The 56,944-nt window shown below is 25.7% G+C and overlaps 3 protein-coding genes across 3 annotated transcripts; all 3 read left to right on the plus strand.

Moving 5' to 3' along the window:
• The first annotated feature begins 9,369 nt into the window (after window positions 1-9,369).
• LOC132920972 (DNA replication licensing factor Mcm2) lies at window positions 9,370-16,906 on the plus strand. Its single transcript, XM_060983740.1, has 13 exons — window positions 9,370-9,838; window positions 9,912-10,090; window positions 10,154-10,320; window positions 10,383-10,477; window positions 10,538-10,932; window positions 11,000-11,192; window positions 11,261-11,696; window positions 12,116-12,366; window positions 12,427-12,591; window positions 13,501-13,809; window positions 15,402-15,584; window positions 15,662-15,817; window positions 15,900-16,906. The coding sequence occupies exons 1-13, from the start codon at window positions 9,830-9,832 to the stop codon at window positions 16,020-16,022; spliced, it is 2,661 nt and encodes an 886-aa protein (XP_060839723.1). The 5' UTR covers window positions 9,370-9,829; the 3' UTR covers window positions 16,023-16,906.
• Window positions 16,907-18,049: 1,143 nt separating this feature from the next.
• On the plus strand, window positions 18,050-21,957 carry LOC132921265 (integumentary mucin C.1-like). The gene is made up of 3 exons (XM_060984193.1): window positions 18,050-18,182; window positions 18,273-18,418; window positions 21,587-21,957. The coding sequence occupies exons 1-3, from the start codon at window positions 18,147-18,149 to the stop codon at window positions 21,879-21,881; spliced, it is 477 nt and encodes a 158-aa protein (XP_060840176.1). The 5' UTR covers window positions 18,050-18,146; the 3' UTR covers window positions 21,882-21,957.
• A 2,110-nt stretch (window positions 21,958-24,067) lies between these two features.
• Window positions 24,068-28,055, plus strand: LOC132921312 (opioid growth factor receptor-like). Its single transcript, XM_060984272.1, has 3 exons — window positions 24,068-24,273; window positions 24,383-24,540; window positions 26,738-28,055. The coding sequence occupies exons 1-3, from the start codon at window positions 24,253-24,255 to the stop codon at window positions 27,567-27,569; spliced, it is 1,011 nt and encodes a 336-aa protein (XP_060840255.1). The 5' UTR covers window positions 24,068-24,252; the 3' UTR covers window positions 27,570-28,055.
• Window positions 28,056-56,944: the final 28,889 nt, after the last annotated feature.

The raw sequence follows: 56,944 nt of genomic DNA on the forward strand, positions 1-56,944 counted from the left end.
ATTTAACTTCTCACATATACGCAATGTGCGCGAGAGTGCGTAGTAGTGTGCGTACTTGTTTATTTATCAAATAAAACAAGTATTTAGACGTATTATAAGTAATTGAAATGTTGTAAGTCGATTCGTTTTTGACAGATATCGATTTTTATTTTCGACAGGTTATTGATCTATATTACACGCATTGGCGACGTCGCGACGTTCAACTCGGTCAAGTTCTTCTGTTGTTCGAATATATGCGATTTACAATTATTATTATTGTTGTCTGTCTGCGTTCCACGAACAAATAAAACATAACACGTCATAGTATAGCTGATACGTCCTATGCACATACACAAGTGTACGGCAGAATCTTTATTCCGAAATGATGGCTGATCAAATCAAAATTACTTTAACGATCGTGGTAACAACTATAACGAGAGCGTGTGTACGTATACGCGAGCGAAAACGAGACGAATATCGGTATGCCTATACTCACCTAGGTATACTTATAATACCCATACAATATATAATAATATAATACATAATTCGGCGCTGTTACATTATAATATTATTACAGTTTACGCGATCAAAACACGTTATTTCCGGGCATCATTTCACATTGTTTCGCTCGCACGGCGGCGGCTAGTTGCCCGTGCTACGACTGCCTATATAATATATTATTATAATATACAACTTACTATATAATATATTATATTATCTACACTAAAATTAAGTGCACGTACGTACACTTATCGTAAATTCAACAAAAAAAGTCTCAAGTTTTGTGCGGGTTTTACTCGAGAAACAATAAAAAAAAACCTTGGATAAGTATAGCTGCAGGTAGGGTACCTACGTATTTACGTATATATATATAGGTATATATGTATAGGTATAGTGAATAATAACATAATACAACATCGTATCGTGCAGCTAGCGTGTGTGTGTGTGTGTGTGTGTGTGTGTTTGAAATATATTTCAGTTCTAGATAATATCTGTTCAGTTCGGGTTGACGAAGACGTTCCATTTCGTGCACAATATTATTGTTGTTTCGTCATAATAAAATAATAATATTATTCATGAAGCGTTTCTGCCGTTGAATCGTGTTTCATCTTTCATACTCGTTTTATATATTATTTATTTATTTTTTTTATATTGTCTCCCCCATTATATTCTAATGGTAATTGTAACATTATATTCGTTTCGTTTCGTGTACGATTTCCATATATGTTTGAGAATTTTTTTTTCGTATAAGAACAATATAAACTGGAATCGCCGGATGTATAATAATATATGTTTGCAGCAGTGCTGCTTTTGTTATTGACACTTTTTTTTATGGGATAATCGCTCGTTCGTAATAATAATATAATTATTTATATACTTTTATTCATCACAATATTATTACTATATATCTGCTAGGTAAGGTACCTTTATGCATATAGAGCTGTATAGGAATAATACAACCGAAGAACCAACCGTCGTAACGGTTTCTTATTTCGTTAACACGTCTTGCAGTGGGCACAATCCGTTTATATAATACAATCCGTCTATTTTAAATACTCTGTGTAACTAAATAGTACGTCACTGTCATAACACAATGTACAGGTTTACCTACTAGTTTTATGTTTCTCTTTTTAAACGCATTGTTTAACTAAAATTAAAAATATCAAATTAAAGTTAAGCGGGCCGTTATTATTTTAAAAACTGCAGTGGGCAGCGATCGATTTTCATAAATTATATGTAAGATAGCTGAATAGCTATATAAACCAATGCGAGCCTCCTTTAGTAGCAGATTAGCATAATTTAATTTTAACCCACATCGAAGACGTATCAAATATTGAAGCTCTCATTATTAAATATTTAAATTTTATTAATTTATATAAAATCAGATCAAAACACTCGATGAGCATTTATACTTTTCGAGTTTTGTATTAATGATTTTAATTATTTTTAGCAAAATATATTTTAATCAATACATTTTAAAATAATATATTTGGCAGTTGTCAAAATCAATAAGTTTTGAAAAACATCTTTTCTGCTAGTAATTTGTTTATATATAAGCCATAGCTACTCATAATATTGTCGTACTGTATATGTATAACTCAAATATTGGGGGCTCGAAAGATTTTCCCCTATATACATAACTACATTTCTTAGCCTATAGGTGCTTCAGCAATTTAGTTAAATAAATGCTATTTAAAATAGAAGTTAGTAAAAAATTTTAAAATTAACCATCTATATATATATATATTATTATGTAATTGACATTTCAATAGAACAACAAAAACAAATTAAGCCTTTACTTGGGCATATATACTTTGTTGCATGCAGCCATGTAAGTACCTATTATAGTATAGTATTTTCTAGTTTTTCTATTAGTAGTTATATTAATAATTCCCCGCGATGATAGAAACTTGAATTTTGGTTTTGTTCCAGTTCGCAGCGCTGTAATTATAATAATTAAATTTAGGTACTTCGACATGAAAAAATATGTGTATACAACAACAACAATAATAATAATAAATTTAATTTTTTTTAATTAATATTATATTTTGATTTACGATTTACTTTTGTTTAAAATGTGAGTTTTTGGTTTATACAACGTCGCGGAAATGTTGCAGGTAATAAAGTGCGTGGGCTGAAATGTGTTTAATTCACATGGTTGGAATTAAAAATTCCTCTCTCATTCCCTCTCAGTCACTCACCCGCTACATAAGCGGTGTGTAGTGTGTTTTCTATAGTCCATATTAAGCTAATGTAATTGCTTTATTAATTGGTTACGGCTAAATTGAATACAAATTATAATACATCGTAACTATATTATTTATTTTCTAACAGGTAAACGGCACGAATACCCAGAGGACCAGTCAAACGTGTTTGCTCACGCGATGTTGGCTTGTACATGGTATTCACAACGCTATCTATCAACGACAATAGCTTCATTCAACATAATATTGTAAATACCTCGGTACTATATTATTTTACTATAATACCATTGATTATATAGTACAGGGTCCGGCAAAAAACCTCCCTTATTTAGAAATAGCTTTGTGTGAGTTGTGGCGGTGGTACAACAGTGGAGAAGGTATACATTTTTTACACTTACAAATTTACATAAATACATTTTACAGTTATATAACGATTTTCATACTATGAATAATAATACGAAAATGAAAATAATGTTTGGAGGATAATAAGAATCGCCTCCTCGTGGTGTCCTCTGGGTAATGCTAAATGGTTATTAAAAATATTATAAGAAAATTATATAAAAACATTTTTATCCGGGCCGAGTTTACACCTAAATAATTTTTACCTGAAAAAACACGGGCCGAGTTTACAATCGCCCCTATATATTGAGGTTTTTTTTAAATTTTATTTTTAAATGAATATTTTTTTAAAAATATTTTTAGTTTCTTTTTAAGTCATATTTTAATTTTAGGTATACTCAATTCAAAAATGTAATAATAAAAAGATCGGATATTCCCCTTACATTTTCAATTTAACTTTATCTAGTTGATTTGAAAAATAAAATTTATCCATATTTATACACATATATATTTTACTGTAGACTGTAATTACAATTAATTCGTTTTGTACAATTTATATAAGGGATAAATAGACGTGGTGGTTTGAACGTCAAAAAAAATTATATATATTATATAATATATTATAATAGTCAACAAAATGAATAAGTTATTTATAGTTATTATAATACGTCAAAAATGAATATAAAAAATTTAAATTTACAAATTATTTAGGTACTATATAAAATATTAAAATAAAAAATACATCTAAAACAAATTTTTATTTTTATAGGTTCGCTAAATACAAGAAACCGTCATTTAAAACAACTTCACTAGCGCATTTGAGTTAATTAACGCTATTTTACATGTACACTTGTACACAATTTGTACACGACTAATAAGTGACTAACACGATTATAAGTGTATATTGTCGTGTATGGTGTATCGCCGTGTTTCGATAAAGTGTGATAAAAACGGTTGTACTTGTAATAATTACTAATTACGTTACATAATATATTGTTATTTTTATAGGTACCTACTACCTATACAATATTACCAAAACGATAAAATTCGATAATATTTAATAATAAGCTATAAGGTTCGATATAATACGATACTATTAAGTTATAGTTATAGTATATGAACGTAATATCAACGGTTTTACAATTTATAAATATAAATAAACCAGAACTATTAATTTTTCTTTATATGTATATTTTGATACTGATATATTTAATAATATTATTTTAAATTGTACTACAAATATTTTTATTGATTGATTTATACATTTTTTTTTACGTCCAAACGGCTCCGTCTATTTGTCCTAGTCTCTAGATCGAGTAGATCGCGTTTTTTAACGCCGTATAAAATGATTTTAAATGAAAACTAACAATAATAATTATTCCTATTTCCTTGATTTAATAATTTAGTTAACACAAAGATACATATAATTGCCTAACAGACTAAACCACTTCAGTTGGTGTACAATAGCCCTATAAAGTCATAGGTATAGGATACATTTTAAACAAAATACTTAATTCTTATTTAAAAAAATAACCTAAAAAAACACTTTAATATCATAAATGAGTAAGTGAGGCCATGAACTCAATCTGATGATTAGAAAAAATGTAATCAATTTATTTTTAACAGCGTTTAGTTAATATTTGCCTCCGTATATTAACTTAAGTATCTTGCTTTCTAACTATTAAATCATAACTTAAAGTCTTAAACCCAATTAAATTTTTTCATTAAGTTTGATTGCAATAGTATTTATAATTGATGACACTATGACAGTATTAATATAATAGGTATCTAACCTACCCATGTTATTAATTTTTTTTTTGTTTTAGAAGTTTTTATTTTTGTTTTAATATTCACTTAAAACAACACCTCGGTGCGCCTTCTGCAGAGTACAGGAAGGCGTACATTCGTAATTATATGGTCAGGAATAATTGGGATAGCTTAGGGGTCATCAGCTTCTCGCCAAAATGTCAAGAAAATTGTTTTTGCGATGTGTAGGTGTATCTTCAGCCAGTATTCAACAGTTTATCTATAACTATATATATTATATATATTATATTACTATGGAATAAGATGACTACGAGGATTTATTAATATTTAACGCCACTCGTCAGCCACTGTACATATCATAATAATATAATATTATTAATAATATTGTAGTGTGTATAAAACATAGGTATCGTGTAGGTTACTGGTTACACATCGCGTTCGTGCGTCGTGTGTATATATATGTATATATATATATATATATATATATATATAATATGTTACCTACCTATTATATACCTGTAGCAAAAACAATTTCACGCAGATCAGTCATAAATTATCAGCAAGTGATTTTAGAGCCAAGACACCTACCTATTATATTATGAAACTCGAAGAAAACAGTATTTTTGAGGGCACGTTGTATATTCGTTTTTTTATTTATACCATATGGAAGTAATGCTGTACGTTTTTTGAGATTTGTTTTTTTCAGTAGATACCTATATCGATTATTGGTAGGTACCTACACTTATTTTATTGCTGACACGATATCTAAGTCAGATCACTTCTTATATTAGTTGGGTATTATTATTAATATAAATAATTTTTTTTTTATAGTTATTTTTGTTGTTATATTAAGTCATTGTTAAACATTTTTTTTAGTACATTTTTAAATAGCTTTTAGGTTATCAAGTCTTGTATTCTAAGTACCTAATAGATAACTATCGAAGCTTCTACATTACTTTTGTGATTTTTATTTAGAATGTATCTAGTATCTATAAACATTAAGTGAAGGTCATTTCAAAATACCTATGTATTAATAATAAATTAATGAATAAATAATAAACAAATTAATACCTGATAAACAAAATAACTTAATAATTGTATAGTATTTATTAGAAATATATGGAGTAGGTAACAGAATGGAGAGGTTTTACAATTTTCAAGGTCTATAGACTTTTGAATTATCAAAAAAATCTCTACGCGGCACACGCTACAGTGATCCAGTCACATCCAATCGTTCAAAAAATGGTTAAGTATACGCCCTCGCTGCGCATACCAAACACGATTTATGTTAAAAATAATAAATAATTCCTATACATTATAATCAAACCATTCAAACCTACTACCTAATATTACCCGTCTATATAAATATATAATATTATAGATATATATTTATTTATTGCGTGCTTGTAAAATATCGATTATAAAAAAAAAACTACGGAGGCAGTCTACTATAAATATATATTTACAACACGAAAAAAAGTCATAGCTGTAGAAGTTTCATGCATGTTTGGGCCCCAAAATGTATTTAAAAACCTAATAATTTAGTTTTTTAATCGTTTTAGAAAATGCTAAGTAATAATCGGAGTATGTACAAAATTGAAGACTGGAGCAATTTTACTACATAACAAAGTGCAGATGAAAGGAAAATAGTAAAACACATAATATACACATATCATCGTAAAACCAATTGCTCCGTTCAAAATCTAAAATAACAATTTTAACTTAAAATATTTGGTACCTATTCTTGTCGTGTGCTAACCGCATATTTGTCGTTTATCACGCATCTAAATGATGGTCATTTCCAGCGATTTGACGGTGGTGATGATTGAGCTTTATCTTAACGATGTTACCTCAATATTAATAATATATATATATAATACTGTGTCTAGCAATAATCGAGATTGTAGTCGGAAACGTATAAAATAATCAGTTATAATTTAGTACGTTTTGTAACACATTTGAATGTGTTTTAAGAGACATTAAATTATTTTGTACCTATAAATATAAACAATAAAAATAAAAGTATTTTTTTTATACATATTGATTATTGGCATATATTGTTCTATACTACTATATATTTTTTAATAATTATTTTTATATGAGTACCTCGTACCTATCTAATTTTTTTTTTAATTTAGGATTAAATTGTGTTGTGACATGTATTATTGAATTACTATTATGATTTTATATTATTAAATAATATATACTATAATTCTACGTTTAAATATGTATTCATATTTTAATTAAGTTTAAAAAGTATGTGGTAAGCCTCATAATAAATATGTGGTATAGAATTATATAAGCATATGTGTGCTAGATACATATTATGTATGTACTACATAATATGACATGTAGAAACGTGCGGACTACCGCATATGATAATAATACAAATAATATTTAAATGAGAGATGTGTTTGAAAAAGAGTACTTTGAAATTGAAACACGTGTTTCAATGCCATGACCATGAATATGGTGTTATATTAAATTATTTAAAATTTTTAACAATTTAAAACCAACACTGAAACTGAAATATTATAAAATCATTCAATCAGAGGTGTTCTTAATCTTTTATTTTGCGTATAACCCATAATATGTTATGTATATACTGAATTATCCATGTACTATAATATCATGTAATTATACAACAATTTAAAATGAAACCGTTAAAAATAATAAATTCGTAAAATATTATGAATATTTTTAATGCACTTGTAAGTGGTATACGCGTATCACCAGTGGTACGCGTATACCACAGAATCTACAAACTAATTGATATAATATACTTGTAATTTGTATTTTTGGAACACATTAAATTCTCTGATCGCCAATCAATATCAAATAATGACCATGAGTTTATAACAATTTTATAATCAATGAATTAAATTATTTATATGTTGCACCAATATAACATTGTTGAGGGACACTTCGTCACTCTCGAAGCAGAAGAAATGTTAAAATTCAAAATGACAAAATCAGATGTGTAAGAAATTTCAAGGATAATAAATGATAATAATTGATAATAAATCAACTACTTTTACTGTCATTACTCATTAGTCATTATTGATTATAGAATTAATAATAATAAATAATGTTAATCTCTTCTATAACCAATAATACAAACATTGTATAAACATTGTGTCATTGTATAAATAGGTAGGTAATAGGGGTATACAATGTATTCGTAAAAAAATAAATCACAATTATTATTTTATTCGACATATTATACGTGAATTTACATATTTATATTTATTTAAAATATAATTTTATGTTATGTGTCTATTAAATTATATTTATAATAATACAATTCAATAAAAAAAGTTCATGTTATTATAAAATAAAAATATTTAAATAGATACCTAAATCAGCAATTTAATAAGTAATAATGATATTATACAAATATTTTGTTATTTAAATAGTTGATACTTAATATCAATAAAAATAAATAGTATGTTATATTTTATCAATTATGAAAATGTAATGTTTTCAAAATACGTATTTTAAAAATGTTACTTTGAAATTTGAATGCACCTAGCACCTATAAGGCTATAAACAAATATAGTTCTTTTTTTTATTAAATAACGAATTTATACTAGGTACTGTTATATTTTATACAAAATATTTTTGAAATAAACCTATAATAAACATCGTAGGAACATAAACAAAATATAAGATATAGTATAAATTATGCTTAGTTTGCTTACGAAATACATATAAATATTTATAAATGTTTCGTATTATAATTATAAAAATTATAAATTTTTTTATTTTATTTTATAACAATGTTTTTAGCGTTTTCGTATTATTAATTTAGTACTATTTCAACTTAATAATTGTTATAAATGTCTTCTATCCTTTCATTACTTTTTTATTTAACCGGTAATAACCGGTAATCTGGCGGTTTACAATCACCCCTTATTAGCATGTATAGGTTATTTTTCTTTATATAGGTAGGTATTATTATTATTATTATTTGTTGTGTGAGAATACCAAATGAACATTATTAAATAAAGATTTGTATAATTTATCTAATATTTATATTATTTTTAACTTAGTAGTTTATACGTAATATATTAATAAATTAATTATTATAAATACAAATTATATGAAGTGACACCCTGTCGTGGGCGTGCCAGTCGGCCGTCGATGATCGTTGGGTTTTGGGCTGCAGTTGTTGATACTGTTGACAGACGACAGTTGACGGCGATCTGTCAAACGATTCAGGTCTGTGAAGTACAGCGAAGTCGTGCCGCAGTGAGTTTACCTTAATTAATATTAGAGTAAAGTGTATTCGGTGTATATTATTTTCTTATTAAACTTCGAAAAGTTAACAAAACCATTTTTATTGTTATGTCACTCGCAAATCGAATACAAGTTCAAATGCTTAATGTTTTAATGGAAGCAAAATATCGTTACCATTAATTTATGGTGATTTATAATTTATATAGGACCAGATAATAAGTTAGAAGTATTTGAACGGGTAAACTATATTATTATACTATTATAGAAAAACTGTTTCAGTGTGTTTCACGAATATGATGAGTGATGACTAGATTTTTAGATAAGAATATTAAGTTACGATATTTGTGAATAATTTTTTTTCGATAATTACGGAAACATTCATTGTTTTATAATTGTTATTAAATATTAATTTAATTTAACGCACCACGATTTTTCCGTTTTACCGGGTAAAAGTACGCCACTAATTGAACATAGTGTCAATAGTTTGTAGGTTACGTATCTAACATTTAGTCTAACAGTTCCCGCCATTTCAATTGTTATTTGTTTACCTCGGACGAATCGCGGAACGGTATCCATTAACACGAGTCGCGCAACAGGCAGCCGATTACGCAGGCACAACGTCGAATTGCTATTCGTTTCGTATTTTGCCGTCTATTAAATATATTCTAAATCGCTTTTTTGTGGATACCTTTAAGGCTATAAATTAGTAATTACAAATTTTGCATTTCATTCTGAAGTATTTTGTCCATATCTCGTTTGTTGTTTTGTGACGAGCATTCGGTGTATACTGCTGGAGTAAAATGTCCGACGTGAGTAGAGTTTATTGTTTAAATACTATTTTATTATTATTTTCCCTGATAACCATTACATTCCGATTTATAGAGAGATTTTAGCAGTCCGGAACCTTTCAACGATGCGGATCTCGGGGGTGCCGATGACACATCGCCTGTACGTAATTTTGAGGATGAAGTGTTGAGTGAAGGTGACGTTTTGAGTTTGAGTCAGTTTGATGACCCAGAGGAAGAAGATGGAGAAGAACTGTTTGGCGATAACTTGGAACGGTAAGGTTTCGATATTTTTAGATTTGGTGCTTAAATTCTCAAATTGATTAATTTATTGTTTAGGGATTATCGCCCGATACCCGCTCTCGATCGCTATGATGGTGGTGAATTGGACGAAGATGATTATGATGCAATGAGTCCAGGTGCCAGAGCTGCGGCTGAAAGAGAGTTACAAAGACGTGACCGAGAAGAAGGAACTGGTCGAAGAGATGCTGATGATATCCTTTATGGTTTGTATTTCCATAACACTACAATAGTTTTTCACATAGTTTAATGTTATGTTCTATTTAAGATGAACATGATGATGATGAGGCATCAAGAAAAAAAAGACGAATGGCTGAAAGAGCTGCTACTGGTTTTATTGTTGATGATGAAGAAGATGAAGAAGTATGGATTTCATATAATTTTTTTTTTTTTGATTATATATTTTATTTTTATATTGCATAGATGATTGAATCGATTGAAAATTTACAAGACACTAAAGGACATACAGTTGCTGAGTGGGTAGCTATGTTAGGTCCAAAGACTGAAATTGCAAACCGTTTCAAAAATTTTTTGCGTAATGATGTCACTTCCAATGGTGCTTATCTTTACAAGGATAAAATCAGAAGAATGTGTGAGAGTAATTTATGTAGTTTGGAAGTAGAATTTACCAACTTGGCCAATAAACAACATACACTGGCACTTTTTTTGCCAGAAGCACCTTCAGAAATGATAAGTATATTCAATGAAGTAGCCAAAGACTTAGTTTTATCCATGTATCCTCAATATGGCAGAGTTACCGCTGAAATATTTGTAAGGATTACAGATTTACCACTTATTGAAGAAATTCGTACTTTCAAGTAATTGATTTAAAAAAAAACAAAAAATAATTTTTAGACAATTACTTAATCTAAATGAATTTTTTAGAAAAATTCATTTGAATCAATTGGTCAGAACTCGTGGTGTTGTAACGTCAACTACAGGTGTGTTTCCTCAACTCAGTATTATTAAATACGATTGTTCTAAATGTGGTCATGTTCTTGGACCTTTTACACAGTCTCAAAGTCAAGAAATTAAGCCTGGTTCATGTCCTGAGTGTCAAAGTACTGGGCCATTTATGGTAAGTTGATAAAAGATATAGTTTCAAGTTTATTGTTTGTATATTTTATTTTGTTATTTTTGCATTAGGTTAACATGGAACAAACTTTATATCGTAATTATCAAAAGATTACTATACAAGAGTCTCCAGGCAGTATACCACCAGGCCGTATACCACGTAGTAAAGATTGTATTCTTTTAGCTGATCTATGTGATCAATGCAAACCTGGTGATGAAATAGATGTAACTGGAATATATTCAAACAGTTATGAAGGATCCTTAAACACGGGAAATGGATTTCCAGTATTCGCTACTGTTATTATGGCAAATTATTTAATTATAAAAGACAATAAACATATAGTTGAGTCTCTTACTGATGAAGATGTTTCACAAATATTGAAATTGTCTAAAGAACATAAAATTGGTGAACGTATTGCTGCATCTATTGCTCCATCAATTTATGGACACGATTATATCAAAAAAAGTTTGGCATTAGCATTATTTGGCGGAGAAGCAAAAAATCCTGGTTTGTTTAATTTGAATTTAAAAATTTTGCATTACCTTATAACATTTTAAATATTTTAAACTTTTTTTAATGATGATAAATTATTTTAGTCTCATTGAAATTTATATAATGTGTTCAAATGTTTTATCTAAAAACACATATATGAAATAATTTAACTGATCGTTTTATATTTTTCATTCAAATTCTATTAATTCTAATATTTAAAAATCTTTTGAAGCTTAAAATTTATATTATATTATTTTAATAATATTTATTGTTTTACAAATAAAGGTAAAGATGGAATATTAGACATGAATCTGAAAAATGTCTAGTTTGTAATTCAGCTTATATAAGTTACAATTCAATTTCAATATTATACTTATTAATTAATAGTATGATTAGTATGTCAGTTATTTATTAAAATTCATTTTTTTTAATAGGTGACAAACATAAACTTCGTGGAGATATAAATATACTGTTGTGTGGTGATCCTGGAACAGCAAAATCCCAATTTTTAAAATATATTGAAAAAATAGCTCCACGTGCTGTTTTTACTACTGGACAAGGTGCTTCTGCTGTCGGTCTTACAGCTTATGTTAAACGTGATCATCAGTCTAGGGAATGGACATTAGAAGCGGGTGCTTTAGTTTTAGCTGATCAAGGTGTCTGTATTATTGATGAATTTGATAAGGTAAGCAAATTAATTAAATCACAGTTTGCTTTAAATAATACAATTATTATCTACTTTAAGATGAATGATCAAGATAGAACTTCAATTCATGAGGCTATGGAACAACAAAGTATTTCTATTTCTAAAGCTGGTATTGTGACCTCATTACAAGCAAGATGTTCTGTTATGGCAGCAGCTAATCCAATTGGTGGACGTTATGATCCGGCAATGACTTTTTCTGAAAATGTATGTGTGAATTTTTTTTTTTGTTAGGAGCATTAGTTTAGTTCAAGGTTTAGTTATTAGTTATTGGTTGAAGATACCAACAGGGTATTGGTAAAGCATGTAATCTACTAAGCACTTTTAGATTTGTAATTGACTTACTGGGAAATAAAAAAATGTAGATTAACATTAAACATGGGTAAAAAAATATAATTAAAATTAATTTTTTTTAACTATCTATTATATTAATAATAAATATATTTTTTTTAATTCTTTTATAACATATAGTATTAGTATTGATCAAAAAATTTAATTAAATTAAAAAAATATATTTTAAATTTAATTCAATACATTAAATTAAAAAATGTGGTATCCTTGAATCCAAAAAAATTATACAATGTAAAAGTATATGAAATATGTTAAAAAAAATGTATGAATACATTTTTGCGATTATTAAGTGATACAAATATTCTATTAATTGGTATGATAATAGATTTCATTAGTCTCATACATTTTCACTATCTTAAATTTTAAATAAGATATTTTGTTTCTCATTTTTTTGTCATTCACTTAAATTAACGTTATCCAAACTGCATATGAAAATGTGAGAAGAATTAGATATAGCAATTAGTAAGGTACGATTAACCCAATAAATCACACACTTTACCAATGCCATAAAAATATAAGCCATAGTCCTTGTAATAATGACCATGACATCCCTTAGAGTTTCTACTATGTCCAGTTTGAAGGGGAGGGAGATAATACCCTCTTTCTACAGACAATTGAGAGATAACACCAGTGGCTAAGTTTGAATTGGCAGTGGTATGCATTAGAACTGTATATTTGTACATTTGGCCACTCATTCCTATTTATGAATTCAATTTAACAAATCAAAATCAATAAATTGTTTTTCATCTTGAAATCTATTTTTAGGTTAATTTATCAGAACCCATTATGTCAAGGTTTGACATTTTATGTGTTGTACGAGATGAAGTTGACCAGGTTAAAGATAATCGGCTTGCAACATTTGTGGTACAGTCTCACATGCGTAACCATCCTTTAAGCAAAGATAAAGAATGTGAATTAAGAAATCCATTTTCTACTACTGATATGGAACCAATACCTCAAGATTTATTAAAAAAGTATATTGTCTATTCTAAGCAAAACATTCATCCAAAACTTCATCGTATGGACCAAGACAAAGTAGCTAAAATGTATAGTCAACTGAGACAAGAGTCTATGGTGAGTAGAATAGTGATTACTTAATATTAAAATTTTACCTCGACTAAGTGCTGTCACTTGTATACAATTTCTATGATGTTCATCCAAGTTTCACCCCATTTAATCTTTAAAATATAATGTATTTATTTCAATTAAATTTTTTTGGGGTTTTTGAACATTATATTTAAAAACTATATTATTTAATACTTTGATTTTTTTATTTCATTTAATGAGATGTGGCAGATACCAATTATTTTTTTTTTTAAATGAATAACAGTTATTATTATTAAGTAGATGATTTTTTTGTAAATCTTGATGTGACTAAATGGTGTTTTGAGCAAGTAACTTCTGAGTTTTTAAACATTTAGCACTGAGAATAATGAGTTTTAACCCTAGAGCACACAATTCACAGTCAAAAATACTAGGCTTTTAGTATCTTGTTCATTACTTCAAAAATACGAAATATTAATCTAATCTAATCTAGGTACCTTTTAATTAGGTGATAAACTAAAATTAGATACAACTCCCAATTGTGTACAATTTGATGTCTGTACCTACTATAAAAGGGTTCAAAGTTTATTATCTATTATATATATATTGAAAAACTGTCTGAAAGACTGTGTGCGTGGTATACTGTGATATAACATTATATGTAATAACATTTATATGAAAGTTTAATTTGTTTATATTAAGTATTAATAAAAGCATTTGAAATTTATTTATTTATTTAAGAACAGTAAAATAATGATTATTTAAATTTAGCGAGTTTTAATTGATATATTTCAATGTACGGTCAAAAAGACCATGTGCGTAGAATCTCATGAATATTTTTAATGTGTGTAATCTAGGGTTAAGAAGTGTTATTTTTGCTTAAAATATAAAATAGTTGTAACACTAATCTAATATTTTTTACAATATTGTTGGTTCTTAAAAATTATAAAATGTTAATGGAGTAATATTAATAATTAACATCAATTTAAAATCATTGTATTGTAACAGTTTTATTACCAAAATTACTTGTTAAAATTCTGCTTTATTTTCAAAATAATTTTTCTAAAAATCAATTTGCTTAATAATTATCAGAAATAAGAATAGTTGTTATTTTAATAAATATGGTTTTTAATAATGTCCAAAAATTAATAAAATCAAAATTAGAATAAATGTATTATTAAATAAAAATAATAATAATAATAATAATAAGTAGTGAGGTTAGTGAATTTTGAATATGTATTATGAATTGAATGTTTAGAAACTGTGAAATATTGTTTATAATTAGACATATTTTAAACTGCAGTTACTTTAGTCTTATAAATTCTAGGCATGTGTTTTCCTAATTATTATAAAGTTACCAGACATAAAATATTTTATTAACTATAGCTTCTTTAATTTGTTTATTATTACTATAAATAATACTTTTTTCTATATACTACATGTGTGTACTAATTATTTTATATATTATATTCAAGTATTTTATTGCCTTACTCATGATATGTTTTGTGTTTTTAAGTATATAAACAAAAATCTTTTTTTAATAAATTTTAGGCACTGTAATATATATTTGAAAAATGTGTATTTTATTTATTTTAATTCATATTCATGTATATTTAATATAGATGACTGGAAGTTTGCCCATTACAGTCCGACATATTGAAAGTATGATTCGTATGGCAGAAGCAAATGCTAAAATGCATTTAAGAGACTATGTTCAAGAAGATGATGTCAACATGGCTATACGTATAATGTTAGAATCATTTATTGAAACACAAAAATACAGTGTCATGAAAACAATGAGAAAAGTAAATGAATTTAATAATATACTATTTATATAATATAAAACTAAACTAATTATTTTACTCTTTATCAATATTTGTAGACATTCCAAAAATATTTATCATTCAAAAAAGACACCACCGAGCTTTTGTACTTTATATTGCATCAAATGGCGACCGATCAGTTGGCTTACATTAGGGGTATACACGGTGTCACAGTTAACACAATTGAAATACACGAAAAAGATTTCAAAGACAAAGTAAGTTATTTAATATTTTTATAGTAATCTTTCCTTATTAATAAGCTTAAAATTTAATTTTAAATCCCACTCATTTTTATAGGTAAAACAGATAGATATACATGACTTAAGACCATTCTTTGAAAGTAAATTGTTCAAAAATAACAATTTTGTGTATGATGAAAAGAGACACATGGTTATACAAACCTTACTTCTCGGCGAATAAATCTATATGGTTAGTGTCTATCCAGTGTTGGTAGTAAATACATTGTTAAACTAATTTAGTTTTACAACTTAAGATGTGAATTATTATTTCCATTTTATGTATGTATCTGGTAATTGTGTACCAATTATTTTAAATTTATTTTATGTATATTTTTTTTTTTTATTTATTACAAATGGTCAAAGATCAATATGTTATATATTCAAATTAGTGTTATCAGTACTTGTATGTTATTATTTAAATCTTGATGTACCAAAAATTTGTCATATTAGTTATGTACATTAAAAAAAAGCTATTGTATAATGTTTTATAGAGATTGATTTTTACAAAATTATAGTACTATTATACTCTTAGAATGTATTTTTAATAAATAATTCAAAATTGGAATATGATTTTAATTGTAATTTAAATAAATCAATAAATTATGGATATAACTTACCACTTGTAACATAGAACACATTAAATTTTGTGGTTTTATGACACAAAGACACAAAATTAGAATTTAAACAAATTATTTTAATTTAGAGATTTTAATTTTAATTTCCTGGGAAGAAAAAATTGTCAATATTATTCTGTATTTCATTATACTAATGTTCTTAAAATTTTAATGATACAGATTATACATAATTTATGATAAAAACTGCCATACATGTGTACTTTGAGCAACTTCAAGTAAAATTTATTGTATTATCTATAATATTTCATATCTATTAATTATTATAATCCAAACTAATGTGTCAAGTGTCAATAGTGCTAGTATTTGTAAAATTGAAGTAAAAACTTAAATGTTGACAAAAGTTATTACAACAACCAATGGGCATCAGATATTCTTATTTGTATGAATACCAATTGCCAGATAACAGTGAATATATTTATTTTTATCAGCAGTCTTAGTATTTATTTATTTAGTTTTACATTTTTTATACATCAACCATTGAGTATTATACTTAATTTGTATTTATTTGAATGATGTTATTCATACAAATGTTTATAGAATTGCTTAATTGTTCGCACTTAAATAATCATTCCACTGTCCAATATCTTCATAAATATTTTAGTTTGAAGTAGTTATCTAAAGAATTTGACTAGGTATTAAAAAAAAACACTCGCTAATTTTTTATTTTTAACAAAATTATTCCACTTTTTAAAATATTCATATAACTGCATATAGTATAAACCATAAATTAAACACAATTTTATCATAGTTTAAAAATATCATCACAATTTTAGTAATATAAACTAATGCTTTGTCCTTCAAAAAATTCAAAAAAAAATTAAGAAATACATTCAGTGTTTTGTGGTTATCATCTGTTCTTTAAGTTGTAAACTTATAAATGTAGTTTTAAATAGGAGGAGCGGCTGCAAAGTAAATCCTCAGGGGAAAGGCTTAAGTACAATATATTATTTACTTGCATATGGCTACTAATTATAAGTAAAAGTCGATTCAAATTTATGAAATAATTATCTTCATTTGAATAATTTTTATGATATCCAACATCTAATACTAAAATATATATTTAATTATTCAACTTAGGACGTATTTTATGTCACTATTTTAAAATAAGATTGGAAAATTTCTGGTACTGACACACAATTCGTATGCAACAGCCTTCATGTCTGTTTATACTTTTATACTGATTTTAAACAAGAATAAATCATTAATTAATATTTTTTGTTATAATAATTTAGAAAGTATTAACGTATGATATGTTGCTCATTATATAGAGTACAGCGTATGTGCAACAATAGAAGAATTTCTTTTAAAAAGGTTAGTCACCTATTATTTTTTTTTTTAAAAGTATTTCTTTATCACTTTTTAGATGTTTAATGTCTACTATGTGATGGACTTCGTATTTGGTTATTTAATTATTATTAACATCCATAAATACCTAATAAGTAATAAAGCTAAAATAACAATAAAATAATACCTTAAAACTTTGTACCTTTAAATCGATAATCTTTAAAGATCTTTTATTATTTAGTTTTGTTATTGTCCAAAGTATTACCAATAAAAATTATATCTTAATAATAATTATATGCTTATTAGTTAGGTACAATACATTAAGCATTAGTAGTACATGAACGTCCATTGTAACGTGTTATAATAATTCAGTGGAAATATCAAATATGATTTTCACGTCTAAAATAAAAATGGCCAAATTTGTGAGATATTTATTTTGTTATTAATACGACGCTACAGAAAACGTCTAATATTTGAATATATCTATCATTATTATCGTCTATTCATTTTAGGTTCTCGCGGTTATAGTAGTCATATCATTATTCGGGTCGACCACAAAAGCCGGTCTTGCACAACGTGATGAACCAATGACTATCGTTGTAGATTTGGACAATAGTTACCCGAGAGATGAAATAAAATATTTACAAGAAAATGACGAGTGAGTAATCAAAACAATGTAACGATATTGTAATCACAATTTTAGATTTTAAGTGGAGCGATGAATGCATTATATGATTTTATAATGATGTATTTTTTCTGTCTGTCATCACCTTTTGGGATAATAAAAATGCTTCAATTTTCCACTTAGGAGGGAGGGGGTAGTTTGATATAAAATTGTAACAATTTGGTTATTTGGAAGTCAAAAGTAAAAACTTCATAGTACTTTCCTGTAATAATCAGAAAAACGAAAAATTGTACGTCTTACCAGTTTCAACAAAATTGATTTCTTTATTTTATAATAATTTAAAAATTGTATAATTTTGAAATTTTAACCAACTATTTATATTATTACTTTATGTTTGATAAAATTTTAATAATATTTAAATATTTTGACTTTATTTAAGCTATTTATAGACAATTGAAATTTTAATTTTTTTTTAGTTTTTTTTTTTTTTTTTGTAAGTGTCGATTGGTAAAAATGTTTGAAAATCAAATAATATCGAACATTTATAGCTATAATTGAAAATGTAGTACTACAAGATTCTTTCTAAGTTTTGAAACCTTTAATAAAAAAAAGTTGAAAATTTTGTATTACATAGTAAATTATATTATTTTAATAATTAAATATTAGTAATATAATAAATGCGATATTTTTGGCAAAAAAATATATCAACTTACTGCAATACTAAAAATAAAAAAAATATTTTAGTTGTTTTATCAAAAACGTATCATGAAATATTATTCTTAGTGTTATGGAATGACAGATCGTTTCCGGTTAGAATCGTTTTTTGTATAGGTACAATGATATACCATTGAATTTAAATTTAACACATCCATTACATTGATCCACTTGACACCTATTATATATGGCAGAGCGGTACGCACTTGCCTTTTTTTTTATACTTCCAAATCGAACTTTTTCAATCCAAACGAAAAAAATTTAAAGGTTCGAACAGATTTTGCATTATTCAATAAAACAAATTACATAATATATATCTTATGAATATTAAATTTGAATCTATATTAGGTAATATTTATTGTGCATGGCTTGGTGGCTTTACACTATATCGAAATGTATATGATGATAGTTCACATAAATTCCAACAAAAATAATAATAATAATATACATGGTCTTGTAAGATAAGCACGTAAATCGACAATAATTCCGAAGTGGTGATTTTGAACTGTTTACATATCTATGTAAAAATAGTATACATAATATTATGTAAACATAATTTTATGAACTAATCAAATGATCTTCAACACAGCGATGTACCTATATTGTCTATACTTTACGCCGTATTACATAATTTTTCGTGTTATTATAATATTATATTATTATTAATTATATAATATTAGTGTATTTTTCATTTCGAAAAAATCAGTTTTTATCGTTTTACAATAAATTTTAAATCGAAATTAACTGTTTGAATATTAATCGATTTAACTTTATAAAAATAGTTTCTAAACCATATGAATTACAATAACATTGTTATTTATTTTTATTACTATGATTTACAAAAAACAAATAATTATAAACAAAATCTAATAAATTTAAAAATGATAATATATTATATGTCTTGGACTTTTTATGCCTTTAGGAAACTTAAAAATTATGCAATATCTATACATTTATGCCCTATGTATGTTTGTAACTTAATACACAGGTCAAGCTTAATAGAAATATATATAATATACATGTTAATTATTATTAAATAATAATATAAAAAAATTAATATATTTATGCAAAATAAAAAAAATATTTACTTTAGTATTTACACTTGATAAAAACATAATTTATTATAACGGTGGCAGATAATTATTAATGTTTAATTAATTAATTCCCAAGAAAGCCAAATCAATAATATGATATGATATTATTTTCATTTAATGATAGAACAAAGTATTTTAATCACAATATAATCACTTTGATTTTATATCATTATTGACGATTTATAAACCGTCTAAAAATAATGATTTAAATATGTTTACAAATACTGAATCTGTAGTTCATATTCTGCGATTATTTTATCGACGAACAAATATAAAAACTTTAAAATAGTTTTTGAATATATTTTTTACATCACTTATAAAGTTATAAAATAATTTTACTATTTTTATAACAGTAGATTTTAGAGTTTTATCTTTTTTTAATGACAAAATTTATTTTAAAGAATAATATATTTTTTGGACATAAAATATGAATCTTGGACAAGTAGCTAGTATAAGATATAGGTATATAAAGTTTAAAAAGCGAGTGGGGTGGCACAGGATCACAATTCATTGGGTTGATCCACTTCTTCACATTTTTACACTTTATAATATACTTATAGGCGATAACTTATAAACCTATAGGCTATAACCAGAAGCATCATTTCGGTTTTAAAATAGGGCTGCCGAATTTTTAAGTAGGCCTAACTTTTTTACCATCAGATAAAAGTAACAATAGTAAAATGTATTATTGTTTTAAAAGATTGGGTAACGTTTCTTTATACGGTTGGGTATATTCGTAAAAGTCTAACAAGCACTCTTCACTCTTAAAAAAACCTAAAATTAGTTTTTTTTTAACCATAACCTATACAAGAATAAAATAAATTGACTTATTTTACGTTTTTATATACCTATATCGTTTCGGCTACATACTTAATCGTGTATGTGAAGTTTCAATATTCAAAACTCACATTATTGCTAACATTTAGTATATTTTAGCTGTACCGGTGCAGCATAAAATCGAGGCATGCCATATTGGTAGGTATAGGAAAGAACAGAGCCACTAATGTATTCCCTGCGAAACCGCAAATGGTATCCCTGCCTATAATTGATTAGTTAATCGTCCGAAAATTGATTTCCATAATATATCAAAATAATATTACAAATATTATTCAGCTCCAGTATATGAAATTAAAAACATGATTTTTTCCGTTAAAAAAAAATTAAAATTAAAAAATTATAAAGATCAATATTGTAAAAAAATTTAAAGTTTTTCTAAAAATATCAGAACATTATATAATTGTTATAAAGTCATACAAATTACTAGAGAAGTATTTAAAAAAACGACAATAGTGTTTGAAATAATTGATATCATCTATAGAGACTCGTGGTTTTATAGATGAAATTAGAACTCTTCGCGTCCATCATGCACGATATATTACTTTTTGTTATCTAGTTTAACAGATAATATGCCAAAGGATGAGCCGTTTGTGAACGACGCTTCGGTGACGACTATGCCGGAAGAGCATAATATGAAGAGGAGCGCCACCAAAACTCCTTCCGTACCGACGAACGATGACCAGGCGACAAAATCCACGACTAGGACCACGACAATGAATACAAGGACAACGACAAGTACGACAAATTCGACCACCGTCACGTCTACATCGACGCCGACGACGATGTCTTCAACAACCACAACTGCGTTGACGATTTCGTCTACGTCAACAATGTCTGGCACTAGACATTAAATTTTGAATTTTGTTTTTTATTTCATTATCGACAACCCTGAGTAAACTGTGTAACTATTAAATATTGTTTAAAAATTGTTTTGATTTTTACACCGACGTCTCAGTTTCCATTTTAATTAAAAAAAAATATATATTTTCTACCCTTTTCATCAATAGGTACTTTATTCTATTTAATGAACGGAGAAATAGTATAAATGAATGTTTTTTTTTTTTTTTATTTTTTTTTTATTTTATTAAGAATAATTACAAGCTATACATAATTTTGTACAATAAATAATTTTGTTGAGTGAAATAGCGGTGAAAACAACAGAGTGGGAAGGTACTCAGTAGTACCACCCGACCATAAATGAATGTTATGATAAAATAGTTTTGTAATTAGTAAACATTATTATCGTTTTCTGTTTTAAAGATCATAATGAATATTATGTAATATTTTTTTATCTGCATTTTTATTACACTCGACATACACAACTGCGTACAATCTATAAATACGTTTAACAAATTAAACGCTATTTAAATTAAATAATAATACTATAATAATTAACAATAATTATTGATTAATATCAAATGTATAATTTTTTGTGTACACTTTTAAAATCATTATTCTTAAAAATGAATAAATTTAACATTATTATAAATACCTACACATAAAACACTTAATGTTATTCTATTAGTAATAATATAAAAAAAAAATTAATTTTGATTTATCGTTCTAAGTCTTTGTAGTTATTAATTATATGCAGAATGATTCACTAAGCATGCTAATACTCATTATTCAAATTTTGGTTTTGAATTTTTAAATATACTAAAAGACCATATTTTTAAATTATTCTTTAAATTGTTTGTACTTCTTGAAAAGTGTCCTGTAGTGATACAAATTTTTATTTTTAAACGAGAATCGCTCATTTTTACTGTAAATCTTTTTTTTTTGAAAATTTTTATTTAAATTTATTCTTTTATAAATCATAAATGCCATCATTTTCAAATCACCATAACTCTCATATAATCCAAACCCATATTATTATGGATTTATTATCCTTAGTATACAAAATTAAATAGCTCAAACACTTCTCGCTTAATTATTTACTATGATACGTCAACATTTTCAAAAAATTGACTGTTAAATAATTTATAGTAGAAAACGAAGTTTTAATCTGATAACCAGATGTTTTTAATTCTACAGGGCACTCGTATCTAAAAATAAATAATATGTTTAAAAACTATAAAAAGTTTTAAAAATTATTTCAGTTTTGATGATTGATATCATACCATATATTTTATCATGGCAACGTTCATAAAAATGAATATACAATAATAATAATGTGATGATAATATCATTATTTAATTTTTTTATTTCTATTATATGACAGCAACGCATTTATCACTCATATGATAACAAGTAATAAATATTTGATATATGGAATAATTTGGCAAATAAGACGATTTTTGTGATGTGAGTATAAGTTTGTTATTAAATTTATTGGTAGTCTAGTTTACAAGTGGGAGTATATGTAAGTGTTTGTGTAAATTTAAGTAAGTAATTCTACAGACATATAGGTAATAATAGTGACATGCCAAGTTATTGTATATAATATTATGTTCTTAAATACTTTTTCAATGAATGTGTTATATACCTATTGTACCTATATTTGTATCCGTGGTCAAATATACAGCTTTAAGAGTCTATACTTTTCCAAAACTGGTTCTATTTGAACACAAATTTTCCATGTTGCAGCACCATTAAAACGTAAGACAGATGCATACTAAGAAACGGTGAAAAAATGTAATATAACCGATTATCGCTTATTTGAAAACAAAGAATTGAAATAACATGATGTACTCTATAGTGTATAATAATATCATCACTGTCTTATTGGCAGTGTGTTGTATAATATAGCCGTGAGCTATGGGCTTACTCGGGTACTTTAGAAAAGGTTAATCGATCAATTGACAATTTTTTGTAATTAAAATAATAATATTGTAAATGTCACAAGTCACGACTATAGTTGTATAGTACGTGTCTCAAGTTTTCTCAGAATCTACAGTATAATTTATTGTAATTATAATAATCACCTAATTACCGAGCGTTTATATACATATTATAGAGTAAGAATAATTGTAAATTACGCTATTATCATTGTAAAAGTTATTAATTTAAGGCGATCAATGTGCATTGCGCACAACCATATAATCGGACATACAATTCGAATTCCGTAGGCATCAGACAGTTACGGCGATTCGTCACAACTTGCAGTGCAGCGATGTACTATTAGGTATACCATTATAACATTGTAATAAAATATTTTAATCGACGAATGCGTCTTTAATTTATGAAAATATTTGAGTGGTCATTGGATTTATAGATTTCAAAATGAAAAAGACTATGTTCAAAGTGAGTTGTATTCCGATGATCTGATATATATGTACTTACGTTAGGATATATTTTTGTTCCTTCGATATTTGTTTTATAAACTATAATATACGTTTTTGTTATATAATAGGTCTTTGCGTCATGCATCGTGGTAGTATGCCTCACGTCATCAGTATCCTCGAGGGTTACTCCTCCGGTTCTGGAGTCGATTGCAGTTACGATCGACGAGAACCCGATCATAGAGGAACACCTGAACAAACAACACGAACAACATGAAAACCTTGTTGGGTGAGTAAAGTGATTTTTTTTTTCGTCGATCGCGAACCTGGTCTATAACTTGCAATGTGTATAATATAAGTAAAGCTCAATAATAATATTTATTGTTGTAGTGGGATCCAACTATTTTACGATGTGTATAGAGTGAAATTGAAACCACCTACCTACCGACTAACATTTCAATAATCATTTTAAACAGTATTACAATTTTAAACACGTAAACATTTTTAAATTCATTTCGTCGTGACCCAGTCAGTAATTATTTTCTGAGGAGTAATATAAAGATTATATATATTATATATATGTATATATATATATATATATGGATAGCCGAATGGACGTCACTAAAAATAAGCAATTATCTATTAATATTTAATGTATATATTATTTACATGAATAAATATATATAACTTAGGTATGTTAAAAAAAATAGAGCTTGCCAGAATGTATTTTTTACAAACATGCAATTTTTATAACTTAAAAATAAACGAGTACTATGCTGATTAAAAAATTATCAGCTTTTCGAGAGCCATATGATGAGGAATTCTGTATATTAACGAGTTACGGTTATTAGTGACAAGAAATTGGCGAGTATAAATGTATAATACTTGTATAACACTGTTATATATTTTGTAGCTGTGCTCATTAAATAATTATAACTCTTAAGATTTTTTTTTATTTTACCAATACATGTATAGATAACACAGTCTTGTTTCTTATATGCATCTTAGTTAGTTTGTATAATAAATATATAATTTGTTAATAAAAATAAATTGTATTACCATAATATAATATAATATATTATTAATAAGCAAATATATTACTTAATCTTTATAACTAAAATAACTTATATAATAACAAAATACTTTAAAATAAACATATATCAGCTATAGATATGTGATGGTAACTGGTAATTATTAGTTTCAGGTATTTAATATTACTAAACATAAAAATATTAATGAAAAAAATTATACACAAAGAAACTTTTATTAATTTAGTTATAAATATAAATTTAAGTCTTTTAATTTCAGTATTCACATTTATAGAATTGGATCTTTTGCATTCACGTGCACGACTAAGTTATAACTTTATAAGGTACAGCGAAATATGTGTTAAAAATTGCCTCATACGATTTATTACATTTTATTCTGACCTTACTGCTTATAATAATTATTATAACTTAAATAATAATTGTCACTTAATTCAACCTAACCAAAATAATAATTATTAATATATATATATATTGTTAGTATCACAATGATATTGTGTTGTATACGTTTAACAAAATAGTTAGTTGATTTAAATAAGTAAACAATTATCAGTATAAGTATTAAAATAATTACATTAATAACGGTTGTTGTAATACAATCAAGATTAAGTAGTTGTTATTTATTTAAGTAAGACTATGTAGACACCACGTCCGATAATCACTATAATACATAGATACAGACGTTATTTCATTTATATATAGAACAATTTATATTCGATACGGATGAAAAATACTAAAATCTATTTAAACAAATCCCTATTATAAAAACAATATTTTTTGATTGATATTTTTAATTTCCTAACTTACACCAAAAGTTTTTACAATTTATAATAATGTGCACTAAAGATTAATAAAATTACCTGAAAATGCTAAAAAATAAAAATAGTCTAAAAATGGAGGAAAAATGCAAAATAAAAGGGTCACTTTTGAAGTATTCGTTATATACAAAACGAATTATGTACTTAGAATACAATACCTTGGAGTATCAAAAAAATAATTCACTTTGAATTTATTGAAATATAGTCCTACAGTAATATACAAAAATATAAAAATAAATAAATAAATAAAATAATAAATATTTAAAAATAAAAAAATAATTAATTTAAAATATAATATTTTATAAAAAATAAATTGTAATAATATACTTGTACAATGAAGTTGAGTTATGTGAACATAAGGCCGTTAGTTAGGAATTAATAGTTAACATTTATACATTTAATACATTTAATTCGATGAGTTTAAGTTCATATAGAATAATTAATATTAACTTAACTCAATAAAAAAAAGTGAATGTACTTTTTTAATTAGTACGTGCATGTAGATTACCTAAAAATATTTTGTCAAGTTAAAACGTTTAAAACTCAAAACGTTTCAACTCAACCTCAGCTTTTTAACTAGCTAATGTTTACCTTTGATGTTTATGAAGTTTGTGTTTTACAGGCTGAATGCTGTGGATCTCAAACCTTACGATTTCAAGTTAATTGCAAATGAAGAGTTGTGGAAACTGGCGATAACGGCAGATAAACCGATGGTGTCACCGAGATTTTACCGACAGCGTAGAACTTTCGACCCCGAATTAGAAGAACGCCTAAGGAAAGAGATCGAGGACGACAACAGAACTCTTACTATTCCTTTTAAATTGAATGACACTGTTCCTGTAATCCCGCCAAACTCGAATGATCTTGAGAAATCTCAAGAGCAGGAAAAAGAACATTCCTATGAGCTCCCAGAGCCACAGGATTCTTCCGAGAATGATAATCCACAAGAGTCAAACAAATCCACCGGTCCACAAGAGTCCAACGAATCCACCGGTCCACAAAAGTCCAACGAATCTACCGGTCCACAAGAGTCCAACGAATCCACCGGTCCACAAGAGTCCAACGAATCCACCGGTCCACAAAAGTCCAACGAATCTACCGGTCCACAAGAGTCCAACGAATCCACCGGTCCACAAGAGTCCAACGAATCCACCGGTCCACAAAAGTCCAACGAATCTACCGGTCCACAAGAGTTCAACGAATCTACCGGTCCACAAGAGTCCAACGAATCCACCGGTCCACAAGAGTCCAACGAATCCACTGGTCCACAAGAGTCCAACGAATCCAGCGGTCCACAAGAGTTCAATGAGCCCGGCGATCCACAAGGATCCTACGAGTCCAATGATGTGGAAGAGTCCGAAGAGAACACCGACGATTCTTCTTCCCTTGACAACGATGACAATAATACAAATAGGTTAGGACCTAGCCCTCCGCTTCTAAAAACACAATTTTAACAACTATATATAATCCATAAATTATTATAATATGCACTTTTTAGATTGTTATCTTGATTATAATTAACTTAATTTTAATAATAATAATCGGCCGTTGGATAAAATGCTTTACCCATAGTATTAATAATTTTTATATTTTATTAATAAATTAACCATTTTTAAAGATTAATTTAATTTTCTATGCATTTTATATTATACATTCCAATTAAATGTCTTGTAGTTTATATTAAAAGTAAGAACTTTTTTTATTATTGTCTGCGGGATTCGTTAAACCTAATATGCATTCTTGATTTAATAGCATGGAAAATATATAATTTTTAATTTATTATTACATCTTGAAGTGAGAATTCAAAATGTTTTGTTAGTAACCGCCAGGCCCGGATTATATCTGTTTGTAGCCTTGGAGCCAAATTTTTTAAAACAATTTTTTTTATTATAATCAAAATAAAAACTTAATAAAAATAAAACTACAGTTCCTTAAATTAATTAGTTTTCTTCTATCTTAAATATTATTACTTTAAGTTATATATTTAATAAAATTTTTTTTTGCTTTTTCTGATGACAACATCATAGAAAATTTGATCATTTTTTTTATGTTGAAGTAATTGAGTAATTGTTTTTTATACGTGCCAGTTTGGCAGTTTAGAAAACGCCCTTTTATCTATGAATTGATATATACAATTTTTTAGCGTATAAAAAGCATATTTCAAGGTTAAAGAATATTTTGTTAAAAACAATATGTTTTAGGAATATAATATGCTTATAAAAAAATGCAAAAATATTTTTGACTTCCGTTAGTTTCTACCATTAAAAAAATGTTTTTGTTTTTTGAGTTCATAAATTTAATTATTAGGTATATATCTGTGTTAGAATCATATATATGTAAAATATAATTAAACAATATCCACTAGTAAATAATTTAGGACACTATAAATTAAATATGACTGAATAATTTTTTAAAGATTAGGTTTAATTTAACTATCTAATAATTTTTATAAATTGTTACCTTTTTTTGTTTTTTTAGTATTTACCTAGGTAATATATTTTTCTAAAAAGAATATTTATGCATATAAAAGATTATATTGATGAAACTATAAAGCATAAAAACAACTTATTTTAAGATTTTAGGCGCATATAAATCTGGTCTCTAGTTATATCTTATATTGTCTTGTAACATTTATCAGTATCACAGGTCTTAATAATATTATAGTATAATAATTAAACACAAATGACTGAAGTCGACGTTTAATAATTAGATTATGTAGGAGATTAAAATATTAATGCTATAATTTTTAATTTGTAAAAGTTGTCTTATCATTTAGGTAAAATATAAGATTATGTTATTTTTCTTTGCAGGCTCCTATTTCTCGTTGGCCCATCTGGCCACTCTCTCCTTAATCCAAACCCGGTAACCGTTTTAATTGTCGCACTCCCTCAATGGTAATAAACAATTTGTTTAATAATATCGTTTGTACATTTGGATAAGTTTGATATTATTTTCTACATGGAATTTAATTTTTTTTGTTTCTGAAGACATTTTATCTAAAAGCAAAACAATTGCTCCAATCTTCAACTAACTTTGAGGAAACTGTGTTAGCAAAGAAGACAGGTACTTTTCGAGATAATCACGAAAAATAATTATGAAAAACAAAACTATTTTTTATGCAAAAGTAGTTTCACTCAAAATTTATTATACAGTAGATTTACTAAAATTGTCTGGTTTATATTTTTAATGCAGTTTTCCTTGTAATAGTTGTTATATTTACCTATTACATTTTCTAACGTTCTTTATTAGTAAAGTGTTCTGTGTTTAATACATTAATACATAGTATGTATAATCAGAACTGGTCAAGTTACTTAATAATTTGTAACCAGATACAAGTTACAAGTTATGTATCTCAGTTACATAATTGATACAAGTAAGTTAAATAAAAAATTATCAAAACAAAATAATATATCATTTCAATTATAAATCATTATTTTTATTATTGAAATCACAAAAGTATTAAAGAATGAAAACGATGTAAAAAATGATAAGTGTTTTGAAATAAATAATAACATTTTAATTACTTAGACAGGTATACAATATTGAAAAATTACATAATTAAACTTTACATTTTATAATTATAATTTATTTTTAAGAACAGAAGTTTTTCAAAATTATTATCAGATAAACAACACATTTTAGGGGACATTGCAAAACCAGCAAATGAAAATAATCAATCAAAAATGATTCATGGTAAATACATGAAATTTTCACCAAATGTTTATATTAGCATTATATATTTACAATTAAATTTTCAAAATATTTTGAATTTTTTTAAGCTATTTGTAGACAATTGAAATTTTCTAAGTTTTTTTTTTTTGAAATGCCGATAAAAAAAATTTGGCATTCTAAAACAATCATTAAAAATTAATACAAAATTTATTATAAGTTGTACTTAATACTTATCGTATTAAAAAAAAAATCAAAAATGATTAGTCGCAGTTTTTGTTTACAAGCATTTAAAGTTCAAATGTTTACGAAATATGTTAAAATCGCGAAAAAATTTGCAAAGAATTTTGAAGTTGAAAATTTAGAAAATTTTTGTGATTTATATCTAAGGTTAAAAAAACTGATACAAGATTCTCCATAACATTTTCTTCAAATAACTGCAAAAAAAAACTCCAGCGTTAATAATATAGAATAATGTTATGAGCGCATGAAATTTAATTTTTTACGAAATCGCGTAAAATTATGATATTATATTACAATTTAAATAAAGGTAATTATATCATATATCCTAGACTGACAAATCATCTGTGTTCAGAATCATTTTTCGTATAAAATGATACCTGTTATTGCATTCATATTTAACACATCCATTATATAGTGTCCTATTCTCCATCTCTAATACACAGCAGAGCCATTCCCACTTGCCCACCCTTTTTTATTTATTTTTAGTTGGATGTATACATAATTTTTCTTATTTTTTCGTTTTAAAATATCACTTTTAAATTTTTAAGTGGATGGTTATTATTTAGTGAAAAAAATTACACGATATGAAATTTTTAATTATTTCACTAAGCGGAAAAAATGGTTTCCATTTAATGAAAACTTATCCAGTTCATAAAATGGACAATTTTATCAAGCAACATTATATATATATTATTTGTTAACTATAGCTCATTGCACTGCGTCACCAACGATAAATTAAATAATGTCAATGGATTTAATCTGTCTTAAATCCCGTTAAATGTATAAACTACATATATTAAAAATACATTCATTTAGGCGGTTTTGACTAAATATAAAATAAACATCTAAACCTATATTAAATTATAATAACTATTTTGTTTTCTGTAATCAATGCCAACCTTGTACAAATAAAATAACAAAATAAAAATTCGTTTCTCGAAATTCGGATTCGAAATTCTCATTTTTGAGTAAAGAAGTAAGTATATAATATGCACTGCATTTTATAATCACGATTAGGTATACAAATAATAACGATTTAATTTTTATACGTTTATTTATAAGTTTATAAAAACGAGTTATTATACCTGATGTGTACATATATTTTTTAAATGAATAGAACTCTTTTGCTTAATAAATTGATACATTTCAAATTAATTTCTGTTCTAAATATATTATACACATTCGAATACTCATAATAAATATATAATTTATCGGTAACCATTTAGTACACTTGAAGCATACTTAATACATATCAGGAGCGAATTCACTGTTTTTTCTTAATGTTATATATTTTAAAATACAATGAAAGGTAACTGATTACATAAAATTAAAATACAACTATTTATCGAGACTATTTTTTTTTTTATGCGTCATATGATTTTGAACCTCGAGGCTAGTAATAACTAATAATTGTTTTCACACCATATTTCTACACCCAAATTTTGTGTGGCTGCAAATCATAATACAAAAAAAGATTACATTTTGTGGTTTCTAAAATATTTATTTCTAAAGTATTTATGTTTTTATAGGTTAAATAACTCGATTTTTATCGTGAGTTAATGACAGAATTCTATTGATAGGTAAAGTAAAATTATAATATGTTTTTTGTGAAAAAATAGACCTAGTTCTACATAGAGGGACACTAAAATTCAGAACGTTGAATGGCTCTGGACAATCAGTATAACCATTTATAAGTTTAAATAAATATTTGAAGTCCTTTATTTTTTTTCTGTCTGATAAACCAACAATGTGAAACAAATTCATTAATGGCTGGTACAGAGGTTGTGGTTCATGGATAATTTTATATTTGAAGACTAAAAAACGAAGGAAACGATTTTGAACATTGTTTAATCAATAAATTTGTTACTTTTTGTAAGGAAACCAAACCACATAATTGTACTAGTTGTCTAGTTGGCTAAGGAGATAAATAAAGGTTTTAAACTAATGGGATCCGTGAAGTCTTTATATTTTCTCATAATAAATCCTAATATCATAGAAGATTTACTAGTTATAATTGTTTATTGAAAAAAGAGTGGAATCAAATATTACACATAAGATCACTTTTACCACGAACAAGTGATAATGAAGTCTTATTTATATAGTAAGAATTAAAAAAAAGGAAATCCGAACCATAGAAAATGTAATTACTTTGTACTTTTCAAAATGTATGGATAAATTATTACTTGTTCATTATAGTCGGGCATAATATTCAAAACTTACTAATCGGAATAATTTCAATTCGTCAACAAAAAAAAGTATCCTTGAATTGAAAAGTTATAATAATAATATTTTATGTACTAAGACACTACAACAGGTTCGTCAAATTGAATGTATTTATCAAAAATAAAAAAATTAATATTTAAAATAAAAAAATACATGCAAAGTTATTGGGAAATACGCATTATATAGTCATGAAACTAATTAACAAGATTTATTTTAGTTAATTCAACCCATATTTTTCAGATATACTTCAAAAGGACAATTTATATACAATTAATAAAAATGAACGAAACGTACTATTTATTACTATTATTTTTCAAATAACAAAAAAAAATATACATGTATAGTCAACGATAAAAGGTAATTATATAATATTATCAGTTAGCTATTTAAAGAAATTTATATTTATATTTATTTTGTTTTCCAAAAGTCCTGAATGTATTATTTCAAGCATAAGAATATATTATTATAACTCTTAAGTTAACCAATAAAAAAATTAAAATTTCCTTCCTTTTTAAATGTTGAAAGCATAAAATATATTTTTTAGCTTTCTATTAAGTTATGAAAAAAATTATTTTTAAGCATTTTTCCAGTGCTTATTTAAAACATACGTTTGTCATGGAATCGTAGATTTCACCAATTTACATTAGGAACTTTTAAGAAAAGTCAAATTAATCTGATAATATATAATATATTTTATGTAAAACAGTAAAATATTTTTTATAGAAATTTGATTTTTGAATATTTTAAATTCTGAAGTAACTGTGTAATGAAACATTCAATAAAGATTTTAATATTTGTTACTATTCTAAAAATAATAAATATTAAAATTAACTTGAAACTTTTTGACATTACGCATATTATTATTTACTATACCTACACGATTTATAATTTCTAGTTATTATATCGTGGATATATAAAATTAATCTATTTTACTTTGTACTTCTATACTTTCAATTTGCATGGAGATTTATTATAGTTTTAAATTAATGTAATGTTAAAGTTAAAATATAACTAGGTAAAGAGATTTTGAACCATTATTCTATTATTTAACAGTAAACAAATAAAAATTATTATTAATTATTTTTCATAAGAATACGCACAGTTCTTCGTTTTTCTCATGTAACGTTTGAGATGTTCGTAGTATGCACTTTGATAAACTAAAATAAAGAATTATTATACCTATACAACACTTCGATAGGTACTTTATTGAATAGTGAAATAATATATTATTATTATTTTTTTTTTTTATAAAACATTATGTAAATACCTACTATAAAATATACACATAGTATATATAGATATGAGTATTTATGCATATGTGTATCTGTGTATCCGTGTGTATGTTTTAAATTTTTTTTATATTGTTTTAATTAGTATTAATTTTGGGTGAATTGAACTAAGACCTTACATTTTATATTTTTGTGTAATACACCTATATACCGATTATTTATACCATAGAACACGTATGATATGATCAATAAACCTCAATCAAAAAATTATAAATATTTCACCGAGTTATATATTAAAATACATTCATTATATTATTATTTTTAATTTTAATATTGAATAAAATTACATTAAAATAAAAATTACTTGTAGTAAAATTATTATTTTTCTTTTGAAAATTAGCTGTAATAACGAAATATATACTTTATTAAATGCGCTGCTTAGATCTATATTATTTTTATAATGTAAGTTATCTATTCATCATAGTTCTAAAAATAGTAAAGATAAGGCAATATATTCTTACGAGTAAAGAATACAGTTTTACAGAAATTATACTTAAAATTTTACTTTGTTATTAAACCTTTTTTTCTTTTATTTTTTTTAATTTTATTAACTTTTTTATTCTGTCTAAATACTTGATTCTTAAAATTCAAAGTACAGTCATATAAACTTAAGTAAATACTAGAAAAAACTATGATAATTTTCTTACGGTTATTAAATATCATCATGATATTGGTGAATGAATTGTCTAATAACACATAATAATTAATAATAATCGTATAATAATAAATTAGTAGTTAAATAAAATCTATTAGAGTTTAAATTGAATATTAGATTATGATAATATATATATCACTTTTAATTCGTACAAGTGTAATTTAATTACCAACAAAGTGACAAGGTCATACATTATTTTTTGACCAGTTAGGTGAGCTAAACCAGTCTGTACTTTGTATAAAGGGTGGGATAAATTTTCTCCAAAAATAGTATAATGTTTTCCGCTATTGTTCTAATCATCCTTAATCATCCTTTTTTCCTTAAAATATTTAATTCGATTTGATAGATGAAAATAGATTTGTTGCTTATATTTTTGCCGACTCCGACATTCTTAGCTGTTGTTTAAGGTATTTAAAATTTAAATGAGATGTGGTGTCACCGGTTTCCAAAAAAATGACCTTTCCGTTTTCCGCCAATTATAAATTATAGGATTTTAAAGTTTAATATTTTTTTTATAGTATAGATAATTTTATATTATATTATTATGAACTTATGAAATAATATCCCAAAATAAGTTTTTTGTAAAAAAAAAATTCTATTATATATAATATAAAATTCTGTTATCAGTAAGAAAACTAATAGTGTGACGATAAAATTGTATTGTAAGAAGGAACATTTTAAAATATTCCTTAAATTTGATTCAAATCAGTGATTAGCTATTCTAATAAAAATAATTAATTTTAATAGTGTTTAGTAAATTTTTCGATTTTTTTTTAATGTAATTATATAGTCATCTGTCCAGCGAGAGAGCACGCAGATTTTGCGCAACCCCCCGCGTCACCATGCTATCAAAACTGGTTCGCTTATTGCTGGGTATCATTGGGGAATGCGCAGAAAAACTACAGATTTTGGTCGATTAGCGGACAGTTCTCTCGCTGGACAGAGTATAGTTGTACAATTATTATGAGACACTTATAGGAAATACAATAATGACTCAAGTAATACAATTTTTTTCAACTGTTTTTTTTTTCTAAACAATGCAAATACTATGAAATACGTATTTTATATTTATTATTTATTATATTAGTAATTATTATTGAGTAATACAATTTTTTTTACAAAAGACTCATTTTGGGATATTCTTTCATAAGTTCATAATAATATAGTAAGTTTTGCGTTGGTCATTTTTTAATAAGTAAAATAATATTATCTTTAATATAAAAAAATAATATTATTAAATATTTACTATAAGGGGTTCCCAAACTTTAAAATCCTATAATAGGATTATAGAAATTATAGGATTAGATATAGGCGGAAAAAGGAATGGCATTTTTTCTAATTTGGAGGAAACCGGTGACACACACGAGAAGTTTTAAAGCAAAAACAGTCAATTAAGTCACGCCTATTAAACTTAACTTTTAAAACAGCTGCAAAACACTTAATGCACTCCCAATTATTCCTAGTGTTGAAAATAGAATTTTACCTACCAATGTTATTTTTTTTTAAATTTTTAATTGGCGATTTTGAACTCATAAAAAGTAAAAAGTAAAAAGTTATAACATGGTAATAACTAAAATATTTTTACTTTTTAGGTTGAAATAGTTCAAATTTTCTCAATTACTACTGCAGTTCACTGGACGTCACTATAGGTAGATACTATACTGTGATACAAGTGTATACTGCAGTTTAAAAATAGGTTGGCAAGTGAGTACCGTTTTGAATGAATCTCTATTATGGTCCACAATAAACTCATGGATGTGTTCAATTTGAATTCAATGATATACCATCGTATACGAAAAATTATTATGAGACGATCTATAGCCTGATTGATCGTCTCACAGTAATTTTTGATGTAGAAATGATAAAGAATATTTCCATGATAATATGTTTTTTTTTGTAACATTGCTATTAAAATCATTGATTTTAATTTTAATATTATGGTAGGATGGAATAATCTTTCCAGAAAATGTTGCATGTATTATATTGTTAGTATTTAATTATTATATTATAATATATATTTATACCGTATGATATCGATTTAAATAAATCAAATATAATAGCATATTTCTGAAATTATCGTAAAAGAGTAATAATAGATTCATAATGTAAATCGACGATATCTTAAAATAAACTAAAAATGTCAATGTTTAAAATACTTTCTTTTGATTTGTATGAATTTTGTCAACATTTTAATTTAAAAGTTTATACAAAAATATTGTTTTAACAAAATTGAAAAAAATTGAAAATTTATCATGCTTATAAATAGGTAGCTCAAAAATGTTATTGTGTTCAGAAAATGATAATATAATAAACATTTAGATCCAAAAATCTACAGTATATAATTTTTGAAAAAAAAAAAACAAATTTAATTTTATTGAAATTTATAAAAATAATTAAACGTCTAATACCATATATGGTTATAGTTATGTTATAGTTATAGAATAGTATAAAATATTTTATTTGTATTAACTTGAAATTTGTATCATACAAAACAATAAATTACTTACCCTCAAATACGAGAGTTATTGAATCTATTAAACAATTTGTTTAGTTATGATTAAATTCTAAAATTGTCTACGATACCTTGTTGTCATCATTTGTAAGCAATGATGGGAAAGAATGCTTTTATTTTGTGTGAACTGTATAAGAAATTACAATTATTTATTAACAAAATTAGTAATTAATATATATATACTATATTACTATTTAATATTTAAGATATTTCATGATATATCGTGTATTATTTACTACTTAATAACTTGGACTGATAGCAAGAACATTGTTATCAATATAATTTTCAAATATTACTAAAAATTACTTTCCCATCATTGTTTATAAAGTTAAAAAATATTTAATATAAAATAAATCAAACAAATCGTATATTTTACCTGTACATTCTAAAAAAATTAAATAATTATAAATCAAACTAATATATTTCAGAATTACATAATAATGTATTTTTATTTTGAAATACATATATTTTATAAATTAGGTAGAACATGTAAAATAGCATAATGAAGATATTGTTTTGAGCTTACCTTCAATATCTGTGAATGTATAAACGTAATTAATTGATTAGTGTTATAAATCATTAATATTATTAAAATACTAAGCTAATAATATACATTTGATGTATGTTAAATTATACAATATACATAACTATAAATAATTTTATAAAATGTTGAACAAAAATATATTTGTAGTGTATTTTTTTTTTATTTAATGAGATTTTAACATGTTAATTATAATATTTCGACAATTATTGGGGACATATCACTTGAAGACAAACATATATACGGTAAAGCTTACAGTTCTAAATTTGGAGGCCTGATTGGAGTATACAATTCATCGTATTTATAATTAGACTTACCTTTATTATGAGCTGAAAGAACGTTGACGAGGGAGAAATTGATTCCGAGAGTGAATAAAAACCGCATTTAACTGAGCTTTTTTTAGAGGCGGGGGAGGAAGAGAGATGGACAGTGTAGAATCAGGTGTTATAAGTTATCCCCACTGCAGCTGATTTGGGGGCAATAGGAGCTACTGTTGAGTCAAAGTTTAAACGAGTGATGTGGTAGTAGGCTGTAATCTGGTGTATTTGATTATGACTGCTGTTCTTTACGGATTGAAAACATGATTGAGTAGGGATATTTTTAAATAATATCCTATAACCAGAGGAATAAGACTTTGGAAGGTTGCCCCATTCTAGCTTCCATAGCATCTGAATAAATGTGCTGTGTAAAGAGACTAAAATCGGTATAGGGGAACCAGTGAGGACCCGAGGTAGGCAAATTGGCTAACAATTCAGCGAACTGAATGCCACTTATGTCTACATGACCTGGAGCCCATAGGAAGGAGATAATGAAAGACCTGTTTCTGAGGAATATTAGTAATGCTAAGATTTTTAGTATTACGCGGGACACATGGAATGGAAGGGGCTGTTTTTGTAAAGTGTTTATAAGTAATACAAGTGAATAAGAACAACACTATAAATACAATACAATAAATTATATGTTATTTTCAATGGTATAAGAATCTGTCAATGTATAAACAATAATGTACTATTTCATTCAAAAATAATACTTATATTATTTTTGAAATTTCATTATAATGTATAACTATATACAAGTACATTTTTTTTAAAAGTATGTAAATATATAACCGACAGTTTTACATATAATACAATCATTGAACTTACCATTCCATTCTGTAAATTATAAACTTTAATATTTGATAAATCCAATTATTTAAAATAATATATTTAATAGTTATTAAAATTATATAACAAATAAAAAATATCTGTAGCTTGTTTGTTTGTGTTATTGTTTTTTGTAGATTGTATGCAGAGCAAATAACGTATTTGCAGCCAAGTATTATTATTTTTTTGTCTATAAATACACTAATTACAATAATACAATAATTACATTTTAAAATAGAATAAATACTTTGATAGTGATATTTGGTAGTAAAATGGATATGGTTGATATACTCGTATTATGAAGTTCAAAAAAAAATTATTGGAAACTTGAATTTTTACAAAATATTTTTACTTATTAGTATTTTCTGGAAATGGTATAATTTTTAAAATAATTTAACGTTTTAATGTTATCCGTAAAAAAATATTAATATTATTTGATTTATGTATGATGAATGAAGTTGTAAAGTTCTACAGTATCTACACCATATTAATTATGCATTTATTTAAATTAAATCACTCTGTTCAAAAGAATAACAAAATGTCTTTGATCTTTTCGTATTACACGAATGTGGCTATGTTAGCTGTAAAATTCGTCATTGATTATAATCTAACATTCGTCATAGACCACTTTGTCTTAAAAATTACCAAAATTCTAATATTTGTATTTTTTTAAAGTTATACTGATTAATAAAATAAAATAATAATTGTTAATACATTTATCATCGTTAAGTATTAGTTATTAAATAACAGGTTTACTAATAATGATAATAATAATTAATAAGCAAATTTGTGGCCTTACTCAGAAAATAGTTATCTATATAAATGTGATAAAATATTTAATTATTTTAAATTATTAATTACAAATTTATAAATGTTCTATTTTAGTTAATGTTAATCACAAAAATATTATGATAATTTTATTTATTTAAGTAAATTGTGTTTATATAATGTATGACAATTAAAAGTTAATAGTGATGTATAATAGGAAATATGTATGTTTTTGAATATAAATTTAGAAAATGTGTTAAAATATTTTAGATAACTATATAAATCTACATTTTTAATTTAGGTTAAATGCAATGTAAATGTCCTATTACAGGTCTAAAGCAAGGAGACTCTTTATCGCCTATATTTTTTAATATTGCACTGAAAAAAGTGATAAAAGAAATGAATATGGAACAACATGAAGATGTAAACTTACAGGGTCACACTATAGGGTTTTTGGCATACGCAGATGACTTGGTTCTGGTAACAGAATCGCAAAATGAACTTAAGTCGCTATTCAGACGGCTAGAAAAGTCGTCAGCAAAAATAGGTTTACGTAATGTTTAATGATGATAAGACAAAATATATTGTTGTAAGGAGGCAAAACAATGCAAGATTAAGCCCCTCCCTAAGTATAGATCAGTATAATTTTGGTGGAGTAGAGCAGTTTAAGTACCTGGAGACGATACTAACAGAAAATAATAATACAGCAAAGGAAATGGAAGCGAGAATACAGGCTGAAAACAAATGCTTTTTCAGATTAGCTAAACTGTTAAGAGCTCGATCACTGCAGTCAAGAGACTTAAATAAACAATTATACACTACCTTAATAAGATCAGTTGTTACATATGGATCAGAGACTTGAGCAATTCGGAAAACCGACGAGAATAGACTTTCGTCCTAGGGGCCGCATACACCCCATAAAAAAAATGTCATATTTTACACAGCAATTAAACGATGTTCAAGACACAAGTAAAGTGGCCTCAACATAGTTAAAAAGAAAAAAGATCACAATTTTGTAAAATTGGAAATCTGTTTTAAGTTTTGACAATAAGAATAGATGGATCGGTTTTTGGTAGTTGAAAACCACACCAACTGAATAAGTTTTTGAATGTGTTAATGCGGTTATCGCTAGTTGTTTTGCATGTCACGGTTTTGTCAGATTTTTGTTGTTACGTATAAGGTCTATCAAATGCTTCGTTACAATAACGAAAATTGATTTAACCGATGTGGTTTGACCAAACCGGAGGTAAATTTTAATTGCGACAGAGTATACAATATTTTATAATTAAAATGATGAGAAAAAGACAATAAGGCTGAAATGGGAAATGGAAAAAAACAACATTTTAGTAGTATGGTGATAATTGATACGAGATAGCTAAAATTAGATGTATATTGGTGAGACTTGAACAGTTTTAATTAGAGATGGTGCGAACTTCGATTGTTAGTATAATCATAGAGGTCGATAATTACGAAGAATGTATGTATCAACAATTGTTAAAAATTATTTGTTGACACAAAATAAATTAATAAAATTCCTGAAAATGTCTAGTTAATATTAAAAATAGATTATAATTTAAAATATTGTAATAATACCTGACAGTGGATCTTTTAAGCGATCATTAATATTTGAACCTGAAAGTTTAAATATAATGTTATATGATATGTGACAAATTATAATATTCTAAAAGAAATAACAACAACTTTTTACTCAAATATATTTTTATTGCGCTTTAATGTAATACCCTACGCAAATACGAGTCTGCTGTAAACCGCTTTAGAATCGGACACACTCACTTTACCCACTCGTATCTTATGAAGAAAGAAGAACCCCCATCGCAAAACACGTATTCACAGAATGCGGTGTTTACAGCGCGGAGAGAAGGTTGCAAATATCTGATCACCTCGCGGAATCACTAGAAGTCCTGAACCGTCCAACGTCATCAAGCTCTTCCAATTTTTTTTGGTAACACGTCTGATCAACCCAGTATAACGAGCATCACATACCACCATACTATATCAAATTATATATATATATATATAGTTACTCCCTTATTTTATTTTGTATTATATAACCTAATCGTTATTAACTATTCGGTTATTTAATCGTTATAATATATTAATATCTATATAATATGTAATGTAATGTATGTCTACGTCCAACGGCCTTAGCAGTCGCGAACTGTTCTGTTAATAAAAAATAAAAAAAAACACAAAATATAATATTATGACGAAAGTCAACAATGTTACGACCGTGAAATGGATTGAAACGTGATAACGTCGTTATCACGGTGTTGATTGGCGGTGGTTGTCAACGATCAGCTCGACGGTGGTGACAACTTCCACTACGCAGATCAACGAGACCCCGTGAGTCACTAAGTCATACGGCATATTACGTGACATTGCGACAACGCACACGGAGCGAGTAGAAAACGGACGACGCGTGGTACATCGTACATGCCGTGTGTAATACAATACACACACACACACACACACCCGCCCGTAAATAAGACGATGAATTTCGTTCAAATTTTTATTTAAATAAAATAGGTTAAAATACGCATATTAAAACTGATGTTGTTTTTACAACTTTTCCACGAGTTAAATTATAAATTGGTGTAGAATTTGGATTTGTATCATAAAAATTAGTCAAGGGTCAAGGTATACATAAGGCATACGTCATAATACTAGGAAATTTCCCATTCTTAAAATTTGAATTTATACATTTTTTTTACTAACATTTATCAAAACAAAATTTTTCTGGAGACTTTAGAGGATCTGTAATAAATGAAAAATAAAGATGTTATTTTGGTAGGTTACATTTTTTTTTTATAATATGTAACATACAATAGTAAAAAAAAAAAAAAAAAAATACAAACATATATCTATTTAATGCAATCGCTATCTATTCAATTAATTGTTTATATACATTTTTATAAAAACATTTACATTCAAGAATTATAAGTACTTACAATCATTATGATATGTACTTTGTGTTTTGACAAAATTGAAAAAATGTTCAATAATGGCTATAAAGTTTATTATTTGAATATTATTTTTATTGTAAACATTTATAACGTTTATATGAATTTTTCACAAAATTTCAATTATATAATATTTTAAATCATTTATCGGAACTGACTAATCGGTCTATTCATTCTAATCGAAATATCGAACAACACTTAACTCATAATCATATCCGAAAAATACTTAAGTACTTAAGGAAAAACACAAAGCAAGAAGAATTTGATAAAGAAAATTAACACCTGAAATCATAAAAGTCTAATCCAATTAACTAGGAGAGTTTCACCATTGACTAAGTGATGATACGTTAGGTTATTTGGCTAGGTTGATTGGCTTTAAGGGTTTGTAGTTCTTTTTTCAATTTATTTATTAGTTTGTTAAATTTGTGTTTGTGGTCTGGGTAATGGGTTTGTTGCTAAATTTTTCTAGCTTGACGTTTTTTGTTAATTAATTATTTTAAATTTTGGGGTAGATATGTATATTGGTGTGGTATTATTGGTATATTTATATTTGATAGTGGTGTAGTGGTCAAGTCCGTTATTGCTTCTTGAATAGTTGTAATAAGGAACTGCGAAGCGCTGTCTATGTCTTCGCGCGATTTTAATCGGACTTTCAGTGAAATTTGTTCGTCTAATTTTTTTTTGAAATAAATTGAAGTTTATCTGTCCAGAGTTCAGAGTATTGTTAATATTTTCTGATTTACCACCTAGGAGAAGCAGAATTGGGGATGGTCGCTTGCTAGTTCGTCAAGGTTTTTAATATTATTATGTGAGTGGTCTGGTAGCGAGGTAAAATCGAGTATGTACTATGTCGGTATGACCAGTAGGTTGGGGCATCGGGCGAAATGAAGGAAAGGTATTAGGTGATTATTTAGAATTGTATTGTAAAATGTTTGTCTTCTGGGGTTAGTTGATCTACATTCAAATGCGGTATGCTTTGCATTAAAGTCACCGCCAATAATAAATGCATTTTTTAGTGTTCTTAGGAATGTTTGAAGTCGGGTAGGGGTGATTTTTTGATTAGGGAGACAATAAGCTGATGATATTGTAATGGGAATATGGTCAAATACTATTTTAATATTTGTGACTTGTATATAGGTCTTTTGGTATGTCGGTAATACATAGTGTAATAGCGTAAAGGATATTAAGATCGCAGTACCGGCGTGTGCAGTACTATCGGGGTGATCTGTTCGATGTGTTGTATAACCTGGTATGTTGAAATGTTTATTTGGTGTTAGGTATGTTTCTGTAATTAGGGCGATGTTTATTTTTTTGTCATAAAGTAAGTATTGTAGCTCATTTTTGTTGTGGGCCATTCCATTTGCGTTCCAAAGGAATATTGATAAGGGAGGAGTTTGATTGTTATCAGTTGACATTTTTTATTAATTTGTCGATGACTGTAGTTAAAAGTGAAATAAGCGGGTTAATGAGAGTTTTTCAAGTAAGATTGAGAAAATAAGCTGATTGTAATTTGTATTGTTATATGATCTACTCAGGGGCGGATCCAGATCAAGATAGCAGGGGGGGGGCGATTTTTAAAGGTCACACATTAATTTTGATAAAGTATTTATTTAGGTACATACATATGTTACTTTCCACAGTCTCGTACAGAACAAAAAAAAATATTTTTATAGTAATAGTAATAAAAAAATATATCACTATAATTGTGTTACTCTTGAAGTATAATCACTCCAAAGACTAAAATCAGGGACTTCAAGCTATTTTTTTTTTGAGAGAAGGAGTGGGGGCGGCGATCGTCCAGATCGCCCTCCTCTGGATCCGCCACTGGATCTACTACATTAACTTAAGTATAACCTTTAGTTTATAATCATCACTTTTTCTTGGATTATCATGCTTTTAACAATCATAAGCATATATAACTATAATTGGAATAAAAAATAAAATATAAAGGTATATTAGCATGTGACGTAATTATTAATCAAGGTTGAAAAGGATAAATTATTTGAATAATTAATTTATTGTTGACGCAGTGTAAACCAAAATATTTAATTTACGATAACAAATTTTAAAACTAACCTTTCTCCTCTTGTATAAAACAATAGGATTCAGCCGCAACAGAAAAAAAAATGATCAAAAGTGTCTGTAATAGTTAATTTTTAAACTTCAGACACCCGCACACATAAAATACCATGTAATTCATAAAATTGAAATATTTCTTGTAAAGTATTATTTTATTATTATCTATATTGATAAATAGTGACTCTGTATCACATTATCACGTGTAATTGTTAATAGATTTATATAATTTAGTGGACTCTGTATTTTATTTGTTTTAGGTGTATACAAAGATAAATCTTTAATGCACATAATAATATCATATATTATTATATTGGCGTATGCACATTTTTGTATGTTCACGTTTATTTAAATTATTGTGAACAATGCGACTGAAAACCAACATGTAGCAGACATATTATTATTTATTTCAGCGGTTCTCAGCCTTCTTGTTTTCATGTATCACCCACCAGTTAGAACATTTTTACGTACCACATGACTTAAGAAAATTTTTTTTGCTTATTTAAAATGTATAGGTACTGCAAAATGATGGCAATATAAGTATTTAATACACAAAAAGAAATATACAACCCCATCCATGTATGCAAAACCAACTAATATCGAATAAATCAATTAATATTTAATATTTTAATGTTAATGATTCATTCCAATTTTTATGAAAATACGTATGTAGCGCTTTATACACGATTGCTACGTTTTCCCGTCATACAAGACTAACAAGATTTTTAAACTTTAATAATAGTAGCCTCGATGCCTGGCAAGATAGCTCTCAATTCTAAACCGTATTCTATCTTAGTCCGGACACGTAACGTTCGTAAAAGAAACAGTAAATATAATTGAAGTATAAATATAATATCATATACTGAACGATGATTACATACTGATCGAACGATAATAATATGATATGAGCTAGTCCATTGAAACGTTAAATGATCAAAATTCGAAATGAACTAATAAATAAGTAGTAAGTAGGTACTTACAAACAACAGTCAAGTCAATCGCATTCATAGTTTTGATATTATGTGTTACATAGGTAATCCTATATATACTTGGTAGTATTATCATAACGAATACGTACAAATATGTAAATATGTTTACATTTGATGGAGTTTAAGAGGACATACTACCCGCATGTGTTGTCTCCGTCTTGCACACGTGAGACATGGAAAATTTTCGTTCATCAGTTTCAATATTGTGCTATTAGTTTTAATATTAGAGCCAACTGACCTATTATAAAATCTAAAGGTAAGATTATTTTCCAGGGCCCCACTCATCCTTTTATTGGTATTTTTATTTTTAAGTAAGTTATGATAATTTTAAAATGTACAATTTCAAAAAGATCATAACTTACTTAAAAATAATAATATTACGTGTGTAAGACGGAGACAACAGATGCGGGTTTTACGTCCTCTTAAGACAGGGTAATTTTTCTGGAATTATTTTATTTTTTACTAACAAATACGTGCGGTATCAGCTATAATATTATTAAATATAGCTAATACCTATACAAAAAAGTCCGATTTTTCACCAATTTCCATAAAATTTTTGTCAATAACTTTGATAAAAAACGTATAGTGTCATAAGATGCTCTTTAGTTTTCAACACTTGAATTTTCAATATAACTAAATTTACGAAATACTTTAAGTTTTTTAGATATATATTATAATACTAGGTGAATAACACGGCTTTGACTGTGTACTATTATTTAGTGTTAATATATTACATCTAGAAGTGGCCTTTAGACCACCGTACTTCTATTATTGTTATTAATTATATTACTTAAAAATAGTTTCTCTGGATAATTCAAAAAAAATTATTAGGTCTTCGGATATTGTTGTAACATATTTATATTATAAATTTCTTATAAATTGTATTGTATTGAAACCCTAGGCATATTAATCATTAACCATCATATCTGTAATATTTTTAGGATAAAATTTTTATCATTACAAGTAATTTTAGACCTATATTTTATATTTGGTTAAAACAATTAAAATTAATGTATTAAAATCATGTGCAGTTTATATATATATTTTATATTTTATTTATATATTTTAACGGAGCGTAAGTCAGGTTATATCTACGGGTAATTTATTTGTACGTTTGAAATACCGTAAATATCAACAAATATATTATTTATTTTAACTACCACATTTACAACTTTCTTAAAAATAAATTTAAATGTATAATTTTTGAAAGTATCTTTGAAACTATGTCATTTGACTATGACATACTTTTAATTAATTGATTATCATTACTAAATAACTTACTGTATTGCATAACATTACAGTAGTTTATAAATCCATTATCTATAAAAAATTAATTATTACAAGTTAATTTATATTTAAGTTTAACGTTAATTATTTTAAAACATAAATTTTTTATTAATTTGCAAATTAGATTAAATACAACCAGTATAAAAAAGTTAGATCTATTTTATCTGAATGACATAGAAGTAAGTTATACAAAATTTGAATTGATAACAAGTAATTTTAACAAATAGGTGATCCAAAAGTTGCAGTCAGTTTCATAAACTTAAAATTAGGTACTTACATATTTTAAACCCAGACATCGATAAAGTATCTGTTAGTTATGTTTTGGCATTATAAATATAGCAACTAACATAAAATATATTTTAAAAATAAATATTAATTTTCAAATAATTAATGTTAAGGATTATTTTTAGAGGAAATAAGTTCCAAAATATTGGCATAGGTTTGAGGTGAATAGGATAAAGTTGGAAGGATGCGTGAAGTTGCTTTCTCTCATTCTGAAAATTATATTGTCAGGAGAAGTATGAAGTTATGAAAACTTGGTTCTAAATAGTTCCAAATATTGTAAGATAGTGTAGGTTTGAGGTAGATAGGAGAAATATGTGGGTTATCTCCACACACGCGGATAAAGGTAGTTCATTAGAAATTATATGTGAATTAATATAGTTTTTTTTTTTTTAAATTTTTTGTTCAATTTTATTTCATGATTTACATTGAAATTTTGTTTAAATATCACAAAGGTATGCAAAGAACGTAGTATATATCTTAATAATCGTGATTAAATTGTATAAATAAATTTTAAAATAAAAAATGTAATAATAATGTGATGTCTCTTACCACAGCAAACTAAACAAAATAACAAGCAATTAATTAAATTAATATAATAAGTATTAATGACATAAAAATAGAGATTTGAAAATTAATTTAAAAAAAAAAAATAGATGTTACTGAATGCTGAATGGATTGGTAATGAGTGATATAACGTACATTATTATTATTGTTATTTATTGTTTTGGTCAGATTTTTAAATAATGAACGTTATACGTAACACAAACTTTCTATAGAGTTATAAACTGTTAATTTATAAACTAGAGTACTAGATTATAATAACTACTTTATTTAATTCATACTTTTATATATTTAATGACTGTATATATTAAGTATATAGATTTAGATGTATTAAATGTATTAATATAATAAAATAATTTAGAATTATAGTATGTATATTCTAATCTAAATTAATTGATCAAATATCTTATTAGCGAACAATTAAGCCCTTTTTACGTTTGGAAATGTTTTCTATATGATATTATATTTTACTTAAATAATTTAATATTAATTATCTGAATATCTTTATATTCTAATAAAATAAAATTTGTTAAATTTAATTATGTATACATTGTAATAATTAGTAGGTTAACAAAAAATGATAGTAATAAAATAATATATATGGAAAACAGTAGTTATAATTATGGACTTAAGTTTAAACTTATACTAAACAGTGTTTAATTATAGAGAGTACAAGATATAGTAAAAACTAAAGACGAAGACATACAGTAATAAATAACAATATAGTCAGCTACAGATCAGGAGCTATTAAGTAGGCAGAGCATTCTATCTAATGAGTTATTATGGGAGTAATTAGAACGGTGAGAGGAGACAAGGTATAGAGAGTGATTTCTAGTGAAATGCACAGGAACGCGGAAAGAGATAGCGGACAGAAGGTCCGGGGCATCTATTGAGCCGTTAAGGAGAGAGGTGATGAAGGAGAGGTCAGGATCTACCCGACGAGAAGCAAGAGTAGGGATATTTAAGGAAGTTCTAACTGGTAGGTAATCATGGGGTGGGTGATCAATATTGAGTATAAAAGCGGTATAGTAAAGGAAGCGATTTTGGACTAGCTCTAAACGTAGTTGGTCCTTGGCTAGATTTGGGTACCATACAACTGAGCCATATTCTAAGACAGAGCGGACAAGGGAAATATAGAGGGAACGAAGACATGTAGCGGACGTGAAAAGGCTAGTGTTGCGCTTTAAGAACCCCAGAATCTTTAACGCTCTACAAACAGTAACATCAGTATGGTGTGCAAAAGAAAGAGAAGAAGTTAGATAGAATCCGAGATCTTTGATAGTATTATGATTGATTATTGTTTGTTTTGTTATAAAATTGCATTGTATTTTATAAGAAGATTATAAGCCATAAGGGCAGTTAAAAGTTTAAAATGTAATAAATAAATAATATAAAATATAAAAATATTAATCTTTCTTAATATTAATTTCATATTTTTATAAAAATGTAAAAAAATCAGTGTTTGTTGTTACTTGAGCTGTTATTAGCATCACTGAAGTTTATAATATAGGTCACTGTCACTGATAATAATATTATTAAAACTTTGTAAGAAATCATAGTTATTGACGAGACTGCAACTACAAATAACAAGCACACATATTGCGTTTCGAATAAAGAATATTGTTTTCTGAAAACTTATGATAAGAAATTTGGTGTTATTTATTTTATAAACAACTCAACTAAGTACACATAACTACTACAAAAATAATTTATTCGTATTTAAACAAACAAGTCACATATGTATATAGTTTATTTTTTTTTATGCGTGTATACACAATAAGCAGTTGAGAAATGCTTCAGACTTATACTTTGACTGTGGTTTCTGATAGCATTTTAGATATAATTATTAGTTATTACTTTTGTGAAATCAAAGGTAAATTAACAATATTTTACAAAATAATCAAAAAAAAAAAAACAAAAACAAAAAAGGAAAAACGAGAATTTTGAAATAAATCAAAACCTACCTACCGACCGGGCTACCGTAATACTAATGGAAAAATAAATTACTTAAATACCAATATTCAAAAAATATTATGAAATATATAATTATATTTAAATATATAGTTAGCTACTTAGCTATCTATGTATATTATACTGTCATTCGATTGGCTGCGTACGAGTCGATTCCCGGGTACCTGTTTAACTACACCGATACCGTTGAGTTGATTCCCGGATCGTTATATATATTCCAAATATATAGTCTGACATTCGGGCGTCGTTCATAACCGAACATTCAAAAAAAAGTAGTCGTTCAAAACCGCACACTTTTATACCTTAATCCCGCATATTTTCCACTAATCAAACAATTCAATATCTTTGATATTTATCAATAACGTACCTATACATTTATCCAAAATAACATTAAAGTTTAGTGCCGTACACAAGTTAATCATATTTAATCAAGATCACAAAATCATAAAAATATAACTTTCGGGATTATACAGAAATATCAGTTCTAAAAAAAATTACAATGATAAAAATTCACAATCTGGATTGATGTTGAAACTTTTTTTCGGGTTGCCTTATACTTACCATCACATTTGATTCTTAAGGTGTTTGTCGAGATTATGGTTACTAATTGTCCAGATGAAAAACAATTTTATGATTTTGTTGTTTAATTTTTGACTGTCAATCAAATGTGTGCGTTTTTGAACTATCAACCTTTCTAATCTCCCCTTTTAACAATAGAATAAATGTGTGCGGTATTGAACGTTGTAAAATGTGCGGTTATGAACGGTAAGTGTGCAGTTATGACGGCCGCCAAAATATTCATCCCATTAACGTAATCCAAGAGACTCTACGAGGAGGTTGGCTGACAAGTTTCTCAAAAATATTGTTCTTTTTAGTTTTTTCATATTTTGAAAATCATTCAATTTTTATTTATTAATTATTTATTGTATTATATTATAATTTATCATTTATTAAAAAAATTTAGTAATTATATAAAAATTTAAAACACATTGTTATAAAAAAAAATGGTATATCTGGTAATGAGATTACTATTAAGATAATAAGGACATCTAATTACCCGTAATTAGCATACTGTATATTATTATTTTTGATAATTGATGACTGATACAGTGTGTTGTAAAACATCAATGAAATAATAATTATAATGAATAAAATACTCTTATATTAATTATGCTAAATAACCAAACTAATATTGATTTAACTAGAAATGTATTACATTAGGTTCCGTATAAAGCGTACCTAAAAGTATAAAAAATATTTAATATGCAAAGAACTTTGTTTATATACATAATTGCGTTTTTATCAATTTCTTCTAATTTGTTGACATTTTTAGATATTCAAAGTATAATAACAAGTTATCCTCGATTAATCTTGACCATTCTTGTTCTTTTATTATTCAAAAAACATTTTAACAGTACAGAAAGAAGTCTGTTGGATACCTAATACTACGCAGCAGTGTGTTTCTAGTTTGTTTTTTTATTATTTCTAAAGAAGTAATATTTTAATAATTTAATTTTTTATACGTTTTTTATGTTTATAGTTTGTAAAAATGAGTTATGTTATAATACTTGTGTACACACATATATTTTTTAAATTAATAAAACCACTTTATCTTAATAAATCATAATGTTATAATTTTTAATTAATTATTACTCTAAATATTATATTTTTGAATACTCATTATAAATATATAATTTTTCGATAAATTGATTACACTTGAAACATATTTAATACACATCGGGAGTGAAATTACCGGCATTTTCTCTATATTATATATTTTAAAATACAATGAAAGGTAATTAATTATTGGTTAAATAAAATATTACAATACTACAATATTTATTGAAACTTTTTCTTTTCACAGGCAATATTTATCAAGAACACTGAGGCTGGGTTCAAATTGTTTTTTACACCATTCTTTTTTGCCAAAATGTGATGCGGCTGCAAATAATAATATAAATCAAGATTACATTTTCATGGTCTTTATTAGTAAGCTCTAGCTGTAAGATCTTATTTATAATATTATGTAATAAAACAGTATCACTAGATCGTAAAATAAAATGCATTTATTAAAAATAATAAAATTAATATTTAAAATAAAAATAAAAAAATGCATGCAAAGTTACGACGAAATATATTATTTAATCATGAATAAAATTATTAACAAGATTCATTCTAGTCAATTCAAACCATATTTTTCAGACGTACTTCAACAGTTCAACAGGAAAATATATTTACAATTATTAGAATTGTAAACATAATATTTAATGCATGTATAATGTATATGTATACATAGCCTTACAAAATAGACGATAAAAGATAAGCATATAATATTTTCAGTTAGCTATATAAGATTTTAAATTATAATTTATTATGTTCTTCAGAATGTATATCATTTCAAGAATAATATAATATTAATATAACTAAGGAATAACCAATAAAAAAATTAAAATTTCCTAAATGTTTGAATGCATTAAATATATTTTTTTTAGCTTTTTATTCAATTATGAAAAACATTATTTTGAACCATTTTTCGGCGGTGTTTTTAAATCACGGAAATATAGATTTCACCAATTTTACATTGGGAACTTTTTAAGAAAAGTCGAATAATGCGATATCATATAATATATTTTACGTAATAGCAGTAAAATATTTTTATAGAAATTTGGTTTTTGAAATTTAAATTTTGATGAAACTGTATAATGAAACATTTAATAAAGATTTTAGTGTATGTTACAATTCCAAAAATAATAAATATTAAAACTAAATTCTTTTTCTAACTTGAAACTTTTTGCCATTACGCATATTATTATTTACTATACCTACACGATTTATAATTTCTAGTTATTATCACGTGGACATATTATAAACTTAATTTATTTTATGGTTTGTTATTTAACACGAGTTTATTTTTTTAATTTTTTTTTATGGTGCGATGTTGATACATGTTTCGTGGAGATTTATTAATAAAGAGTAATTTTGTACCATTATTTTATTATTTTACAGTAAACAAATAAAAATTATTATTAATTACTTTTTAAAAGAATACGTACTGTCTTTCATGCTATTTAAATATCTTTTTAAATAATCGTAGTAATCTTGTTGAAAATCTAAAAAAAATTAGTACAACAATATGGTAGGCACTTTGAATAGTGAAATTACATTTCATTAATTCCATTATTTTTTCATTTTTAGATTATTTATAATTAATAATATTGTGTACTATAAAACAGACGTTGATTGTTTATGAAGTACACTATAAATTATAATATAACGACAATATATATGTGAGTATATATATTTGTGTGTGTGTGTGTGCGATTAAATTACTCTCGAGTTATATTAATAAAATATTATATTATTTATATTATTTGTAAATTTTTCATCTTTAATAAAATTATATTAAAATAAAAATTACTTAAAGAATCATTTGTGGTCTTCGGAAATTCATCTTTAATAACAAAAATATACGTTATTTTTATGTGTTGCTTAGAACTACATTAGCTATTTATGTAATTCTAATATTAATCATCAATGCATCATAGGATTAAAAATAGTATACATAAAGCATGATATTCCAGGAAGAGTAAATACAAAAGTTCTACATAAGTTATACTTTAAATTTTACTTGGTTATTATTACATTTTTGGTTTTGATTTCTAGACTCTAATAAATTAAATAAGAATGAATTGAATTAACTTTTTTGTTATGTCTAAACCAATCGGTTCATAGGAATAAAGTACAATCATATCAAACTAAAATATACACTAGAAAATTCTATATTTATTTTCTCACCGTAAGTAAATATTATCACGATATTGGAGTACGGATTGTCTAATAAATTCAAAATAATTAATAATAATCATATAATAGTCTAATACAGTTAATTTATTAGATTTTAAATTTAATATTAGGTTATTATATATATTTTCCATTTTTAATTTATAAAAATGAAACTTAATAATTTAAAATATAACAGGATGAGACATTATTTTTTTAAGCTATAGTTAAACCAGTGATGCCTTGTATAAGGGATGGGATCTATTTTCTCCAAAAGTAGTACACGACTGTTTGCCGCTATTATTCAATTTTATCCTCAAAATGCTATCTTTTTTTCACTAAAACCTTGTTTATTTTTATTAAAATATTAAAATTCGATTTAATAAATCGTGGCAGTAATATAAAATAGAGAGTTCTAATAGGTCCGTTTCGCCAGCACTGCGACTTTGGAATTTTAATTTAAAACCTTGACAGTATTATGTACTTTTTTTTGTACAATTTTGTACAAGTAAAACAAAAATTTGTACACTCTCCCAAACACGACCAAAACTCCGACCAAAACCATTTTTCCTATACGCGTGCTGAAGAAATATAAATAGGTATGACACGTAGCACAATTTTGTAAATTGTTCGTCATATTAAATCTGCAATTCAAATTATCGAGTATTGCTGTGATTTTAACACATTTATATTGAAAAAAATGTAACTCCATTCATTCATAAAAGATTTACCATAATATATGTTATTTTTTAAATTTAGTATGTAACAAGAGTCCCGTATTAATCTTATTATACCCGTGACTAATTAATGTATTTAAATGCAGACTTTTTTTACAGTAATTATGAGTAAGTTATCTTACTGAATAGCATTAGTTTCAAATATTAAAAAAATAAAAATAATTTTTATACAATAAGTATTTTAAATTTTCAAGAACCATTATTATGATTATGTTTGAAATTGGAAAAATATATGTATTAAAAATGAGTGGAAGCCTTCCGCAATTTTATTTCAATAAATAATTAATAAATTACACTTTAGTGTTGTGTTGCATAAGTAGTGAATACTCAAAGTATATATTTTACATATAAATAATTTATTAAGAACTAACATGGGATGAAAGAATAGAAAATCTATTAATAGAATATTCAAACCTAAAACGTTGATATTATTACGATAAAATGTGGGCTAAAATGAAATTTGTAAATATGTAAGAAGTAATGAGTAAATGTTAACATATTATAAAATGTCTGATACTGTCCATGATTACAGTTTTATTATGTTATTCAGTAGCATAAAATATTTTATTTTTATTAACTTGAAATTTGTATTATAAAAAAACAACATACTACCTATGATACTTACCATTAAAAAATATTTTAAGTATTGATTCTGATGAAAAATTGATTTTTTATTATTAAATTTTAAAATTATCAATGATATTATATCGACACCTTTGTTAAGCACTGATGAGAAAGAATGCTTTCGTTATATTATGTGAACTGTAAATGATTACATTCAATTTTCATGAGGTTTATAATGTTATGAATTTAAAATTATATTATTTATAAATGTCTGTCAATGCATACTAATTGCATAGTTATAACTGATAAAGAACTGCTATTTTGTATATAATATCTTAGAGTTTAAATTTAGCTATTTTTTAGTAAAGAAACGAGACTTTTATGTAATAGATTTTTTTATTTTCATCGATTTTTATTAATCGTATATAGTACAGATTGATATATTAGAAATGATAATATTATACTATTTACATAGTTGCATTAGTACCACCATATTCGAAAATCGTAAAATTTTTAATTTTTACGAAATCACAAAACAATGACTTTGTTGATTACAGCCATGATGTATCTACATCCTGTATACAAAGAATATAATACTACTATATTATACTTAAGTAGGTACTGTTTGGTACTTAGGCTTATATAAGTTTGCATTTATATAATTCCGATACACAATATTTAATATGAACGTAACTATGTAGTTATATATAAAATATAAATCATGAATACATTTTATTCCTTTTACAAACTAACAAATAAATTTGGTATCAAAGATATCCTATGAATTAATTGTAAACAATTCATATTCAGAAGAATTTATTTTATGATTTTCGAATTTGGTGGTGCTAATTAACGTCCCTCAATATATCAATATTATTCATATACCTATAATAAATCGTAATAAACTCGTACATATTTAAAATATATCTCTAAAAAAATTAATAATTAGCAACAATATGTTTTTTATAGATTCATATGAAAAACCAGGAGCTAAAAGTTTTTAGTTTATACGTTGCTGATAATATTATAGTAAATTCTAAATTTAAGATATTTCATGAATATATAATTTCGAGAACACTAGTGAATTATTCACTATTGTCTGACTTGTACCGATAGCAAGAACATTTTTATCAATATAATTTTCTAATATTAATAACTTTCTCATCATTGTTGGTTAAGTTAAAAAATATTTAATATAAAATAAAGGGAGTAGTAAATTTGCACCAAAATAGACCCTAAATATTTACAACATTTGTAATTTGCATCATCTCTGGTGGTAATAGAAATAAGAAATGTAATTTGTACCGAAATCATAATCGATTATTATAAGATAGGTACTATAGAAAATAATCGTACAAGTTTCGATATTTAAGTATAATATAGTAATATATTGAATTATTATTGACATATGAGAAGCTAAAGACATTAGATATTCCATTTATAGATACTGCTCAGGTTATTTACACCGTTCTACATCAGTATTGACTTCAAATTTATACCTTGTATATAATAATAGTAATAATACACGACAAACATATTATATAATATTATAATTATTAGGCATATTATTTTAGCCAAAAATATAATTTAGTATGTATTTTTGTGTTAGAAATAAAAAGTCTTATTATTATAAAAATCATTATTCGATAATACTCATTACTAATAGATATTCATTTTGGTGCAAATTACAAACTTTTAAAATAAATCATATATTTTACTTGTACACGCTAAAAATATTAAACAATTGTAAATCAAACTAATATTTTTAAAATTGCATAGTAATGAAATGTCATTTATTCTGTGATATAACTATATAATTGAAGTACATATTTATATAAAACAGGTAGAACAATATGAAAATATGTAAAATAGCATAATAAAGGTACTATTGTGAACTTACTTTGAACATCTGTAAACGTATAAACGTTATTAGATGATAAGTGTTATGAATCGTTTATAATATTACAATACTATAATAGCTAATGTACAATATAATTTGATATATGTTAAATTATATAACAAAAAATATATTTATTTTATTCATACAATTTTGAACAAAAATATATTTGACGGTGCTAAGAGTAGTCTTCATGAAGTGCAGCTCACGTTTATAATATAGGTACAAATTTATATTTCATACTCCTTGGGGTTTAATTATAAAAAGATAATATAAGTGAATATGAACTATACTATAAATAAACTATGCTATTTTGAATGGCATAAGAATTTGTCTATTTATTGACAACGAGGTACTATTTAATTCAACTCAACAATAATATATTATTTTTGAAATATACATAGTATTATGTAAGTATATTTTTTGTTATAAATAAATATATTGTAATAGTATGTAAATACATAATCAACAGTTTTACATGCAATACAATCATTCAACTCACCGTCCTGTTCTGTAAATTTATAAACATATAAATTTGATAAAATCAATTATTTAAAATAATAATATGTACAATAGTATTATTAATAGCATGTAAGTACAATAAATATTTTTATATGTATACTATCGGTGAACTTACTATTCCAATCTATAAATGT

This window comes from Rhopalosiphum padi, chromosome 2, assembly GCF_020882245.1.
Source record: "Rhopalosiphum padi isolate XX-2018 chromosome 2, ASM2088224v1, whole genome shotgun sequence".
Taxonomy (NCBI): Eukaryota; Metazoa; Arthropoda; class Insecta; order Hemiptera; family Aphididae; genus Rhopalosiphum; species Rhopalosiphum padi.

Bases quoted from the DNA above. Each gene is read 5' to 3' on its own strand.
- LOC132920972 (XM_060983740.1), top strand. The intron at 10,091-10,153 runs GTAAGGTTTCGA...TTTATTGTTTAG, and splicing joins TTTGGCGATAACTTGGAACG to GGATTATCGCCCGATACCCG. The intron at 10,321-10,382 runs GTTTGTATTTCC...GTTCTATTTAAG, and splicing joins TGCTGATGATATCCTTTATG to ATGAACATGATGATGATGAG.
- LOC132921265 (XM_060984193.1), top strand. From the start codon at position 18,147: ATGATTTTCACGTCTAAAATAAAAATGGCCAAATTT. The intron at 18,183-18,272 runs GTGAGATATTTA...TATTCATTTTAG, and splicing joins AAATAAAAATGGCCAAATTT to GTTCTCGCGGTTATAGTAGT. The intron at 18,419-21,586 runs GTGAGTAATCAA...TTTGTTATCTAG, and splicing joins TATTTACAAGAAAATGACGA to TTTAACAGATAATATGCCAA.
- LOC132921312 (XM_060984272.1), top strand. From the start codon at position 24,253: ATGAAAAAGACTATGTTCAAA. The intron at 24,274-24,382 runs GTGAGTTGTATT...GTTATATAATAG, and splicing joins TGAAAAAGACTATGTTCAAA to GTCTTTGCGTCATGCATCGT. The intron at 24,541-26,737 runs GTGAGTAAAGTG...TGTGTTTTACAG, and splicing joins CAACATGAAAACCTTGTTGG to GCTGAATGCTGTGGATCTCA.